Source organism: Anastrepha obliqua, chromosome 4, assembly GCF_027943255.1.
Source record: "Anastrepha obliqua isolate idAnaObli1 chromosome 4, idAnaObli1_1.0, whole genome shotgun sequence".
Lineage (NCBI taxonomy): Eukaryota > Metazoa > Arthropoda > Insecta > Diptera > Tephritidae > Anastrepha > Anastrepha obliqua.
The window spans coordinates 44,301,485-44,362,432 of NC_072895.1; the positions used below are offsets into that span (position 1 = coordinate 44,301,485).

A 60,948-nucleotide genomic window follows, 5' to 3' on the forward strand; every position below is an offset into this window, starting at 1 on the left:
TATATATTACTTTGGGAAAAAATAAATGCATTATTGTCTCGGTAGATGGTCGTAGTGATCGATATTTCAAAAAGCATCGATGACACAATTTAATGTTTGTACTCGTTGTTAAGGTGACAATGGGTTTTTTTTTTTGCATTCAGTTGTGAGTTACAGGGTGTTAACAATGGAAGTCAAGAAAGAGTAAATTCCGCACATTTTACAGTTTTTCTTTTATAAAGGCGAAAGTGCAAGCAAGATCGCTGAAGATGTGAGTGATGCCTCTACTGTAGCAGCTAATTTCGTGCAATTTTGATTTCGTCGGTTCCGTTTGGGCATTTTTGATTTTGAAGAAAATGTAGTTACAATCACAGAAATAACAAACAATTGAGCGGCATGCTAGCAGTCGTAGCATCGCCCAGAAGCTAAAAATCGACCATAAAATAGTTTTAAACCATTTGCGCAAAAATAAAAAATAAATTCGTAACACATATTGAAAGTCACCGTTCCTTCAAGAATATATTAATATCTTAATGTGGATAATGCAACATTTTTTATTTGCCTATTTTATACGATTTTGCTTAGTTTATCTATTCTGTAAGTTCATAAACGACTATTTGAATTTGAAATGTTTGAATTACATTCACTTTCCTTTCTTAAATTGACATTTCATATATTTAATTATGCGTTCAAATAATTATTTTATTTTATTCAGTTTTTTTAATTTATAATTCAGTTTTGTTTTTGAGTTATAATTACATATTGTAAATTTTTTTTGACATTACGTAGAAATATATATGCAATATTGTTAATATTATTATTGGACCATAATACACTGCGACCTCTGATGGGGTGGGTCTATTGTGCTTGACATGTACATATGTATATATTTTATTATTTTTATAATTTTTATTCTTTGCATTTAACCCACCAGACTTAGCGTGTTGAAAACGATAACAGTCCACTGCAGACAAGCTCTGCTAAAAGCCATAGTTAACGGCATTTTTCTTTTCTGTGTATTAAAATTTTTTTTTATAAATATATTTATGCTATGTTTTTCAAAATTTCATTTAATGTTGATATTGATTAATTTTTTTTTCAAACACAATATATTCAAAATAACGCGCTGCTAATGCACGGCACCTTTAAAGACAAACAACAAACTGTCCTCACGAAAGCGTCTAAAAATTTTCAAAACACTCGCATTTTTCAAAAAATTCGACCAATTAAGTGCCAACAGCGTAAGGAAGATGCCAATTTATGATTTTGTGCGAGTGTATGAGTTTATGATGAGTCTGCCGGCAGTGGTTGTCATTTCTTAACACTAACACACATACGAGTATACCTACATATAGTTTTGTATACATGCATAAATTTATTTTTCCCCGTCCGCCCAACCTAATTTTTCCAAATTTTTTCTACAGACTTACTGACGAGCCACTCACCGTATGTCGCCTATGTGTTTATTAGCTAACGAAAATAGCCAACCGTGAAGGCTATGTATGCGAGCTTCATTCAATTTGGAAATGCAAAGAGGCGCGAAATTTTGGCGGTCACAGTAAAAGCGCCATATAAATAGACAGTGGACGAGTAGGTGTCTTCTGTTTCTCGGGAATAATATTTACTTATATATAAATTTATATATTTTTTCTGTACTTCACCTGTTGGTTGTGTTTTATATGCGAAAGTCTCCTCAAATTAGCTTTGTTTCCAAAAGTATTTATTTTCCATAAAAATTCTTTATTTAGCTTGTTCTCGCAAATCGTATTTTATTTATATAGCCTGACACTTGTTAAGCCTTCTGTCATGTCTCATAGCGCCCAAAATTTTGCATAAGCTGATTTGACTTAACAAATACTTAGGTTAGCTTAGGTTATACTGGTTGATTAAGGAAAACCATTTGTTTTGTTTTGAATGTTTAATTTTTTTTTTTTTTTTTTAAAGTAAAAGTAATCGAACTGCGCCGTTTCTGATGCCAAAGTACATTCAGGCATATATACTCATACACGTATTATATTTTGCTCTCTTGAGTGAGCCATCACCTGAGAGCTCGCATTGTCTTGGCGAGGAAAATTCTTGTTCGGCCGTTAGTTTTCCTTAATCTCCGAAAACTTCTTGCAAAAAAATGGTTGCGTACCACTTAGAATTGACTGTTTTAACTTTCTCTAGTGGCACAGTTGCGACAGAACCAGACTTTCTGAAAAAACAGGCGACCATTTGCTTTGAAGTGCTTCTTTAGCGAACAACTTTTGTTGGAAAAGGTCGTCTTGGAACACCTACATATATTGTCGATTGATGTTTTTTCGCCTCATATGCAAAGATCTAAAATTGTCCACCTGTTGTGATGCCGTAGACGTTCTTTGAACTACCATGGCAGATTTCTTCATCATTTCTTTATACCAATCGACTTGAGTCCTTTTTGGGCAACTGTCAAATTGTGCCATATCGAACGAGATTATCCTGCAATGTTCCTGACGACCAAATGTTCGTGCATTATTGAACGTATGGTCCATTAACGCCTAAAAATGTGTATGTCTTTCAATATATCACATGACGGTCTTGCATTATTAGTAGATTAGCTTCGATTATTTCTGGTATAACAATCATTTTTGGATGGCCTTCACGAAATTCATCTTACAAAGATCGGCGGTCATGTTGAAACTAGTTATATAAAAGTTTTACTAGTGAAAACTCCAAGCTTTTCGATAAAAATATCGAATTGCAGTACATCACATTTTGCAGTGCTGCAAAGGCGAAAAAAAATGTAATACGAGGTGTGTTTAAAAAATAAGGCAAATTTTCATTTTTCTCAAAAAATATTTATTTATTCATGAATTTCTATTTTATCTCCTTCAAAGAAGTCCCCCTCAGATATAATATACTTGTGCCAGCGTTTTTTTAATCCTCGAAGCTCTTCTGATACGCACTTTTTGGTATGTCCTTGAGCTCTCTCAGCGATTCGGTCTTTATCTCCTTAATCTTTACAAAACGCCGTCTTTTCATGGGTCTATTCAATCTTGGGAACAGGAAAAAATTGCAGGGAGCCAAATCTTGTGAATACGGTGGCTGAGGCATGATAACGTTTTTGTTTTTGGCAAAATAATCTGTCACAAGCAAATATGAGTGAAGATGCATTATTATGATGCAAAAGCCATGCATTTTTTTCGACAATTCTGGTCATTTTTTTCGTTTTCGTTTTTACTTCACACAAACGGCGCATAACTTCAAGGTAATACTCCTTATTTACCGTACGACCTTGTAGTAAGAACTCCTGATGCAGTACGCTGTGGTAATGGAAGAAAACAGTGAGCAAAGTCTTGAGATTTGATATGAGCTTGGTGTGTTTTTTTTGGTCTTGGCTCTCCTGGACTGTTCTGGATCATCGTTGACGCCGTTAAACAATTCCTGAGCGATGCTCAGGCGACGTTGTTTTTGTTCGAAATTGAGCAATTTTGGAACGAACATTGGTGCCACACGCTTCATGCCCAAAATTTCCAAAAAGATTGCATGCCATAAGCCAACCGAAATGTCAACATCCTTAACAACTTCTCTAATTGTGATTCGACGATTTTCCATAACAATTTTCTTCACTTTCTTAACATTTTTATCAGTTGTTGATGTGCTGGGCGTCCAGAGCGAGCTTCGTCATTCACATCTTCTCGACCTTCTGTGAAAAGCTTGTACCACTTGTAAACATATTTTTGACTCAGAGTATTGAGCATTTAATTCCATTTTTTCACAAAATTTGATTCAACTTCTTTGATCCATTTTTTTCGATAGCAGAAAATCGCCGAACAAGCAAAACACTTGTTTTGCTAAAACCGTGAACATATCGTCGAGACGAGAGTACCAACATACAAAAAAAATACGAATAATAAATAAATCGAAAGTCGAATGCACGTATTCTGCGTAATTTGAAAATTCGCCTTAATTTTTGAACACACCTCGGAAATCAAATAAACAATCTCGCGTAGCCCGTTCGACTCCAGTGTTGCGTTAATTGTGTGAAATGTGTAAATGGAACAATATTCAGCAAATGATAAATTAAATATTCTTCCGAGGAGAGACTGTTTCGAGCAAATTGTATACCACTATAGACCAAATTTGCTTACAAGAAATTTTATACACCGCCCGAAAATGGGCGTGCCAACTTGAAATTTGTATATATGTGCATGTATTCTAAAATAAAATAGTAATAATATTTACATGAAATTGAAATCATTAATTTTGTGATTCTAATCCAGCTTCCGTCAACCCTTTCGAACTCGACATTTTTTGTTTGCTTTGACTCGAAATTGTCCTTTTCACTTGTAATTACTTTATTTTATATGTATTTTTTTCAAGAAATACCTGTAGAAAATTTCAAGTATACATATGTACATATATATATAGGTATATATTTATTGTAATTTTAATTGGAATAAGAAAAATATATATAATATAATTTACTGCATTCAAAGAATCGTTGCTAAAATTGGTTTCTTTGAGTTGTTTTGTGCTTTTACGAAAGCGAAAATTTTGCAACATCCTGAATGTTCAAAAATAATTACCATCCATTTTCAAATACAATAAATGCAAGCGAATAGTTTTTCGTCACGAAATTGATATTATAATTTTTTATACCTAGTTCGAGAGGTATTTCGTTTGTTTAATTAACACGCCAATGGTTGAGAATACGCAGTATTAGCCATTTACCGAATTTTGCGGGCCGGATTTGTTGACTTTCTAACATAATATTTCAACCACAGGAATCTTTTTCAACTGTGAGATGTCTAAAATACGATAGCACCAAATATCTTGACAAATTTTTATTATTTTTCTTTCGTTTTTTTTTTTTGTTTGTTTTGAATGTTTAATATTTTTTTTTTACAAAACTAGAAGTTCATTAAAAAAAGTCATATTAATACAAATTTCGAACTCTTTGCAAATATTAAAAAAGGTAACTAAACTTTTTCTCCCAATTGCACGGTTTTAATTAGAAAATCCAGAAAAATTATTTGTATGCAGTTTTATTCCTGATTAAATTTTACTATAGCAAAATGCAAGTTGGAGTAGCTCAAATATATCGTTGATTTTGGAACACATTTTTCTCTAACATAAACAAAAAATCGTGTATTTGTTGTGCTCATACTAGAATTAAATATCATAGGTTATAAAACTGCATACCCAAAAATTTTCTTAAAATTAGAACCTGTTAGTACGATAACATTATACATATATAGGTGTGAAAAGAGATTCCTTTATCTTCAGTGATGCGATCATACCCGGGAGCTTTCTTTGTTTTGAGAATTTATATTGCGCTTTTATCATACTTTGTTTTTCGAAAAATGTTCTATGGCCGGGTTCATCTGGTGGGTAAGTTTCAGGGAGTCTTTGGGCAGTGCTTAGCGAGGGCTTGACTACATGTGGCATAAAGACTAAATCGGATCTTGAAAAATCTCTTACATTTGCTCATTACTTATCCCAGGGTTCTTGGAGACGCAGTCTTAAAGATGAAATCAGCGTCAAGACAAAGGCTGAAAACCGAAGTGCTTTTGAAACGTTTGTGAAGGCACCATGCGCTCACCAGACGGCGCTATAGCAACTAATTTTTATTATTAAAGGCAGCGTTTTTAAATGTTTCATCAAATATATCTACATATTGAATGTGATCTAAATATAACTAATATTAATTAGTTATTTCAATGTATATTTTTTGGTCGCACTGCGTATTAGGCTGCTACTTAATTATTATAATGAACTATTTTATAAATTTGCAAAATTTGTGTGTTAAAATTTAAATAAAGCAAATAAGTAAAAGCAGTGAAATGAGTACAACCAAATTCAGAGCTCACTCTATTACTCTGACATAATTATCACACCACCTGAGCACCTGAGCACATAATTATCACACCACCTCAGCACATAATAAATACTAACTTGCATGTTTACTCTTGTACGAATTGTTTTCAAACAGGTAAAACAGGTTCTTGTTTACATAAATATATTTATTTATCCTACATTTTCTTTAATTTTTATTTTTTGATCTAACATTGTACATTGACATACATTAAATTTCGTGTACATTTGTATAAAATAAATATTTAGGTAAATATAAAAAGCACTCCACAAAATAATTTATAATATTATATATGCTGCTACGTGTTGTATTGTTTTTTGTTTTGGTTTTTGTAAAGTAGACTGCTTCAGGCATTTATTCGATTATTTACTTATAAATATTATTACTTTGCACTGTTTATATTGTATTAAATAAATAACTTAAAAAAACTATAATATTTTATTTTTCACAGTTTTACTGTCCATTTTTCTGCGTCGCGCTTCTAGTGATCCACAAATTGGTCTCTTCTTCGCTTGTTTCGTATGGTAATGCCCAACAAACCAGAAAAGAACAAGGCAAGTACCTGTAGAATATAAATGTGATAGAAATTACAACAACATTTTTGAAAATGCATGAATTCACTGTAACTATAAAATAGTTTATATAAAAAATTATTTCCTATTATTATTATTTATTATAATTTCTCAAAGAAATACATTACACTGTGCGACAGTGATTTTATACTTTTATGGAGACCTAGTACAACTTGTAGCTATAGAAAAACTAAAAAAAATGGTATAGGAGAAATTTCCAATACACCCCCAAAATCTCGTTTTATGGCCATAAAACCGTTTTTCAGTAGGTTGATGTGAAGAATCACTCCTAACTTCGCCAATTTCCATCCGATATCGAATTTGTTTTTTTAGTTCGAAAGAACAAAAACAAGCCTTTTTGACAGTGTGTTGACAATTTTTCTGAAATGACAACTGACGAGACTGTAGGCGGAAGTATGTGGAATTTTTTTATTTTTTCTCTATTTTTTCAACTTTGACGTAATTTTTACGGTATTATCCGATATTGAGGATTTTTTTTAGTACACTACTGTTATAGTAAATTTAATTTTGCGTCGAATGAGCTATATTTGACTGTAATTGAATTAAAATTAATAGAGTTGTATGGGTTTTAAGATTTTATTTTTTTTTTTTACTAATTTGGTATGTAGGTATAACTTACGCTCTTTCGAACTAAAAAAACAAATTCGAAATCGGATGGAAATTGGCGAAGTTAGGAGTGATTCTTCACATCAACCTACTGAAAAACGGTTTTATGGCCATAAAACGAGATTTTGGGGGTGTATTGGAAATTTCTCCTATACCATTTTTTTAGTTTTTCTATAGCCACAAGTTGTGCTAAGTCTCCATAAAAGTATATTTAATTTTTTTTTTTTGTTACACAGTTTTAGCGCAAATGATATAAATCTGTCAACTACGATATTTTTCTAATTTTATCAACATTTTCTTTAACATCCAAAATGCTTGAATGGAATCGACGCAAGCTAAATTCCACATAATCAGCTTTTACAGTATCGGCACCATAATCACTATTCACAATTTCAGCGGCTTGCAGAGGCTTGCATTTTCGCCATTATCAAAGAATAACTGTAAAATGTACCTAATTTTCTCTTTTTTGGCATGCGTTGTTAACACCCTGTAACTCGCAATTGAATGGAAGAAATAAAAACCCGCAAAAGCATTTTTTAGTGTGAAATGTCACCTCGACAACGAGCATAAACTTTAAATTGTTTGTACTTCGTATCGATCACTACATCCATCTACCAAGAAAATATTGGATTTCTTTTATCCCAAATAAATATCTTTTATTTTATATTTCGATTACAATTGTTAAAATATTTATTCTCATATATCTATTGTACATGAAACTGTTAAATAATAAAATAATCGGAAAAATTCAGATTCCAAAGAACGACAACTCCTTCACCCAACTCTTCCTCGAATGCTTCTTCTTACTTCTCCTCTTCAGCCTTGCCACTTGTCTTTGACACCAGGCTTGCCATTTGTCGTTGACAGCTCGGCCTTTCCTGATTGATCGTATCTCCGGACGATTCTCTGCGGTCGTTGTCATCGATGTGATTTCGGTCGATATCAGGACCTGACTTCTCATCATCGAGATCATCGTCGACTAAACCTTGAATACACCACGGTTTCATGTTTTCATTTGTAAATACACCTGCGTAAGGTTTTCGCCGAGTTGTAGTATCTGGCAGATCTTCTACTACGTAGCGGTCATGGGGTAAAACTTTAGTTACCATATACGGTCCTTTGAACGACGGATCAAGCTTGTGTGAGGTACCAGTGGGTTGGGGTACATAATCAACCACTACCAAGTCTCCTTCGTTGTATTGTCTGGGTGTCTGATGTTTTGAATCAAACCGCTGCTTCCATTTGGCCCTTTCGGCATCGATTCGTTCGGCCACTGCTTTCATTCGGAAGTCTTCGTGTTGATATGTGTCCTCATCGCGTTCGTCTTGTACTGCTTGAATTAACCGATTGGTGGTAACATCTCGAAGTTTGTAGGTAAAAACTATACTATTCGGACTCTGCTTTGTCGTCGTATTATTTTGGGAGTTTAAGCACCATTGAAGCTGGGGTAGCGCTTGGTCCCAATCTTTGTCGGATTTCGTACTGCATTTAAGTGATGCCAAAATGGTCTTATTAATACGCTCTGCTTGACCGTTGGCACGAGGCGTGCGCACTGCTACTTTCGTGTGACGTATGTCGTATCGTTCGACGAAGTTCTGAAACTCTTTGGATGTAAAGGCTGTGCCTCTGTCCGAAACCATTTGCGTTGGACATCCGTATATCGTCATATAATCACGTAGTGCCGCTAACACCGGAGTTGTCTTCGTATTCCGCAATGCTCGTATAACTACATATTTAGTGAAAGCACAGACAATGACAAGAATATAGCAATTACCGTGTTTGCTTCGTACGAATGGCCCCAAATGATCTATGTGCACACAACGAAATGGTATTGGTACCACCTTGCTTACATGTAGCTGCGCTTCTTTCTTCCCTCCTGTTACTTTATTGATGCAGCATTCTGGACACGATGCAATATAAGATTTTACGTATTGTCGCATACGAGCGAACCAAAAGTCTTTAGATAACCGTTCACAGGTCTTGTCCAACCCGAAGTGACCTGCTTCATCGTGGCACGCTCTTGTCAAACGCCACTTCACGCCTTTTGGGACTACTAGTAGCTTATTCCCGTTGACCTTGCGATATAACCGTTGACCTTGCAAAGTTTAATCATCTTTCAGTTGACGTTCATTAAATGTTTTTTTCCCGTTGAGAACCTCGATGATCTCTTTAAGTGTCTCATCTTGTATCTGCATTGCCGATACCCAATCGTTGTCGATATTAACTACTCGATAGACTGACTCTGCGACCGTTATCGGTTCCGTTGGTGGAAATGTCGGACTTCTACTTAAGCCATCAGCCAATGTATTCTTTGCACCCGCACGATGGATACATTTAAAATCAAACTCCTGTAGTTTGAGCCACCACCTAGCCACTCGCGGTAACAATGGTGTCGTTGCTTTTGTTACTGCTATAGCATTGCAGTCAGTGATTACGTTAAATTTTTGTCCGATTAAATACAACCTATATCGTTGCAATGTTTCAACTATTGCCAGAACCTCTAACTCATGGCTGGCATAGTTGCGTTCTGCTTCATTACATTGCCTACTAAAATAAAACACAGGCCTCCAATCAGTGTCGTTGTCGTTTTGCAATAGCACCCCGGACAATCCTATGGAACTTGCATCCGTGTGCACCTCATGGGTTTTCGTTGCGCCGTAGATTACTAGTACTGGCTTTGTAATTATCATTGCTTTTAGCTTTTCAAAGGCATCGTTCTGATCTTTGTTCCACACAAACTCTACGTTTTTTTTCAGCAACATCGTTAACGGACGAGCCAGTATACAATATTATTTAACAAATTTTCTGAAATAACCCGTTACTCCTAAAAATTGTCGTACCTCTTTGGTCGAAGTCGGTTTTGGATATTCCTCGATAACCTTTGTTTTATTTTTACCTGGACGTATTCCATCGCTATTTATATCGTGACCCAAAAACTGAACCTGCTGAGCCATAAACGTACACTTGGATGGTCTAAGTGTTAAACCTGTAGCTTTGATAGCTTCCAGAAACTCTTTAAGGACCATGATGCCTTCGTCGACGGTTTTCGTGGCTATGATAACCTCATCAACATAGCTTACCACCTTATCACGATGTTTCAATGACTTAATTAAGTTAACAACTATTTCCTGGAAAACCATTGGAGCATTTACCAGACCGAAAGGCATAACATTATGCTCAAATAAACCCTCGTGAGTTAAAAATGCTGTATATTTTTTTGAATCTTCGTTCATCGGTACTTGGTAATAACCGGAGGTCATGTCTAATGTGGAAAAATATTTGTTCCCTGAAAGGCGCGAGAGTTGTTCTTCCACTATTGGCATTACGTAATTCTTCTTAACTGTGACCTCGTTAAGCGCGCGGTAATCAACGCACATTCGATTTTCGCCATTAGATTTTTTACCAAAAGTACTGAAGCTGCGTGAGGTGAACTACTTGGACTTATAATTTCGTTGTCCAACAGCTCCGCCAAAATTCTCGACAACTCAGGACGTTGTGAAAAAGGGACTTGATATTTCTTACCAAGTATAGGACCTGATTTGGTTACCTCTATCGTCATTTGTGCGCTTTTGCATCTGCCAATTCGGCTTATATCTTCGGCAAAAGAATTTTGCTTATCAACTAAAAGGTTACGTACCTTGCTCTTATCTTCTTCCGATAAATCGCTGGATATATTAAAATTATTTATTTTTATTTCGTCTAAATGTAGTACGCCTTTGTCTACAACCATGTGATACCCATTGTTTTGTAAGACGTCGCGACCCAATAAAATGTCGTAGGGCAGCAGGCTATCCGCGACAATGTACAATATTATTTCTCGCTGAACGTTATCAACATTTGCAACAACATTGACTTGTCTCGTCACTTGCACTTTAGACCCGCCGAATCTTGTGAAACATTTATTTGTTCCCAGTATCTGCATGCCATCTGCTGCTGATTCGCGAATTAAAGAGCATACGCTTCCGGTATCAATAAAAGCTTCGAACTCCTTTCCATTTAACTCAACCACTTTCATGACTGGCGGTGCTTCATCGCTTTCATTGTGGTTCCCAATCTCTACAACTGTTGGTTTCTTGTTGCAGTTCTTGGCTTCGTGCCCTATCTTAGTACATACAGTACAACGTACCTTCTTTTGCGGTTGCGGACACTTGATTGCAATATGACCGTACTCATTACAATTAAAGCACTTCACTTGCGTTTGCTTCGCATTAGATTTCGTTTCAGATTTCAATATTTGCTGGGTTGGAGTAGTAGATGTCGTTGATATACTACTGGTAATCGTTAAGTTCTTGAGTGCAAGTAACAATTGGCTACATGAACCAAAACTCATTGCTGCCAGTGCCTTTGTTAATGCACCATCGTTGAGACCACTAATTATATGTGTATTGATGGAAACATCATCCACCAAACCTTGTCGACCTATGGTTAGCATAGAATAATAATATTCCACATAGTCTTCGCCGTTTTTTCGTTTGCGCCTCATAAGCATTTTATGTGCCTCAGCTGCATTATGTGTTGATGGAAAATCGATTTTGAATGCGTTAACAAATTGTGACCAGGACTGAAACACCGGTTGTGCATCCAGCCAACGTTTAGCCATGCCTTTCATTTGGTGCTGAACTGCGATCAACATCATTTCTTCTTTCCAACCGTGGCATTTCTGCAATTGCTCAGCTCGGATTAAAAACTGCGTTGGTGATGTTGAGCTTTTGAGTGGATCAAATTCAGGCATTACACCGATCATGTCTTGAATCGTCACTTTTGGATACGACACTCTACGTAAATCATCAGCTGACTCCCAGGTTGACTCGTTTGAAACTGGATCAACATCGTCATTAACGTTGGATGTTTGTTGATTTGCGTTATTGTTTAGCACCTGTGGCGAACTACCATTCAGTGTACCAATTGCTGACGTCAACCCTGCCATTGCTTCTCTCAAGCTGTTGAGTTGCATTCTTAAATCATTTGTTGATTCCACACCCTCATCTTCGAGCTCCGATGGATCTATTTCATCCACGCCTAAGGCTTCTTGAAGCCTTGATATCTTGCTTGTCTTCAAACCTGTCGTTGGCAAACCATTAGCCCGTAGCAGTGTATTCAACTGAATCACCTTTAGCGTATTTAGTTTGATCATTGTGTCTGTAAAATAAAATATTTCATTCGTAGAAAGCAGTATTCTTTAATAATTTTATTTCACCCTCTTTGTATTTTGCTAGCTTTATTCGTTCACTAAAATCGCATTCGTTCTCTCTGATCTTATTTGTTTGCCTTCAGCTGTATTTGCTTTTGATATATTTTCGTTGCTATTCGTTTTATTGTCTTTTTGTTTTCAAATTCGTACGTTGGTTCTTTCAACAGCGACGATGAGTTGAAGTTGATTCGCTTCGTACCTTCGCAGTCGAAATTGTATAAGCAGCGAAGTCAGCGCCTCTGTTTGTACGCGCCGTCAACTGCTCTGTCGTTAAGTGTTGATCGTTGTGACTGAACTTCAGCGTATAAGTTCCAGAAATTGTTAATATTTAGCGTATTTGCAATTCGTTGCAAATATTCGTATATATACCAATGTATATTTCGTCTTCGGACGTTGACAATACGTTGTGGCCTCGTACCGCAGTGCTAATACTTGACTGCGTCGTTGAGACTTTCCGTTGAAAAGCTGATGCCGTTTAGCAAAACTTGCAATTTGCGCTGCTTTCCACGTTGAAAGTTCTCGAAGTACTTGTATGTCTGTACAATGTTGCACGACGTCGGCGTTTTTCCTTTTTAGGCGTTTGGATAAACTTATTCCACTTCTGACTTGTTAAAATATTTATTCTCATATATCTATTGTACATGAAACTGTTAAATAATAAAATAATCGGAAAAATTCAGATTCCAAAGAACGACAACTCCTTCACCCAACTCTTCCTCGAATGCTTCTTCTTACTTCTCCTCTTCAGCCTTGCCACTTGTCTTTGACACCAGGCTTGCCATTTGTCGTTGACACAATCGACCAACAGAAATTAGCATCCATAGAACCATTCTGTTCATTCAATTCTTGACATTTGCTTTAAGTAGGAATTTTTCCCTTCCATTTCATTAAAGTTAATGAAATAATGAGGCGTAACAGGTGTTACAGCTTCAAAAGCACTGATTTTCAAGTCGAAGACTAACTTAGTGGTGCAAGGCAGAAAATTTTCTAAGACTCAGAATTGAAAGATGAATAAAGTCGGATAAAACCATTACAGGAGACCGGCATTGAATGTAATAAATGCGTTGGAGCCTAAAAGGAATGAAAATATTCACAGTATCCAGAAAGACATGACAAAGTTATGTTCCAAATTGCAAAAGAGATGAGGAAATCATGAGAAACAATAAAATGGGTGGTTTTATTTACCTGCCGTGTCCTGTAACATCTACAACTGCAATTGACTATTATTTGTATTGGTCGATGCTCTGGTAGATGAGTATTTTCAGTCTCAAAGAATTGGATTGATTCGTGGACCGCCTAAAAACACCAAGACTTCTTCCGTTTATTGAAATATAGAGAGTCACAAAGGAAAGGGTATTTAGAAAGGATTTCTCCTATATATGTAATCTTCAGAAAAGAAAGAATACATACATACATATGAGAGAGATTTTCAGGGACAATTTCGATTTTTTTATATGCAATAAGTACTGCACACCGTACACCAGTGTGAATGGATTGAGCGGTACTTGACCAACAGATTCTCCCACTAGAATCGATTAACTATTGGACAAAGGGCATACCATATTTCCCTGATCCTAAACCTTCATCTACATCAGCGTATCTCAGACTGAATTCATAGCAATTAAAGAAGTCGGTCCTTGGCTCATATCTATCTCGATTCTTTTATGCCAAATACTTTTTTAATAAGGATACCAGTCCCGTGTTTATTCGTGTTACTTGTGTTATGGAAATAGGCAGTATAAGGCGAAGGAGGATAGGGATTAATGGAAACTGCAAGGTGAGTTTCTTGTAAAGCTACAATATCGGGTTTAAAATCTGAGAGAAGTAGAAGAAGCTCATGGTAATTGTTAAAAAAGCCGTTTATATTCCATATTGCAAGAAAGTTAACATAGTGATTGGTAAAAAATGAAATTATTAAGAGAATTATTTATAACTGGAAATTTACTATTTTGAGCATCATTCATCAGAAGAATTTCCCATATTAGATAATTGAGTAAGAGAAAGAACTCTACTCATGAGAAGCATTCTCTTCTTTATGTTGTTGATTAGCTAAGTTGTAGCTTGTACAGAGAGATGTTTGATCGTTGGAGACTTTTGGATTTGGAGAGTTATTTAATTTAGTATTCTGTGATTCAATGTAGTTGTTGGCTTGGTTTACTATTGTTCTAGAAGTAGAGGTACTTTGTGCAAGATGAGCACGCGAGGTTTCTGCTAATGAAAACGCAGTACTTTGAGAGTTCGTTTGTTTGTTATTCGATGATTGTAAGTGGTTCATTTCTTTATTTAATGTTGTTTTTGGTGTAGAGGTATTTTGGGTAGTAGTGGCATTTGGAGTTTCTGTTAATGAAAGGACAGCGGCGTAAGATGTTGAAGAATTAAGTGGGGGTTAAGTAATTTGTGTACGATAGATATTTCTAGCCTCCATCATGGAGCATTTATTTTTTGTTTTTATAGCTAAGATATTTTTAGCTTGTTTAAATTTTTTGCATTAATTGGAGGGGGAAGGATGTTGTTCCGAACAGTTTGCACACATAATACGAGTGCAATCGTCTGGTTGATGGGGAGGTAGTGCACACCCAACACATATTGGTTAATTCTTGCACCATTTTGTGATGTGACCAAGCAGTTGACACAGTTTGCACCGCATGGGATTAGAAATGTACTCCCTAACTTTTACAAAATGCCATGACATATCAATTTTGGTAGGTAATTTGTAAGATTCAAAAGATAGTAGGATAACACCACTGGTAGTTAGTTTTCCATTGAACATTTTATTGAATTTATAAATAGAAGTAACATTTCTTAACATTCACAGTTTCTTCATCAGACACTCTATTCAGATAAGGGGCATAGATTGTCCCCTTGGTGTTGTTGAGTGAAGAATGAAATGAAAATGTGACACGACACATTCCTTGTAATTGCGTGGTAGAGAAAAATGTTTGAGCTGTTTTCTTGTCCTTTACCAGTAGCAGAAGGTTGGCATACCTGAGTTCGGAGATCGATATAACCTCTTTACTGATAAGTTGAATTGCCTTATGGACGGCAAAACATGAATAGTCTGAAATTTTTTTATTTTCATCACTGCAGGATAAGACCAGAAACTTAGGATCTATCACAGTAACACTTGGTAATTCAGGGAAAAGATTAAGTGATGAACCATTACTTAATTTCTTTTTCTTGCGTGGGGTATCGCTTGCGAGTAAAGCAAAGCGATTCTCCCGGTTATCAGTTGCCCTGGGGGGCATTATCGCAATTAGGAAAAGAGAAAACTAACCAAATCGAAATAAAACTGAGATTTATATTTTCATAGAAATAAATAACGCAATGCTTTTAGCTAATCAAAGAAGAGAAAAATATAACGGAACAACCCGCTCTGAATAACACAACGATAGCGCACCTAAGAAGACCAAACTCCTTGAATGCTAGACACTGACTGTCTGAAAATCCAATTTAAAGAATATATAAATATGTAAATAGCTAAGAACTCCTTTGTCAGTTGGATCCCAATGGGTTAAATAACCTAACCTTAGGCTAACGGACGATTTTATACTTCGAGAAATCTGATTAATTTTCACACAAAAACATCAGTAATTGTAGAGCACTTAATAATAATTGATATTTAATGCTTACGGAAAAAAAATTTAATTTAATTTAAAGGTTGCATATTTTACTGGAACTTTAAATTTCATATTGGCATAAAAACTTCGTAACTCCTATTATTTAACAATTTGTTTTTAATTTTCACCTTCTTTTTTACTCTTTTACTCTGAGTAATCTTAGATAATTATGATTGTAAATGAGTGCTTAAGTGGCATATGTAGATAGGCAGTAGAAGGTACTCACTTCAAAACCAAATAACGTCAGTTTAATGGCCAATCCAGTGCTACCACTTTTACGCGCCATCTCCTGTAGAACCTTCAAGCAACTTTCGGTGTAAAGATCATTTTCAGCGCCAGAAAAATTGAAATAGCAATTTTTGGGTACACGTTGGGGATAGTCCTGAGGACCCAGTCTACCACAGCACTCGTACTAGAAATACATGAAATGTCAAAAACTAAAGTGATAGTAACAAGCTATCACACCGCTAACCTGTTGCTCAATTTGGGCGATTTCTGCCGCATTTATGGTGGCATTGCTCCAAAGCGTATCGAAGTGATTGGTGGTATTTTGGACATAGTCGGTAACGCCAGCCACAGCAACCAAATATATTTGGAATATAAGTAATATCAGCATACAACTTACATACTGAAAAGAAGGGAACAAATAAATATGAATAGAAAGAGGGAAATGTTAAAAAATATTATACATATGAACATATCGGGGGGTTTTAAGAGCTTGAGAACTTAAAATGACAATGCGTAATAGAAATATTAATGGAATGAATTTTTTTTTAAATTATTATATAATATGGTATATAGTTTCATGGCATTTATTTTTTGAATATGACATCCGGCATATGTACGCCGCAGTTACAAGTTACATGGTCCATTTGATCAGCCCAAGAAATCGATTGTTAAGCGCACTGTATGGTAAATTTCGCCGCCTTGTTGGGACCATGTCGTCGTTGTTTATTAGCTGATTAATTTTTGGAAACAAAAATTCAGTCAGCATGGCTTTATAGCGTTCGCCATTCACCCCAGCTCTTTCCTCATTTTGGATTTTTAAATAAATTACTTGGTGATAGATAAGTTTAGAGTCACAATCAATAATTTTTTAAGCTGTAAACATGAGGATAGTCAAAAAAACGAAAATGCTGATGAAGCTATTGCTTAAATTTGTTGTATGACCAAAAAGATTAAGCACTTATTTGTAAGTTCTATTTGATATTTACCCTTACCACCCACATTTTAAAAAGTACCACTGAATTCCAATGGGCAAAATGTGGGTTAACGTAAATTTCGTAGAGAATCTTTACAGATCATTAATTTTAATTTCCCTTCACAAATATCCAAAAATTATACCCTCCAACTTTTTATTTAAAAAAAAAATTAAACTTTTTTATAAATGCCCTGAAAACTTTGCAAAGTGAAAAAATGTTAAAACCTAAAAAACAAGTATTTTTATGTTTTTTTTTAGCGTAGGAAATTTTTAGTAACAAAATGGTAATTACTATGCGTTTTTAAATGTTTTTTCTATTTTTTATTTTTTAAACAAATTATTGCAACAATAACTTTAACTTCTTTAATGACTTATCCAAATTTTTTTTTCGGAATCCTTCTAAAGCATAAATAAAGCATTGAGTATATTTTTTGATGTTGGTTAAGGGGTATTCTATGTAGTGTAAAGGCATGAATTTGAGGTGTTTTTGCAGGTGCTATAAATAAAAAACGAAAAATATTTTGACCATCCACTTTTTAACCGGACATTTATCAGTCATTTAGTAATACATAAAAAACAAAAAATGTCAAAAAATTAAAAACTGCGCGCTTAAAAAATGGCGCGCTAAACTTGTCATAATTGCAAGCTTTCTAATGATCTGAAACAAAAAAAAAAAAGAAAAAGGTTATTAATTTCGATGAATGCCACTATCGTACTAACTAAGAAAAAGTGAAAATTTTTTTTTGCTAAATTACGGCTGTCTGAAAAAAAGTACATTTTTTCGTACTTTTTGAACATTTTTGAATTTTTTAAAAATAGTAAAAAAATTGTATTTGATGCAAATACTAGTTTTCCAATAGAGGTATATGTGACCTGGTCTATGAAAAGGTACCTTACGTGTTAAAAAATTATTTTTCACTTTTTTGTTGATTCGGATAGTGTGTGAAAGGCTCTTTAAAATGGTGAAAACCAGAAAGTCATAATTTGTTTAAAAGTTTGTTAAAAGTAAAAAAAAGAAAAGTACAAATACGAAAAAGACTGATTTTTTTAGAAGTTTAAACTTTAACTGCTGTTTTCTCGAAAACTTGTTTTCGCACGTAAGGTACCTTTTCGTAGACCAGGTCACATATATTGAGAAGACTCACACCAAATTTCAAGTGAATCGGTTCAGTAGAACTTGAGATATAATGTCAAACGTTTTGAGAAATGCCATGGCAACAAAATGGCTATAACTCTTGAAACAATAGGAACTTAAAAAAACGCTACTAGTGACATATTCATAAATGTCTAAACTTTGAAAACATGAAACCAATTTCTATTTTTTCAAAATTCTACATATAGAAATTAATTAATATTTTGAAATTATGCCGATTTTTGGACTCCGCGACCGACTTTACTTAGTAATTGAATGGTCCGGTTATTCGGTAAAAAAAATCACGTAATTGCAATTAGAAATGTTTCATTCTGTAAGTATACTATGTGTATATGTATGTGTAGGTGTATACTAATATAAGTTGCTCCCTTAGGACTTTAATTTCTTTGCTAAAGCTATTATTCTTTTCTTAATAAACCAGGGTGCAATCCCATTCAAATAGATGGCAATCTTATTGCTTTATTTTCGGACATAACCAATATGAAGGAAAATTAAAAAAGAAAATATTACATGATCAAAAAATTTATTAAAATAATCTCAAAATATTTTATTAATAATAAACACGCAATAGAAAAATTTAAATATCTGTAATTTGTATGCTAATCAATTGCCTCATTTTTAACTAATAACTAATTAAGCTCTTAGATTAAAAGCAATATAAAATGAAAAACAAAAAAAATGTGTACTCTTAATTCATTTTGAACCACATTTCATGTCAATTTGCATATTTACTTACACTCCAAGTGAGACCCAACGATTCGCGACACAATCCGAAACAGCCCAGAAATGAGGTGAGCACCACAAATGATCCAATGAATATTTGTATAACAATCGAAATGTGTTGCATAGTTCCAGGCGTTGAAGTATTTAACTCGTAAACAGAAAGCGCAATCAGTCCAATACCAAGCAGCTGTGTTATCAAAATAAAAAAATGTAAATAAACAAACACTTTAAAAGTTACTCATACGCACCGGCAGCACTGTGTTGACAACGGCCAAAACGGCTCTTAATATGGAAATCTTTAGTGCCATTATTGATTAAAAATAATAATTTTGTTCTTTTTTACATCCACTAATTTTGTATTTTTCGTTGGGTTTCCGTTGGCACTCTACGCTTGTGCGCCACGTTAATTTTATGTTTGTCTAACTAAAATCAATATACTATATTATGCGTGCTTTTGTAAGTACATATGGTACATTTCCACTTATCTGCGTGCATATTTAATTGTACAGCAGTTCATTTCGAAAGTTTTCTAAAGTTGCATTAAAATTTCATGGCTCGTTTTAAAACAAAAAAGTATTCACATTAAGGAATGACACCTTTCGCCCTTTAATTTTCCCACTTATATTATTTACATTTATTTTATTTATATTATTACGAATTGTAACTATTTTCTTCATTCAAAAGCACTTCCTGCACTTACTGCTGTTGGCATACAACTAAACTGTTATTTCGCCAACACGTCGCTCAACTGCTCCAATACTGACTGCATGGCCAAGCCTCTAGCAGGCAGCAGACAGTTGAAATGCAAAAACCAACTAACTACGCATTTCTGTGCCATATTACCACTTTAACAGTTTTTGACCCACATACCCACTCACCGAGCCTAGCCCTTATTTTTACTACTAACTCAGCTTTCAATGCAATAATCAACGACCAAGTTGTTGTTATTATTGCCACTATTTTTTTTTTGTTTCCTTTTGGTTTTTATAGCCTTTTATCAATATATGTATGTGTATATCCGTGCGTGATAAATATTTTTGCGTTTTACTCTGTTCAATGATGTCATAGTTAAAGCTTTCCATTATTTGGTGTACGTGATGTTGTTTTTATTTTTTAGTGAGCTTTTTTGCTTTGCTAAAATCTCATTTTCATTTGAAAGTATTTTCTGGGCTCATTTTGGCTTAAAATTAAATGGTATTTTTGCGTTTCATTGAGAATTTAAAAAATTTACGAGTAATACTACAGATAATATTTTGAATGAGATATATAAAAAACAAATAGTTTTAAATGTTCGTCATTAAATTTGTTCTGAAAGGACGAAGTGCTTAAGAGGAGTGTATTTCTGCCATGAAAAAACTCCTCATAAAAAACATTTGCCCTTTGGAATCGCACAGTGCGGATCTTTTTACACATTTTGTTTAAAAATGGCTACAGGATCGAATTATTGACCGATTTTAATAATATATTTCTTAAAATGCTCGTAAATGATTTTAGAAGAGATTATCTAGAGCTGAATTTCAGTCAAATATTCTGTGTTTGCCCTTCAACTTACCTTCAATTTCACCCCAAAAGGAACCTGATAACAAATTCGGACTCAACAACTCCAAAAAGATATATATCAATCTTTTTTTTAATTATCTGGTGAATATTTTGTGTTTTACCTTCAATCGACCTTTAATTTAACCACGAAAAGACGAACTGATAACAAATTCGGACTCATCAACTGCGGAAGCATATGAATCAATTTTTTTTTAATTATCCGGTGAATATTCTGTGTTTGACTTTGAATTGACCTTTAATTTGACCCCGAAAGGACAAACTGATAACGAATTCGGACTCAGAAACTCCGAAAACATATAAAACAATGTCATGTTCTTTAATACCGATTTTGTATGATCATAATATGCATGCCCATTTTTAAGTGAATACGAATTGATCCTGAATTTCAATTGCCCTCTCGTCTGCATTTAAGGCATTCGTGAACACTAAAACAATATTAACAATCATCCTTATAAACTTGAAGAGAAAAAATGAATGCATCTTATAAGTAAAACAGGTTGCTTTGATTGAAACTAAATTTTCTAAAAAAAGATTTATTTTATTATTAATATAAAAATTCCTTAGCTCACTAATTCTTAGACATGAACTTTGTCTCAAATATGTAAAATTTTAGTTCACATAGTCAAAACTCGAGAAACTTATATAGTTTTAACGCATAGTCCCCTTTTGAAAGAAATTTTCACAATACTTATAGTACATCAAATTACTTCACATTGCTGTTGCAAATTCAAACTGGAAACTGCTAAACACCTGCGCTATAAGTAGAAAAATGTGACCCGAATAGAACATGAGTCGCACTAAGAGTCTACTTAAATTAAGAAGGAAAATTTTAAAAAGTAGTAGGTGTCCTAACAGGAAGAAATGCCAGTAGATTAGAGACACCATCCAATGACTATTGTAGAAGCTTTCAGGATATAGAAAAGGATGAGACAGTCGAGCACCTTTTATGCGAGTGCATGGCTCTGTCTGTGTAGAAGCCGGTTGAGATTGTTGGGTCTCGCTTTTCAGATCAACATTGCGGATATTGCGAATCTGAAACTAGCTAGAATAGTCAGCTTTATAAAGGTCACATAATATAAGAAGACCATGTACGAACAGGATAATTCCAGTGGTGTCACAAGGTGCTTCCAATTGGCTTAGGTGCGTCGAAGGACAGCCGCTGCACTTAACCAAACCTATAGCACATCAGTTAAGATCTACCTTTCCACCATGAAGGAATATTTTTTTTTATGAAAACCCTTTCGTCTTATATCCTTATATATATTTATAAGTGGCGCTTACACCCCATTTTGGGTGTTTCACCGTGCTCTTTTCTCCAATTTGTGGTGCCCGTGTTGATGTCTTTCTACAAATAGAGGAATGTACAGTTTTATGTTGCCTACGAATAGCAGATAGTTTTTTTATGAGGAGTTTTCTCTTGATAGAAATACACTCAGATTTTTGTCAGTGCCAGTCGAGGGCTGACCGATATAGAACTTTTTCTTTCATTCTTTCATTTGGTGTTTCATGCCCGAATGGTAGTCACGCACCAACGAATTCGATTACGATGGCCTTCTTATATACATATTTTCATAACTAAAGAGAAATACAAAATTATTAAAAATAAAAAAAAATAAATAATTGGCGCGTACACTTCTGTTAGGTGTTTGGCCGAGCTCCGCCTCCTATTTGTGGTGTGCGTCTTGGTGTTGTTCCACAAATGGAGGGACCTACAGTTTCAAGCCGATTCCGAACGGCAGATATTTTTATGAGGAGCTTTTTCATGGCAAAAATACACTCGGAGGTTTGTCATTGCCTGCCGAGGGGCGACCGCTATTAGAAAAATGTTTTTATTAATTTTGCTTTCACCGAGATTCGAACCAACGACCTCTCTGTGAATTCCGAATGGTAATGACGCACCAACCCATTCGGCTACGGCGGCCGCCTACAAAATTATTAAGGCCGCACAAATCAGATTTGATTATTTTTTTTATTTTAACTATTTCTTTTTAATAAATATAGAATAATAATATATAATTTAAATTAAAAATATAAAAATATTCTATAACAAAAACTATATTAATCCCAGTTTCAAACTTTGCTCGTGGTTTAAAAATATTTGCCAAATTTCATCTTCAAAATTTGAAATTTTTAACTAGAATAAAAAAGTTTGAATGCAGTTTTATTGTCCATTTAAATGTTAAATAATGAAGTATAATACAATGATTTTTATATAATTTTTTTCCTTGACGGCGTTTCACATTTTCTCCATATACAAAAAGTGTCCTGGATTCGTTATAGGGAGAAAATGTGCAAAACCGACGAGGAAAAAAATTATCAAAAATCAACGAGCAATTTTTAGCAATTTCAAACTTGCACTTTATCATAAAAACACTCAATGGGCTGTAAAACTGCCTACCTAAAAATTTCAAAAAGTTCTCAATAAAAAGTTTGAAATTTTTTGGTAAATTGGACGAATGTTTAAAAAATTTGCATAAAATTTGCAACTTGGATATTTGTAGCTTTAAGTAGGAACGGAAAATATTTTAAACTATTTACTTATTTATTTATTTACATGTAAACTAATTATAAATAATTAATTCACAAAGGACAAAATAGCACTGGCTACTAAGTCGTGCGGCTCATATATATTTTTGTAGAAATTGAAACAAAAAAAAGAATGAATCTAATTTGGAAGAAAATTATTGTTAAATCGTATCTACATATACGAGGTGTGTTCAAAAAGTATCGCCAATTTTATGTTTTTTCAAAAATTATTTATTTATTCAGTAATATATATTTTGTCCCCTTCAAAGTATTCCCCACTTGTGCCAACGTTTTTTCCAATCTTCGAAGCACTTCAAAAAATAATTTTTTTATCTTGTTCAGCTCCTTCTTCGATGCCGTCTTTATCTCGTCAATCGTAGCGTAGCGTCATCTTTTCATGGGCTTCTTCAGTTTCGGGAACGAGAAAAAGTCACAGGAGGCCAGAACTGGGGAATACGGTTTGTTTTTGGCCAAAAAGTCGCACAAGCAACGATGTGTGAGCAAGGGCGTTATCGTGATGCAAGAGCCAATTCTTGTTCTTCCACAACTTAACATAACTTGCAGGTAATATTCCTTATTGACCGTTTTACCCTGTGCCAAGAACTAATGATACACAACGCCCCTGCAACCGAAGAAAACGGTAAGCAAAACTTTTACATTCGACCGAACTTGGCGCGCTTTTTTCGGTCTTCGTTCGTGCGGCAGCTTCCATTGAGATGATTGAGCACGTCATAACCATAAACATACGATTCGTCACCAGTTATGACCCTGTAGAGCAAATTTGGGTCGTCGCGAACAGAGTCCAACATCTCATTAGTTATGTTCATGCAATGCTGCTTTTGTTCGAAATTGAGCAGTTTTGGTAAGAATTTTGCGGCGACCCGTCTCATGCCCAAATCATTGAAAAAAATCGAATGGCAAGAGCCAATCGATATGACTAGATCCTCAGCAACTTCTCTAACAGTGATTCGACGATTGGCCAATACCATTTTCTTTACTTCATCAATTTTTTCGTCTGTTGTTGAAGTGCTCGGGCGTCCGGCATGCCGCCACGCTTTTCGTCGTTCACAATTTCTCGGCCTTCTGAGAACATTTTGTATCAGCGATAAACGTTGTTTTGGTCCAAAGTAGCTTCTCCGTATGACACAGTCAACATTCGGAATGCATCCGCGCAGTTAATTTCGTTTTTCACACACAAATTTGATACAGGTTCTTTGATCCATATTTTGGAATAGGTAACTAAACATTCAAAATGGCCGAACTTGTCGGCATGAGTGAGCGACATGAGTACCAATACATCGTCACAAAAAAATCGAAATTCGGATATAACCTGCAAAAAATTCAAAATTCGCGATGCTTTTTGAGCACACCTCGTATATGAGAACTTTGTCGCTAACTTTATTTTACTTGTCCCTTTAGTCAACTTATACATATGTAAAAGAATTAATAATTAATTTCATTTAAATGTGTTTAAAATATTTCAAATTTGATAATGTTGTATATTCGTGTAACATATATTCATGTATACAATTTATGGTATCGGAGACGTAAGGTTTACATAAAAAACAGGTGGCAACACATTCAAAACTTTTTAAAATGAATTTGTGAAATGATCTTGAATGAATGGATGAAGGTCTACGCTGCGACCTTTTATAGTTTAAATATTTATAGTATCGAAAACATGAGGCTTACATAAAAAATAGGCAGCTCATTCAAAACTTATTAAAATACAATTTTGTGAGACGATGGATGGATATCTGAGCTTCAGTATTTGGATTTTTATTTAGGGCACTAATATTTTAACGAAATTTTCTTCTCCACAAAGTCTCCCCAAAAAGCTATTTTAACTCTAAACTCTCTTCAGAAATGAAGAAGTATTTTTTATTCACATCGGAATATTTAAATCACTCAATGAAGCTTTTACCTTAGCTTTAAGCTTTGTCAGAACCAAGAGATTACATATTAAACAAAAATGCATATTTTGGTTATATGACCTAGAAACCACAGCTAAACAAAATCTTTTACTTAATTGAAAACCAAAAGAATTTTAAAAATTAGTTTAGATGCGCATTTACGTAGCACAGTGTATACAGTAGTGTATGTAGAAAAATTCAAGAACAATTATATAAAACAAATTATGAATATCTAAATAAATGCTTCCGGCTCAGAATTATTCTGATTTTCCTTGTTACAAATATCATGAAATTTCAAAAATAATCTGATATAGAATAAGTCTCATGCCAGTTCACTGTCGCAAATGCACGCCTGCAGCTCTTTGCAGTTTTTATTTCATAAATAAAAATTTTATCTCTATTAAAGAGCTCCAAATTGCCATCAGCCACGCTAGCTGGTACACTTCACCCGCCACATCGAATAAAATCGCACAAAAGCAATGAAATGCAATGAAATGCCTAATTATAACTACAAAAATTTATTCGAATTTGATTCAATTTAGACGATTCGCCAACTGCCTGACTAGCCGTTGCTCATCACTTGATTAGCGACGTTATGCCGCCTGCAAATTATATGGGCCATTCATAAAGATGTGCACACATAAACACTCGTACATTTACACAACAAAGCATACAAAGCAAAAGTTCAAGGCGAGCATGCGTCATCACTAGGCAGCAAATGCATTATTTAATCAACAAGTAGCTGTGCGTCTGTCTTCAACACTCACAGCCTTACACACACACATCGATGCAAGTACATACTCTCTGCATACATACTTACATAAGCGTATACGTAGTGTACTTTTGCTCCTGGCATATGGTGCAGAAAAAATTAGTTTACTCGCGTAAGTGCAAATTATTCAAGCAACCACACAAACTCATGTGTAGCTATATAACTATATATATATATATATATATATGTATTTATATTCAGAACAAGTAGCCATATATATATACATGCATATATATTGTTGTCTAAACAAATCATTATTTGTTTGTGTTATGCCCTCAGCCTCTAAGAGTGGTGTCTGCGCTACGCTCTAGTTGTTCAGCAGTGATTACTTTCGCTGGCAGGCGGGCCTCTCGTTCTCAGATTGTTTGATTGCAGGCGGCAGCAACAAGTAGTACACACCAATTGCTGGTGTCAGAAAATTCTCGCTTAATTCTAATGGAGCTTTGGAGAAAAGTTTTCCGTTTTTTCTTTCATGATTTTAAATGAATATTGTTGCAAAGGCATATTAATATGTACATTAATTTGAATTTTACATACATTTTTTTAACTCTTCAATTTTCAAAACAAATTAAGTTGAAAAAAATGGTTTTTGAGTTAAATTCCTTGTATATGTAAATTTGACGACAAAAAGTAAGTAAATAACAAATTTCAAAATTTTGTTTAAGGTCATATGGGTTCATAAATCATACATTTATGCGGAATTTTATATATACATATTTCCATAACTTTCCAATTCTCTCTAACTTGAAAGAAATTGTTTTTTTAGATTAAACTGCCTTTACATACATACATATTTGATGGAAGAAAGTAAATAAATAAGCAATTTTAAAAATCTTTAAAAATAATTTGTTTGAGAAAATGTTGTTAAAAATGGCTTTATTGCGTAACATTTTAGCTCGTTCTCCTACAAAAACCATATGAACCCAGGTTTCAAACTTTGTGCAAATAAAAAATACAAATATTCAGCAGATTTGCAATAAAAAGTTCAAACTTCTTAATCAGCATTTTTTTATAAAAAATTTCAGTATGTGGGCTACAGCCCATTAAATTTTAATATAATATAATGCAAGTATCAAGGAGCTCAAAAATTGCATTGATGTTTCAACATCTTTTTGCTGACGGACGGTTGTTGGGTGTTTTCTTCCTTATAAGAAAAATGTGGAGCATTCGTAATGGCGAGAAAATGCACAAGACCGCCGGAATTAAAAATTGTACGTCAAACTGTACGCCATGTCAATTTGTTCTGAAATCAAATATTCTACTCGTCCAATAATAAATTAGGGCGCGAAAATATTTTTTTGGCACGCGCTAATTTATGATTGCTGCTTTTTGTGGCATTGTTGATTGATTTGTTTGCTTGTTTATATACACTTTGGCTATTCAAATATTTGAAAACACCTTAAAATACCTGAAATGTTGAATGTGTATTTTCCACCAAGAAAAATTTGCTTAAGAAGCATACGAGAATTTTTTGTGTAAATATTCGAAATTAAAACGTTAGAGATTTGTTTGGAAAAAAAAACACGTGGGCGTATACGCAACATTTCTGAGCTCATATTTTATGCAGTTTATTGTGGTTATTAATATAATGTGACTTTTTTGTTTAAGAAAATAAAAGGCATTTATGTTACGAACACACTAAACATACTCTTCTATATTTATGCAATCAGAAATAATGCAAAGTACAATAAATAAAATAAATAATTTTTTACAGATTCGTGCTAAAGTTATTAAATAATATATAAAGTATTTTCCAATAAAGGCGGATAATTATTGAATATAATAAAACAAGCTCTCTGTGTAGTATTGACAAGCTTCGTTTTTATTTGAACATCCTTAAAATATCGCCTGGGTCTCACACTGTGGCAGGTATGCAAAATGTTAAATTTTAAATGAATTTGCTGCATAGTCGGATGCATTTCAGGTAGGTACAGCTGTGGTTATGTTTACTTTGAGGGCATTGGTTGACTATGTCTTATTAGTACAAGGCTGTGACTTAAGGAAATGCCTTAGGCGGAAGTTTAAAGCGGTCAAATCACCCGACCTTTATGACCACTTCAAGTAATCTCCGTGAGAGGTAATCATACTCTCAACTCGTTCATGCAGAATTTCGATTGCGGCGTTTGCTGTGTGGCACGTTATGCAATTTTGCTGGCAACAATCGATCTGTAAGTTTACCAAAGAGCTAACCAATGATGACGCGCTAACCCAAAATCCGTACAAGTTAGTAAATTTCATTTGAGTTGAATTCGTTCCTTATATGGCAATTTACTTTCTTTGTTTATTAACATAGCCATGCGCCCGAAAATGCACCTCGCCGCTAAAGGTGATTCCTCAACAAAAATAAACATTGTTTTTTGAATACTCCGAAGTCAGTGCACAGACATAGTTTTATTTGATTTTGAACCAGACAAACCCGATGGTTCAATTGAATCTTGTTTGGGTGTAGGCCTAGTATCGGTACAAAATTCACGAAGCTCAAGCCTGAGACTTTCTGCAGGCCGAGGAATTAACTGCCTTGAGCTCACAGACAGACGCGTTGCCGTAATGTAGCATCAACGTGTGCAACTTTTTTACTAACGAACACTCATCCGAGTATTTGCTGATCAATCGCAATCCAAGCAAGCCCTCGCCGCTTAAGAATCATAAATTTATCACTATATTAAATGAACCAAGGTAGAGTTGGGCCAGTGAACTTCTCCTGTTGGCTCCAACCCAAAAAAAGACACGGTGAGTCTGAGGTCAACAAATTCATAGCGATTGCTTTTTGGAAAGAGCTCGAAAAAACTAAAAAAAGTTAATCGGGCCATATTTAAATATATATGCAGAGCAGTTGAATTTATTTGAAGCCGAGTAGAAGCAAAAGCCACCGCATTTCGAGAGAAATAAATTTCTTTCAGCAAAACAATGCACTCGGCATAATTCCTCAGTCAAATTGGCGAAATCGATTAGATGGAGTTCATACAGCATGTGAGTGCTCTCCGGATTTAATACCGTTAAACATTTTCCTATTTTCAAGTGCAAAGAAATGACTCATCGCTAAATGATTTGGTTCGAACGAAGAATCTATGGCATATTTCTTGAGAGCCTGGAACAGTGTTTATTTAGAAAGCATACAAATATGGAAGAATTGCATATAGAATTTCTTATTTGAATGTTCGATTAATTTTTGATCCACCTTGGTAGTACTTAATTCGGCGTGAGTTATGCATCTTTCCTATAAGTTACCTTAATTTTATATTTTCCATTTCGTGCCCATTGCATTTCTGAGAAAATCCCCTCGGTAAGGCTTTAAAATTAAATCAAATTCTATTTATAGTTAATATAGCACATGAAATATCTCATTATGCTCTTAAAGCTCCATTAGCTAGAGCGTAATCTGAACTAAATCACTGTGAATTGTACGATATTCCGCTTTCAAGAGAGTTGTTAAGCTCCTCATACCTCAATAGTGGTTTTACGTAAGTTTTGGTTAGTTAAATTTCTAGGTATATTTGTATTTTATTCGTTTCATAGGTCAGTAGGAAGCTTTAACTGGAAGCATTAACTTACAAATAATAAAAATAAAAAAATACGTGACAACCCTAATACCCAACAAGTTGGTAACGAGGATGTGGCAACAAAATGGAAGCGCTAGTTGGATTCTGGAAGAATCACCACTTTCACCAACCAACCAACCCTAATACCCAAAGAAAAATAATATTTCGAACTCTTAAACAATCACTTTGTCTTTAATCGATTGCACTCCGGTGACTTTAGTGAATATTGAATACAATAAATATACAACAAATAAATTACAATAATTGCACAAATGAAAAGGCATTTCTATGAATACATCAAGCAAAATACGAGTATTATCCCCGCAACATCCTTCACTATTCGAGGCGTTAGACATAAATTTGTACTGTTCCACAGCGATCGCTACTCCTCTAGAACTGCATGCGTCGTTGTTTATTGCGGAAATTAATGACCAAAAATACGGCCAGCAAAAAGCCAAGTACCTGAAAACACACAAAAACACAAAAGTAAGCAAATAGTAACCATTAATGTGAGTATTTCTTGCACAGCTGTCTGCGTACCTCAAGTGCGGCAATCACCCACGAAGCAGTGGCGATGGTCGTCGTCTCACTGTCATAGTAACGCTGCAATTTGGCGCTGCAACCTTCCGTATACATTTTATTGGCATCTGCGTCATTTTGATCGGTGTAGCAGCTGAGTGGTATTTGCCGATTCAACAATATATAATCCTGTGAACTATCTTTGCCGCAGCATTCATATTTCGATTGCAAAGCATCCATTTTGTCGTGGTCCCAAGCATCTTCGACTCTACCAATGCCACTTTTTGTTTGACGGTCATTCAGAATAATAATAGTTACGGCAATTTGTAGAATAGCTAGCAGTAGCAAGAAAACAGCGCACTGGATGAGGAATGAAAAGTTTTTCTCTTTAATTCATTTTTATTTCAAAGTGTGCATGGTTGAAGTGATAGGCATTTATTTTTTACACTTACTGTCACAGTGAGGCAAATGGATTCGCGCAGCGCTGCCACACAACCGATAATAGCAAATAGTACCACCAATCCGAAGATTATAAAGGCTGGTGTATCCCAATCATCTGGCACGGCTCCAGAATTGACCGCAATCAGTACGATGGCGGCGATACCAAAAAGCTGGAAGAAAACGAAAAATTAAAAAAAAATTGGACAAGCTTTTATTGGTAGACAAATTATGTAAACATTTTGTTTTTTTTTTTTTAGTTTTATTTTATTTTTTTAGTTTATTTATTTATTTCTGTATTATATTTTGAATGCTTTTAAAATAAACTATTCTAAAATCTAATTTTTACAAACTTTCTTAAATACCAGTCTCTTCCTTTAAGTGGGATTTTTCAAAAAATCAATTTTTTTTTTGATATTTCAAAAGTTTAGGCTTTTAAAAATATACTGCCAAATTTTTGGAAGGATATTCCCAGTATTTTGGATTCTACAGTCGTTTTAGAAGGTAGAGTCAGATTCGTCAAGCGGCCACTCTCAAAACTTTAAACTCAATTATCTCAAAACTACTTTTTTCGGCCTGGTGTTGTCAAAAAAAAAAAAAACACTATTCAAGTGAATCGTCTGAAATTTTATTATGTTGTGCACAACATCAATGGCTATCGCCCGTACTAGAATCATATTATTATTTAAATTATTTCGTTTTTTTTTTTTATTAAAAAACTGAAAAAAATTCGATTTTCACAGTATCAAAATGAAAACCGTGCCATTTTGTCAAATTTTTATTTTTTTTTATTTTTATTCTAGCACGGGACATAGATACCTACAATCATTTTGATTAATATTTTTTTTGGTTTTTGTGTGTAAGATAAATAGAAGAGCCAAAATGGACAACACCGTCCAGGTCCAATTTTTCGGGAGCGTCAACTTCAGCGCCATTTTTATATATAGGTATATATATAATTTGCGCGTACACCCTTTTTGGGTGTTTGGCCGAGCTTCTCCTCCTATTTGTGGCGTGCGCCTTGATGTTGTTCCACAAATGGTGGGACCTACAGTTTCAAGCCGACTCCGAACGGCAGATATTTTTGTGAGGAGCTTTTTCATGGCAGAAATACACTCGGAGGTTTGCCATTGCCTGCCAAGGGGCGACCGCTATTAGAAAAATGTTTTTCTTAATTTTGGTGTTTTCACCGAGATTCGAACCGACGTTCTGTCTGTGAATTCCGAATGGTAGTCACGCATCAACCCATTCGGCTACGGCGGCCGCCCAGCACCATTTTTAAAATTATTAAAATTAAAAAAAAAAAAATGTTTCATTTTTTGTTTGTGAAAAAAGTTAAATAAAAAGCCTAAAAGATTTAAATATCGTTTTTCATTTCGAGCTCTAGACCGGGACCCCTTAAATATCAGGAAAAGACATCTTATAAAAAAATCTCAAATAAAGAGTGTACCCTAGGGACTAATCAGAGAATACATAGATTTGTGCACAGTGTTTTGTATTTTGAAGAAAATATTTGCTCCAAGGTTTCTTTCGACATAAGTTACACAAACTTAGAATGAAATTTTAGTCCATTGAAAAATGTAATTTATGAGAAAGTAAAAACATGCGTAGGCAGCACTACTATTGTGTTGGGGAATAAGTCCTTAGCGTTTTAATATTTCCTTTTAAGTATTCAGCAGGGTAAGCATTTATTCGATTGAACTCTTTCTGCTCTACAAAATTGTGATAATGGCATTTTTGAGTTATTTAATTTTTTATTAGTTTTGAGTAGCTCACTTTTGAAGGAGAACGGTCACCAAACCAGTTGTGAATCGGTGGAAAAAATGAACTGCCTTTATGATGACGATTCCCATTCATCTACATTCAATGAGATTTACCGAAAAATTGGACGCTGGGGTGTCTCACGAGCTCAACGAAAGAAAAAAAAGCCGCTTTCAAATTGTTTCTCAGCATCTCGCTCGCCATCGAGCAACACGCGGACACGGGAGATGAGAAATGATGGGTATACATTAATATGAAGCAAAGAAAGAAGTGGGTGGTTCCAGGAGATACGCCAAAGCCGAGAATCAAAAGTTTGGTGGGACTGACAGAGCAAGATGCACTGGGAAAAGTTCTAAAAGAATGCCACAATCAACAAGGAGCTCTATATTGTCAAGCTACACCTCTTGAATGAGGCTATTCAACTAAAAAGACCTGATCGATATGGTCAAACCATACTCTTGCACGACAACGCCAGACCCCATGTTGCACAAGTCGTCAAAGCCGCCTCCAAGAGTTCGAATGGGAGGTTCTTCGGCACCCGCCGTATTCTCCGGACATTACATCGACCGATTACCGTCTTTTCCGCCCCCTGTCAAACCGTAACAAAGAGGTTCTTAAAAACGGCCTCAATCACTTCTTTAACAACAGATTGGCGGAACGGTATTAACAAATTGGCCGAGAGGTGGGAACAGATTGTAAACAGAAACGCGCAATGTATAATTGATTAACTTATTGATATAAATATTGTTTTTTCTTTAAATAAAAGTCTTCGGTAAAAATGCTACGAACTTATTCCCTAATCTAATATAGAGGGCTATTCAATAGGTGCGCTTCAACTTTTTTCCGATAGGGAGGGCGAACGACGCAATATTTTTTATTTTTCGCTTGTCATTTGTAAACTTCATTAGTATACATTTCATCATGGAACGCTATACACTTGAGCAACGATTGCAAATCGTGCAAATTTTTTATGAAAATAATCGTTCTGTTGCTGCTACTTTAAGAGCATTACGGCCATTTTACGGTCCATTTAACAAGCCGTCCCGTTTTGGGGTTATGTGAAGTCATTGGTCTACAGTAACAAGGCGGCGACGATTTGTGAGCTCAGAGCCAATATTGAACGCGAAATTGCTGGAATTTCGGTCGATTTATGCAAAAGAGTGGTCGAAAATTGGGTTCAACGATTGGACTTCGTAAAACGTGCACGCGGTGGTCATGCAAAAGAAATCGAATTTCATACTTAAATGTATATGTTCAAACTCGATAATAAAAAAAAATTAGCTAAAAAAGTCAAACCGTTTGTGTTTTATTCAAAAAAGTTCAAAAGTTGAAGCGCTCTTACTGAAAAACCCATATAAAATCTGTAGTTTCATGTGCATATACAATTTTTCTAAGACAACTTTTACTGTGCACGGTGTAATATAATAAATATTAGAGAATTAAATTCTTAAATAGTAGCATCTACTTATAGTGAGTCACTGTCATGAGTCACCATAATTGACAAACTGAACAAAACAATTCAAGCTAATTTTTTTCTTTGGTTTCGGTATTTTTCTTTTTAATTAAGATAGCAAATAAACTCATATAAAGTAAACTCAAAAATATTACACACAAATTCAAGCAAGTAAAATTAATAAAAATAGAAATTTCTTATTTCATTTCAGTCTATGACATTAAAACGCTTACAGACTATATTACAAAACCAAACCGTAACTTTAATTAAACGAAGAGTAGAATGACTCAATATTCTACGCAATTAATATAGCAATTGATGCCTTGAAAATTCAATATTAATTATTTTTGAGATTTTATTGAATTCAGTAAAAATTTAAAAGATAAAAGGGGAATTAAAAAAGTCAACTCTGTTGGGAAAATTGAAACAAATCTGGACTACAATATGTGGCCATGATTATAAAAGTAGTCAAAGTGATAAATTTCTTATTTTCACATATTTAATGAATATTACTAGAGATTTATTGATGAATATTAAGAGATCCGGAAGAGTATCAATTTTATCCATACTGAGTACATCCCAACCCAACAACCTAAGTCTTATTTAGAAAACCTCGGATAGCTACAGAAAAATGCATTGCTGTGTCCTCATTCTCAAGATAGGATAAGCACATTGGGTCGCCAATAATTCCCCTGGTCGCCATAGGCTGACCACGTTGTGCCTTGTCGTCAAAGCCGCCTCCAAGAGTTCGAATGGGAGGTTCTTCGGCACCCGCCGTATTCTCCGGACATTACATCGACCGATTACCGTCTTTTCCGCCCCCTGTCAAACCGTAACAAAGAGGTTCTTAAAAACGGCCTCAATCACTTCTTTAACAACAGATTGGCGGAACGGTATTAACAAATTGGCCGAGAGGTGGGAACAGATTGTAAACAGAAACGCGCAATGTATAATTGATTAACTTATTGATATAAATATTGTTTTTTCTTTAAATAAAAGTCTTCGGTAAAAATGCTACGAACTTATTCCCTAATCTAATATAGAGGGCTATTCAATAGGTGCGCTTCAACTTTTTTCCGATAGGGAGGGCGAACGACGCAATATTTTTTATTTTTCGCTTGTCATTTGTAAACTTCATTAGTATACATTTCATCATGGAACGCTATACACTTGAGCAACGATTGCAAATCGTGCAAATTTTTTATGAAAATAATCGTTCTGTTGCTGCTACTTTAAGAGCATTACGGCCATTTTACGGTCCATTTAACAAGCCGTCCCGTTTTGGGGTTATGTGAAGTCATTGGTCTACAGTAACAAGGCGGCGACGATTTGTGAGCTCAGAGCCAATATTGAACGCGAAATTGCTGGAATTTCGGTCGATTTATGCAAAAGAGTGGTCGAAAATTGGGTTCAACGATTGGACTTCGTAAAACGTGCACGCGGTGGTCATGCAAAAGAAATCGAATTTCATACTTAAATGTATATGTTCAAACTCGATAATAAAAAAAAATTAGCTAAAAAAGTCAAACCGTTTGTGTTTTATTCAAAAAAGTTCAAAAGTTGAAGCGCTCTTACTGAAAAACCCATATAAAATCTGTAGTTTCATGTGCATATACAATTTTTCTAAGACAACTTTTACTGTGCACGGTGTAATATAATAAATATTAGAGAATTAAATTCTTAAATAGTAGCATCTACTTATAGTGAGTCACTGTCATGAGTCACCATAATTGACAAACTGAACAAAACAATTCAAGCTAATTTTTTTCTTTGGTTTCGGTATTTTTCTTTTTAATTAAGATAGCAAATAAACTCATATAAAGTAAACTCAAAAATATTACACACAAATTCAAGCAAGTAAAATTAATAAAAATAGAAATTTCTTATTTCATTTCAGTCTATGACATTAAAACGCTTACAGACTATATTACAAAACCAAACCGTAACTTTAATTAAACGAAGAGTAGAATGACTCAATATTCTACGCAATTAATATAGCAATTGATGCCTTGAAAATTCAATATTAATTATTTTTGAGATTTTATTGAATTCAGTAAAAATTTAAAAGATAAAAGGGGAATTAAAAAAGTCAACTCTGTTGGGAAAATTGAAACAAATCTGGACTACAATATGTGGCCATGATTATAAAAGTAGTCAAAGTGATAAATTTCTTATTTTCACATATTTAATGAATATTACTAGAGATTTATTGATGAATATTAAGAGATCCGGAAGAGTATCAATTTTATCCATACTGAGTACATCCCAACCCAACAACCTAAGTCTTATTTAGAAAACCTCGGATAGCTACAGAAAAATGCATTGCTGTGTCCTCATTCTCAAGATAGGATAAGCACATTGGGTCGCCAATAATTCCCCTGGTCGCCATAGGCTGACCACGTTGTGCCTTGTGATCACACCCCCAATACTCTTAATTGCTTTCTACAAAGGTTGCTAATTTCCCGTTTCGCCTTTTCACAATGTACTTGGCTACTCTACAGGTGTACCGCGTCTTCTATGGATGAACCTCATGAAGTCGTTAAGGGGGGAGCCTGGTTTATAAGGTCTAAAAATTGCATCTCTTTGCTATTTTTTTTAAGGAAAAAATTAATTTAGCACCGCAAAGTTTTTTCTATCTTTTAATGAACATTTAAAAAGTATAAAAAATTTTTGTACTGGTTAAAATAAGTTGAAAAAAATGTTTAACATAGAAATTAGTAGAGCGCTGCAACGCTGGAGTTTCCAACTGGCGTACAAGATACAGCTCGTAATTATTATCTAAAGCAAAAAATTCAAATGGATTTCTAATTATCATGATTTTTTATTCTAGATGAACTAAGAAAACTGAGAGAAATTCCAAAATTTCAACTTTTTGGAGGTTTTAAAGAAATAAATGCCTTTCTATAAAAATAATTCACTTTAACTTGGTATAAAAATCTTGAAAAATTTTTTTTTACCTATTTTGTTAGTTCAAATAGAAGAGAATTTAATACCGAAGGGAACAAGCTATGATTCATTTCAAAAAGTTCATTAGTTTTTTTTCATTCATGTACGCCAATTCAAAGAAATCATAAAAATGAAAAGTCGAGAAAAGAAGATAAAGTTTGTACTATAGCTGTCCGGTCACAGCGTAAATACCTAACGCTCGCCTACCTTTGGCTTTGTATCTACGGAAATATTGAGAATTAGGCTCTGTAACTTTGTGTGAATATTCTGAAATATATTAGGAATCGCTTAAAACGAAAAAAAAAATTGATTTTTTTGAACTTATAAACCAGGCTCCCCCCTTAAATCGATGCAAAATTAGAAAAAAGGGCTTAGGAAATAGTGGCATGCTTGCAGGGCCTTCATTAGGCAGTTTATCAGCAAATCTTTTCCCTGTAATACCACAAATAAGGCGATTTTTGTTATGTTTTGCAACACTGTTAAGTTTTGACTTACTCTCCCCGACTAATTTCGAAAAGCAGCGCATGTTAGCAGCTTGACTGTCACTACAAATTCCAATACTACTATCTTGCCACTTTTTCCACTTATTCCAATTCAAGTTGGAATAGACTTCCGTTAAGAATACCGTAGCCATCTGTCCTGTAACGTGGGAATACTTAGTGTATTTATCTTAGTACAATCCAGATCGGCTACTAACACTGGTTTTGGATCCGTTAATAGGTTCTCTAGACTTAACCATTGATCTCTATGTCGAATCAAGGCATCACACTTCCTACCGAAGTTACCATAAGGTATCCGATTATCAGCTGACATCATTGAACAGTGCGCACCGATCCGACAACTAGTGGCACATCTGACAATGGCCAGTGTTTTCTTAACTTGAGCCTGTACGCCGTCTTCATAACTTCTTTTCAAATTTGAAAATCTATAGGTTGCAAGTTCAGGATGTCGTTAGGTGCGTCGCCAGATGTCGTACACGTAGCCCCTGTGATACCCAAGCACACACTTCTCTGTAGTCCGGTTTGGGGTTTTATTTAATGAATTGCATTTGAATAAAGTAAAAAATATTTTTATTTTTATATGACATATGAATATGAAATTTTGTGTGAATTTCATACGAAAATGTTATTTTAAAGTTGGAATTGAGATAAACCATTTTCAAAATTGTCTGAATATAGTAGTCCATTTTTATAATTTTGAATTTTTAAGATCCTTATAAAGCTGCTACAATACTGGAGAGATATTTGGTAGTAAACACATAAGATCTTTTATCTTTTTCTTCCGCTACTGGTCTAGTGGTGGTGTATAATGTAAGTATATTTCTGCTCTTCCTCTTTTAGGTAAAATATTCGAAATGTCAAATTTAAAATCATCGAAAGAAGTTTTACAGAACATTTAAAAGGTTAATTTTTCAGGAATGCTCAGGGTTAAATATGAGTAGTTTGCTTTTTATTTTCATTTTTATCCATTTTCATCTATGCTACTTTAATGTTACGACTTCGTCCTGAACAAGCAGTAAGCTACTACGTGTTTTTGAGTCCTCCAGATGCACTAAAATGTATGATGCTACTTCCTGTGCACCTCTTGAAGCTGTCGTTTCATCCCATACATACATCCTACCATTGTCATAATGAGCATTATGAAAATCTAAATTGTATTGAGAATCCATAAATTAATTGAGAATCCATATTATTTCCTGGAATTTTCTTTTGCTTTTTTCTGGTTTTCTGCAAGACAATTCCTAGCTCGTTACCGGCATATATAACCAAAGACAAACTTAAGTACTTGAACAGTTATTCTATTTCAAACAATTTCAAATCAATAAGCTTACAACGAGTTTTATAAGCAGGTAAGGGTTTATAAAAATTAAGCGATCAGTCGACCTAACTACCATATAAGGGACGTTTCTTCCAAAACAGCACAAATTAGGCTGCCACTTTTATGATTTTATTGGATATTTTCCGCCTTCTGCAGCGATAAAAAGCAACCGATATTTGATGTTTTTTTGGAAAACAAGGAGTTGCGACGCAACGATGCCAAGATCCAGATACCGGGGAAACCGAAAGCCAGCATATTGGTGGACAGATGAAATTGCTAAACTACGTAAGGATAGTAACTCTGCTAGAAGAAAAGCTCAAAGAGCGCGAGGTCGTACAAATTACGATGAACTTCAGAATGATTATAAATGCAGAAAATGCCGACAATGATCCTTGGGGATTAGCTTACAAGATAGTTATGAGCAAAATTAAAGAACCAAGGGCGCCACAGCCGACCTGTTCGGTACTAATGTAAAAAATAGTTTCAGTACTATTTCCCCTACAGGAAGCAGGGGACTTACAAAATAGCGTAATAACAGAAATTGCAATGGTTCCACAAGTTACGGAAGAAAAAGTTCTTAGGACCTTAACGAGGATAAAGGATAGCAAAGCCCCCGGGCCTGACGGGATTCCCAATATAGCATCAAAAGAAGCAATACGGTCAACTCCGGAGATTTTTTCAGACCTATACAAGGCATGCCTTACCGAAGGAAAGTTCCCAGCGAGATGGAAAATACATACAGACCCCTATGTCTGCTGGACACAGTGGGAAAGGTACTGGAACGCATTATCTGCGAACGACTCCAGGAGCATCTGGAAGGCTCGACAGGTCTCTCGGCTTCCCGAAAGCTAGATCTACGGTGGATGCAATAAAAACGGTGGTGGAGATAGCACACAGGGCTATAAGTTCGGGAAGATCGGCAAGAAAGTTCTGCGCTGTGATCACCCTAGATGTTAGAAATGCTTTTATTTCGGCAAACTGGCCTAGCATCATCACGGTCCTCAGAGGTTTCAATGTATCAGCCTACCTTGTCCGCATTATCAGCAGTTATATAAGTGACCGCATTCTGCGATATGAACTGAAAAGGGACAAAAAACGTACAAGGTCTCAGGTGGTGTACCACAAGGTTCAGTGCTGGGACCAACTTTGTGGAACATCATGTACGATGCAGTCCTGAAGGTGAAGCTCCCGCCAAACGCCGAAATTGTGGGATACGCCGATGATATTGCCCTGGTGGTAGTTGATACGAAACTTGACCACTTAAAGGAAAAGTGCAACGATGCTGCAGCGAGAGTGCAACGATGGCTTAACGAGGCTAAGTTAGATTTAGCCGGTAACAAAACCGAGGCAGTTCTAATAAGTGCTGGAGGGCGAAAATCTTTTGAGCTGAAGATAGGTACACACCGTATAGTCTCGAAAAAGGCGATCAAATATCTTGGGGTCTGGATCGACACAAGACTTTGTTTCAGGCAGCATTTTACACATGTAAGTTCCAAGGCGGCTTCTATAAATGGTGCCCTAACGCGACTTCTCCCTAATATAGGAGGGCCCCAGGGAAATCGCAGACGGCTACGGTCATTGGTTGCTGACTCTATAATTCTGTATGCAGCACCTATCTGGGCGGGGACCAAAAAGCCTAATCTACGGTGTCTGATGATGCAATCTGCGTAATAGCGAGAAAGATACCCCTGAACCTCTTGGTAGATGAAATGTTTCGCCTCTATAACAGACAGGGAACGCGGCCCACACCTCTAGAAAAAGCAGCGGAGCGACTGCTGACAATAGGCCTGTGGCAGCAGCGGTGAGATGAGTCATAAAGCGGACGTTGGACCTACAAACTCATACCACGTCTTGATGAGTGGTTAATGAGAAAACATGGAGACACCGACTATTACACAGTTGCTCAGCGGACATGGCTGTTTTCAGGAATACCTGCACCGTTTTAAGCTGGCAGACAGCCCTTTCTGTCCAAACTGCCCGAATACAGACGAAAACGCAGAACACGTCATGTTTTATTGCGAATGCTTTAGAGAGGAACGAGCTATACTGGAGCAAGCCCTGGGGCATCAACCGTCCTCCAGCACCCTCATACGAGATATGTGTGCAACCAGCGGTAAGTGGGAGGCAACGCAAACGTTTGCACGTAAGATTATGAAAAAAAAGGAGTTTCGTGTATTTTGGCTTGGTGTGCCGTTTTCAAAAATCTACAACTCCGGTTCCCTTGGTGCTAGAAGCTGTTTTTTATTTCATTTTGAAGTCAAAAGCAAGAGTTTTATAAACAAAACAAAATTAGGTAAAAGTGGCGGATATTCGAAGATGAATTTTTATTGTTATAAAAAACTTAAATATTTAAGAAATTTTTCAACAATTGCCCGTATCTCCTGATGCGTAAAATGTATTTTTAATCAATACAGAAATTAATATTACTATACAAAAAAAATCTGTAAAAAGAGTTATATTTTTCTAATTCATGAACTGTGTATGCTTTTCACTGTGAGGTTGGTCTATATGTACATTGTGGCGCAAATTAATCATCCAATTTTGTTTTCGAATGACTTTTTTTACTAAATAAGAGCAAAATAATTTTGAGAGATGGAAACTTTTTTTTTACCTCTATTGCTTGTATGTTTGTATACTGCAGCTGTTTGGTTCACAAGTGTCAAATATGTTTAGGTACGGCACCTTGTACGGGTACATACCTAAATGCATCCATAATCAATTTTTTAATTTTGAATTTTATTATGCTATTTGTTTTGACACCAGCTAGAATTTTTTATTTGCTATTTTCGTTTATCTCCTATGGCTCATCTAACCCTATTATATAAAAAAATATCCATAATTAAATGAACTTGAACTATCTATTTTGCTTACTTTGTCAATTATTCCATAATTCGCTGTGGCTAACTGTATAATAGTTGTTGTTTGCGCGTGTGTTTTAAAATTATGCAGATATTTTTATAATTTTTGTCAACACTGTATTGTAGGTATGTTTATTGATTTAAAGTACTTGCCAAACTAGTTGTCGAACCATTGCATTGAATTTAATTTGGTATTCAATATTTTATGGCTTTTGGGATTAAGTACATTGGAATATTTAACATATTTTTTAATTTTTAACAATTTGAATACGAATTTGAAAATGCATTATTATTTTAAATTAAGTTTCAAGCTAGCATACTATATTTATAGTACACACTTTTAGGTATCAGGTATTGTCACTCGGTCATCAGCTTTTCGTTTGATATCAGATATGCCATAGCTCCAAAGTCGCCTTCAATGTCATCTCTCTATCGTTTTCTCAGCCAGCCTCTTCTTCTGTCGCCTTGTGGATTTGTTTCAAATATGGTTTTTAGAGTTCTATCGTTCTTCATTCGTAAAATGTGACCGTACCCTCGAATCCCTTGCGCTTTGATGTACCTGATTTGCACCCCTGATAAAAGTGTCTAACTCGTGGTTGTACCGAATACGGTAAGTACCGTCTTCAAGTCGTACAGGTCCATATATTTTTCTTACAATCTTCCTTTCAAAACAATTCAACTGATCGGTTTCATCGAATTTCAGAACCCAGCCTTCGCGCCCTTATGTGAGTGTTGTTCTTATGACAGTTTTGTAAATTCATAGTTTCTGGTTTGAAGAAAGTAATTTAAGTAAGAAAGTAATATTTGCAACTTGTATCGATATAACCCGATGACAGATCTAATGAAATGAAGTCTCTCACCTATCACTCCCAATCTGTCTAGTTTCGCCTGCGCGCGGTGATGCTGCTAACCACGACCAGAGATTGAATGCCTCTGAAGGAAAAAAAGAACCTCATCCCAGCATAAAAACTATTGCTACGAATCCAACTTAAAGTTGATGCTAATGAGCGATCCCAATTCTCGTTTTCTAAAAATTCCAAGTCCTCATTAATGAACGTGCGGCCGGGACAAATAATTTTATCACCTTCAAACCCAAATCCCAGATATGGTACACTGATGGTTCGAAATTAGAAGATGGTAGAACAGAGGCGGGAATCAATGGACCCAAATTTAAAAAATCGGTTCCAATAGGTCTCTACTCAACTATCTTCAAGGCAGAAATACATGCCATTGAGATATGAGTGAGGGAATGTCTCCATAGAAAAATGAAAGAAACTTACATTTAAATACTTTCAGATAGTCAGACGGCTTTGAAAATCCTTCTATCAACTACAATAATATCAAATGACTGCCTGAACCTTCTTAATATGTTAGGGAACTTCAACACACTATTACTAAGTTGGGTTCCTGGACACGCAAGCATGCCCTAATTGGTCCTGAACCTTTCTGTGGACTTACAGAGGGCCACATTAACGAAATTCTCAGGAGGTGGGAATTGAAAAAGTTCGTTAAACACTGGCGAAAATCTATCGGTCAGTGATTAGCGAAACAATTCCTAGCGTCAGACAAAGGAATTTCTGCTAAGCTACTTTCACTTGGCAGAGTGGACTTAAGACTTTGAACTAGTTACTACACAGGCCACTGTAGCCTGAGATATGACTTAAACAAAACATAACATTTCTAGAAAGATTATTGATATGCAGTTTTACAATTTAATCAATTTTAATATACGAGTATATATATATATAAGTATATATAATATTAGTATATATTTATAAAAATTATAAATTTGAAGTTGCCGGAAAATCCCGATGGTTTTTTATTTTTTATTTTTTCTGGAAGCTGTTGGGCATTTTCTCCATATAAAAAATATTTCACGCATTGCTAAATTGTCAAAACTGTTCAAACCGTTGATGTGCTATCATTTTCTTCGAACGGAGTACATGAGGCAAAAATACCCAAACTATGCCAGTCAGTATTGTGTCAAATAATTCAATCAATATTGTGCGAATATATTTGACAAAAGTAAGAGCTCGCCACTATATAGGTAAGTACATATCCCACTGAAGGGAAGGGACGGGGACGATGTTTACCGAAACACGTGAACTTAATTTTGAAACGTAAATAACGAATTCGTGTTCCATGTTTCTGCATCAGGTAAACTTCTCAAATAAAACGTTTTAATTTTTTTATTGCGTCTCAAGCGATTTATCGATTAACAGAGAAGGTTTTTTTATTTTCAATGGAGTACAGTTTATTACGCAAATCCTTAATCTATGGCGAAAAATTAAATTTGCATGCCTGGACGTTTTTTTTTTTTTTTGTTTTAATTTGAGTTATTTCTGAACTTGATATTTTACCACCAGTGTTATTAAATTTCATAAGTACACTCCACTGTACCCAACCGACGTAGCCGAATGGGTTGGTACGTGACTCCTATTCGGAGGACGTAGGTTCGAATAACCGTACATTAAACACTAAATTTAAGAAACGATTTTTTCTAATAGTGGTCGCCCCTCGGCAGGCAATACCAAAGCACCCAGTGTATTTATGCCATGAAAAAACTCCGCATAAAAAACCATTTGCAATTCGGAGTCGGCTCAAAACTTTACGTCCCTCCATTTGTGGGACAACATCAAGACGCACACCACAAATAGGAGGAGGGGCTCGGCCAAACATCTAACAGAAGTGTACGCGCCCATTATTTATTTATTTTTTTATATACATACACTAGAAGCTCAATTTCCACAAACAAACTAGCACATTTTCTAATGAAGACAAACAACCCAGAAAATCATATAGAAAAGATATAAAGCTAGAAAATTTCACATTCTCCACTTAAAATAACAATAAATTATAGCAATTGAAAATGCTTGTTATCAATTTAAGTATAAAATTAAAGACAGAAATGAAACTTTTATTTCCTACAATGGGAATTCAACCAGAAAGTACGTTTGAATCGTCAGTGGTGGAATTTCCCTGAAACGCACATACGCATACAGTAGACGAAAAAAATATAGAACTTTAGCGTTTTTGTTTTTTTGAAAATGTTCTTTATTTTTTGTGTAATAAAACTAAAGTTCATTATCCAACAAAATCCATATAAACCAAGCTTCAGATTTGTACAAAACTCAGAAAAATTCCACACACATTTCATGACAATTCCATGGATTTGAGTTTTTTTTATATGGAGAAAATAGAAAACACCGCCATGGAGAAAAATATCAAAAATTCAGGAGAATTTTGAGTTACTTCAAATTTGCATTTTATTATACTAAAATCTAATGGGATATAAAACTGCGTACCCATTTTTTTTAATTCTGATTAAAAATCTAGAAGTTTTGATGGACATTTTCCGAATTTTTGTAAATCTTCTACGAAGTTAGAAACTTTATAATATTAAAATTGAAAAGGCTAAAAAACTGCGTATTCAAACTTTATTTTTAATTAAAAATCTGAAAATATTGATGAAAATTTTTCCAATTTTTGTAAGTCATCTACGAAGTTAGAAACTTTATAATATTAAAATTGAAAACACTATAAAACTGTGTTTAAATTTTTTTTTAATTCTGGTTAAATATCTGAAAATATTGATGGAAAATTTCCCCATTTTTTTAAATCATCTACGAAGTTAGAAGCTTGGGTTAATATGGTTTTTATTATGGAATGCACTTTATTTTTATAAAAAACATTTTTAATTAAAAGCTGAATAAATAAATATTAACAGCTTATTAAAATGTTGATGTGCTATATTGTTTTCGCGGGCTGCATGTATAACAATTAATTTTCCTATGAGTTGCATGCAACCAATAACTGCGCAATAAGCAAACGTCTAACGGTTCAAAGGCACATCAGTTGAGCAAGGAGAGTAAGACGCAAGTCTATGTGCGTTGGTGGAAAGGGCGGCGCCAAAGTCAATAGTGAACTGTTTTAGCGGCGGAAAAATAACGGTAAATAGGTCAATGGTGGTGTGGTTCACATATTAGGGCATACGCGCTTAAATGTATTACTATTAGATTGGTGGTAGTTATGACGGCTTATGTATGAATACATGCACTTGTTTGCCTGTTTGTATACTCGTACTTATACATACAAACATAAGTCTATGTGTGTCTTACTTTTAGTGTGTCACTATATGAACATAAAGTACAGTGCACAAACACAAAGCGTTGCATTACTGCCAATGAGACAATGAACACATTGTGGAAAAAACGCAGCTGATCAGATATCGAATAACATTACCACAAAGTCATTGAAAACGAAACTGTTAAATATTCCTATATAAATTTAGACACCAACATACATACATACATATCAGTAGAAAAAAAAGTATTTTAAAGCATTTTTAATACAGTGTATTTTTCACAAATACGTTTGCGTGTATTGAGTTTGAACAAAAAAAATATGATTCATCTCTATTTATATGTGTATGTGTTAATTTATGTAAACTTAAAATTATGCATGCACTAAATTAAAATACTCGCAATATAGGCACTGGTGAATATAAACATAGATATAACTACAAAACACACGTATAATATGTATGCGGTTGTCATGAAAAACAATAACTCTTGAGTCGAAAACAAAGACATAGAGCGTTTTTTAAGAGAATGAAAACTTTTATATTATAAAAATAAAAAAAAAAATACAAAATCATTAGTTTTATAGATGAAACTATTTTTATTTGGTTCCTTGCTACCACTAATATTCAAATATGATTTCGGACATACAACTACAGCAACTCAACATTTTTACATATGTTGACAACTAATTTATTTATTTGCTCACTTTATAATTTTTTTGAACAAAATTGAATGAAAAAGTTTGTGTTTTGCTTTTAGCTCCAATGAAAGACTTAAACAACTATTCACTGAGAAAAACTGTTGCCTATTTCGACAGAAACTACGAGTAATTATTTTTTACCAACCTCTGTATAATACTAGCTGTACCCAATGAACTGCCTACCAACTGAAATTGATTTGATTAAAATTCTTCTTAAGTTGAAATTTGCACCGAGGAGCGCCGAGAGAATGGTAACTCCTAAAACCCTGAGGCTAAAAAGCCTATGGCATTCAAAGCTCTGGAAAGTAAAAGGAAAGCGGAGAAGTGACAGAGACAGAGATAACTAGTTCTGTAGGAATTTTCCAGATTCTTTGGCAAATCTGAAAATATCCTCCAGTTTGTGAGAATGAATATTACACATTCTGATGACACCGGAACCCAAAATGCATAGCCTTGCTCTAGAAAAGGAACAGAGAAAGTGCGCAGTGCCATCCGGCTCCTCTAAGCAAGACTGGCAAATCGAGTGCTCAATAATTCCAATGGCGGTCATATGCTAACCCCATGGGTTGTGTCTTGCAATAATAGCGACCCTCAACCGAACGTCTTTTCTGCCAAGTTTTAGAAGAAAGTTCCACAGTTTTCTGTTCGGGCTTATCACAAAAAACTTTACAGTTCTGTAGCATTCTGCACTGGACCATCTCTCTTTATGTAAATTGTATACATATTCGCTGATTGAGTGCATAATTCCTGCAGAACTGATTCCGATTATTGGCTCTGGTCCCTGTGGAGGAACCGCTGATCTACAGTTTGCCAACACATCGCCAATTTCATTTCCTTGAACACCGCGCTGTCCTGGAACCCATTAAAATACAAGCTAAGTCCGTTTTGCAACAGAATTAAGCTTCTTCTTACATTCTTGGGCAATGTTTGATGCTTGCTTTGTGATCTCCAAACCTTTCAGTGCAGCTTGACTGTCACTAAAGACTCCAATCTGTTTCCCGCTTTATTTGCTCTCAATTATCCATTCTACTACGAAAATATTCGTCAAATTTCTTTGAATGCACTCTGGTTTGCTCCATTGCTCACGCTTCAAATTCAAATTTCCAAATGAAACTATGGGTATAAGGATGTCCTTAGGTACCAAAAATAGGATCATAGGTCATAACAGAATTGGATCTTAAGATCCAAGGGAAGCAAATCAAGCATAACATTTAATGCATCGCAGGAGGTTGGCACCCGTAATGCATAAACATACATTTCTTTGCAGTCTGCATTGTTTCTGACGTGTAGACCTGACCATGATCCGTCGCCACAGAGGCATAAGTGATGATTAATCTGATGGTGTCGGATCGCGCATTAAAGATTTTCGTCTTCAGCCAAACATGTGTCTTCCCAGTCAGTTTCTTATCCTAGATTACTGCTAGATATAAATATATTGTAACTTCGTCAGCAAGACTGAGTGTTACATCTTTCAGTGCTAGAAGCCTAAGACTATTTAATTTCCATTTTCTCGTAAACAAGACCAAGGAAGTAGTGTTCGGATTGACGGAAATGTTAGGTTGAGTTACACTGTGGGAGACACTCAGGCTCGTAACGCTTATAAATCCTAATCAACCTTGCAATACATTGAGATTGGCAATATTGGCAGTGCACATTTCATTTCGTGATTAAATTTAACTCGTTCAAAATTAAAATGAATTCAATGTCTCTTATTTGCAAGGAAAAAAATCAGGTTAACAACAACAACATATGGTAAACAACGTTTTTCGCTTTATTTGCCGGCGCGCAAGGAAACAATGGTGATGGCTTTTCGACTCACGAGAACGCAACAGCTATAAAAGTGTGAAAAAGATAGACAACAAATCAAGAGACTGAATATATTTTAGCTGGTGGAAAATGTATTGATTGACCTGCAGATCTAACTTTGATGAAGCAAGCTGTAACATTTTCGAAACCGAAAAATTTAGCATATACTGGATGTACATTAAGGCTTATTTGCTAAGGAGGGCTGGGCATTTAATGAAGCCCCAAACAATGACATAGACAAATACAGGGTGGCTGATGAAAGCCGCTACCAAAAAAAAATTGAATAACTTTTTTTTCTTTTTAAGTTATCTGTTCCATTTTTGTTTTAATTTGCAGATTGATCTTTGAAATTTATTAAAATGGATAACTGGGACACGCAAACAAGAATTTGGATAGTCCGCCGCTATCACGCACTGGAGTCCGTAGTTTTGGTACAGAGAGAGTACAGGCGGATGTTTGGCGGCGATCCCCCGAGCAGATGGACCATAATGAGACTGGTGAATAATTTTGCTGAGCAAGGAACAGTCGCAAGAAGGCCTCATCATCGAAACCCACCAGTTCGGACGGAGGAAACGATCGCTGCTGTAGCTGCAGCTATACAAAGCAATCCAAGGGTTTCAACAAGAAGCTTATCTGCTCAACTTGGTGTCAGCCGACAGTCTTTGCAAACAATAATGCACAAAGATTTAGACTTATTTCCCTACAAAATTCAAATGGTTAACAAACTGAATGCAGCAGACTTGCCGATTCGCTTGGAATTTTGCCAGAAGATCCTGCAAATGGTGGAAGAAGACCAAAACATGTTAAACTGCCTTTTCATGTCTGATGAGGCCCATTTCGATTTAAACGGCAATGTGAACAAACAAAATTGTCGAATATGGAGTACTTCTAACCCACAGATACTCCACGAGACGGAATTGCATCCTTTTCGCGTGACAGTGTGGTGTGCGGTTTCTTCACGCTGTATTGTCGGGCCTTATTTTTTTGAAGAAAATGGTCACACCGTTACGGTTACTGGAGACCGTTATTTGAAAATGCTGAAAGAATTTTTCTATCCAGAACTACGCCGAAAGAGAATTCCTTTCAACTCTGTGTGGTTTCAACAAGATGGGGCAACGTCTCACATAGCCCAGACTGTTATGACAGAGTTACGACGAAAATTTCCCAATAAACTGATTTCAAGAAACTCCGAATTTCGTTGGCCCCCCAGGTCGCCTGACCTTACTGCAACTGACTTTTTCTTGTGGGGTTTATGTAAACAAGAAGTTTATAAAACAAAACCAACAAATTTGGATGAACTAAAACAATCCATTCGGGCAACAATTGCGGCTATTCCTGTCGCAACTCTCAAAGCAGCAATGAACAACTTTTTACTAAGATGCCGCACTTGTGTCAACGAGCATGGGGGGCATTTAAATTCAATTATTTTTAAAACTAGTTAAGCTACATTTAATAAAATTTAATGACCTTCAACTTGAAAAAAATAAATGAATTCCATACACTAAAAAAAAAGTTATTTGAGTTTCTTAATGTAGCAAAATTCATCAGCCACCCTGTATTAGCACCTCTTCAGCTCAAAATTCTCGTTGGCTTTTAATACTTTGTTCAATGAAGGTGTTGCTTATTTTCTCCATATAAATAAAAACTTTCGTGGAATTGTGATGGAGTGGAATTTTTCTAATTTTTGGCTTGTTCTTATTTAAGCTTGGGTTTATATAGTTTTTATTGGACAATGAGCTGAGTTTTTATAAAAAAAATAACGAATATCATCAAAAAAAGAACAAGAGGCAAAACTGGTCAACATTGTTAGGTGAGGTGAGGTATTGATACAATAATTGTACACTTCAATTTTGCACAGAAGTTGTGTTCACTGAAAAAAGTAAAGTTTTCTGCTATTTTTTATAAAATACGTCAATTCTGAATAGTCCTCTAAAATTATGAACGACATATTACAGACCAAATTAAGAATTCAATTATGTTTCAGGCTTATGAAAAGCATGTTAATGACCATAGATTGTAAAATTAAACTGCACCTCGATTTCTTACTCCACTTTTTGGATACATCCACCTCGCGACAAAACGATAGCACATCAACGTTTTGCCTATTTTCCTTCCATTTTAATTCTCATGGATTTTTTTGTAAAATTAAACCTTCTTGGCTTACAAAAACCATATAAATCAAATTTTTAAGTTTCATACAAAAATTAGAAGAATTCCACAAAAAAAAATTTTTTTAAATGTCGTACATTCGTTATACGGAGTGCAGCGCCGTCAAGGAAATAAATTATAAAAGATTACGAAAATCTTTAGCAAATTTAAACTTGCACTTTATTTATACTACTATTTATTATACTAAAATATAAAAAATGGCTTTAAAACTGCATAAACGAAATCTTTCTGCCTATTCTATAAATTCTAATAAAGAACCGTTGAATTTGATGGAATGTTTGCAGAACTTTTCTAATTTTTGTATCAAATTTGATAATTGAATTTACCTATATGGTTTTTGTTAGGAAATGAGCAATACTTTTGCGCAAAAATAATCAGAACTCGAAAAAAAACAAATATTCAAAACGGCTCCAAATTTTGATGCGCTATTGTTATATCGCGAAGAGTAATTAGTGCCTTGGGATAACGTGAACTAAAACCAAACCTGCGCACGTTTCCTAAAACCTCCAACCTCTTTTTGTTTTCAAAAGCTCCACACACCATTGATCTGAAAGTACCGGGAATGTTTAAATAAAACAAAACAGAGTGAAATTTCAGGCACATTTATTTTATCGCCTTCAAAATATGACCCGTGTGAAGCAACACACGTGTGCCAACGTTTAACCCGGTCCTCCATGTACTCCTGGCAGACCCACGAAGGGATGGCTTTCTGCTCCTTCGTCGCATTCTCTTTGATCTCCTCTATCGACAGAAATCTCCTTCCACGAAGTGGTAACTGCAATTTGCGAAACAAAAAGAAGACGTGCGTGGCATATCAGGTGGATACAGTGCTTGCACGATGGTATTTATTTGGTGTTTGGTCAAAATCAACACAATTTGGGCTCGGTGCGATGGCGCGTTATCATCATGCAAAATCCAAGAATTGTTTGCCCACATTTCTAGCCGGCCAGGTAGACACTAATGATCCGATGGCGCTAAAAAGTGACAGTTGTGTGTTTTGCAGTCCTACCAACATAAGAAAAAAATATGGACCGGTTCCCACGGTTCGTTTGAATTAAACATTCCCGGTACTTTCTAATCCTAGGGTATATACTCGTACATAAAGAACGCATCACACTCAAATAAAATTCATTTGATTGTCATTTTTAATCTTCAACTTTGATTTACTTGATGATTTGTTCAACGCTTTCTCTGCCTTCATTGAAGTGTTTACGCATGGCGCAAACATCTTTTTTTGGCATAACCTGATCACCGACGGTCTTCTGCCACAAAACCAGACCTTATCAAAATCGCTAAATTTGCTATTTATTCAGCACAAAGCACGAAACGAGCTTGAAACAAATGCTAATACCGGCATGAATTTCGGAATATAAGTAGATGTTAATAGCAGTAACTATTACCAAGTTAAAAATGACATTGTCCGAATAGATGTGTCTGCGAATTTAAAATTTATGATTTTACCTTACCTTATACTACACATCGATTTGATATTAATTTGTCAAAAAACAAAAAAAAATTATAATAATTGTCGCCTTTTAAGTTGTCATGAAATGTTCGCTTGATCTGATTTCATGATCTCATCATATGCCTCATATTGAGTGAAATTATAGATATTCGATCGATTTATACCGATATTAAACTAGCCAATAAATTTTATATGAGGTATAACAGACATGTGATGACGTTATATGATGTTTTCTAACGTTTTTTTGTTTCTTTCTATTTGAGACAATAAATGAGTAATGAATATCATTATGTATGTATGTATGTATGTGCGCCAAATGTCACGCTTTTTAACTGGGCTAGGTGATATAAATTTCTTAGGTGTAGAAACTCTAATATACAAGGAGGCACACAGTTAATCACCCTATCCAAAGATTTATAATTTTTGCAAATAGCGTCGTACGTCAATCATAATTGGCACTTGTAAACCAGACAGCTAAACAGATGCAGTATACAAACAGACAAGCAACGAAGCGCGTAAAGTTCAAAATAAAGTCTTCAATCGTTCAAAATAATTTTTTAATTACTAAAGCAGTTATTCAAAAATAAAATTGCATGATGAGTTTTGCGCCACCTTTTAAAGGGTGTTTCAAAAGCTGCGCGTACATATTGTTCTAAAATAAAACATACCTTCTACTCAAATATGAACGAGCCGTTATCAATAAAACGGTCCACGGATGACATATGGCAAAAATGAATTTTTTGTTTTTTGGTAGGACTATTATAAGCTCACATGGCAAATTTCAGCGTGATATGTCACATAGTTTGTTTTCTGTGCTACTGTAAACAAGTCAAGCTCGAGTGTGTTCTTCGAATTTAACGATGGAAATTCAAGTTGAACAAAGAATTTGTTTGAAATTTTGTTATTCCAACAAAATTTCGGCTTCAGACGCCTTAAAAATGTTGCAGACAACCTATGAGGACTCTGCTCTATCGCGTGCACGTGTTTTCCAGTGGTACAAATCGTTCAAAGAGGGCCGTACATCAACCCAAAAAACCACGCCCAAGTCGCTCAAAAATTAAGGTTATGCTGACTGTTTTTTTCGATTACGAAGGTGTGGTGCACTCGGAGTTCCTACCGCAAGGCCGATCGTTATTTAGACGTTTTAAAGCGTTTGCGTGAGAACATTCGTCTTAAAAGGAAGGAATTGTGGGACAACAAGTCATGGTTCTTGCATCACGATAAAGCACCAGCTCACACATCACGTCTTGTTCGCGATTATTTGAACAAAGATAATGTTAATATCGTTCCGCAAGCACCGTATTCGCCTGATATGGCTCCATGTGACTTTTTCCTGTTTCCCAAGCTCAAGTTGCCGGTCCGTGGAAAACATTTTGAGACAATTGAAGTCATAAAAGAGAATGCGAAGAACACACTCGAGCTTGACTTATTTACAGTAGCACAGAAAACAAACTATGTGACATATGACGCTGAAATTTGCCATGTAAGCTTATAACAGTCCTACCAAAAAACAAAAAAATTATTTTTGCCATATGACATCCGAAGACCGTTTTATTGATAACGTCTCGTTCATATTTGAGCAGAAGCTATACAATTTTCCAAGTTTTTTCGTTTGGGAATTGGAATAATATTTTTCAAGTAGAAGTTCTCGGGGTAAGGGAAACTAGTAGGATAATTAGAAACCATCCACAACAGCTATCGGAAGTGTGTATTTTTTCAAAAAGTCAAGCAGCCAACTTAGCTTTAAAGTCATGTATACCCAATTTTAAAATCGTCAGGCAATGCAAAGAAGAACTTAATGCTTTAGCGGGCACGACAGACATTACTCTCACTTAGGTACCTGGTCATATGAACATAGAAGGAACTTAGAAAGCTGCGGAACTGGCATCCCAAAACGAAACCGAATCGGTAGAAATAGGCTGTCGCCTAGGCGTTCGTAAAAAGGAAATCTTCTCGCCATTCGAAAAGCAGGCCGTTGGCAGATAGGCTAACACGGATGCCTGCGAAATAACTAAATAAACTTGGCTTAATTCAAAAAATCCAGAACTGACGAGTTGTTGAGAGTGGCATGAGCAGACACATTTAGAATTACGACAACAATAACCAGTCACTGGCCTTTAGGAAACCATGCCAAGATGATGGGGTGACCTTACAACGATAAATGTAGAAGCTGCAATCAAGAAGAATCGAATGAAACAATATTTAACTATCTGAGTGAGTGCCCAAGTCTGGGTCGTCTACGACATAGAATGCTTGGGAATTCTCGATGATGAGCTTGAAAGAAATTGCAGAAAAGAAAATCGGCGGCATAGAGATTGGTTGGTTGGATGGTTTAAGTGGTGATGCTTCCAGAATCCAATTAGCACTTCCGCACCATTTTGTTGCCACATCCTCGTTACTAACTTGTTTAGTAGTTGTTTACAGCATTATTATATCCAGTCTGTGCGGTTCAGGAACCAGCCAGGCAGCTGTTCTAGACTCTCGAACAGCGGTTTACCCAGGGTTAACATTCTGTCCTTCCATAGGGCAGAGCATTCGCAGAGGAAATGGAAGATTGTTTCCTTTTTCTCCGGTTATTTACAACTGTGACAGTATGTGTTGTGAGGGATGCCAATTTTGGCTGCTTGTTCTCCCCCACAGACCAAAAGCCAGTTATGACTGCCGTTAGTCTCCAGGCGTCCCGTCTGTTTCATGTTTATCAATGTTGACGATTGCTTAAGGTTGTAGATGGGCCATAACGTTCTGCTAATTTTGCATTTCGTCTGGTCTCTCCATCTACAATCGGCGATTCGGAGGTATTTTAGGGGAATTGCACTCTTGACTGCACCTAGTGGTGTGAATACTGATTCTGCAAGAGCGTTATTCATAGCAGATCCCCTTCATGCCAGTTCATCCGCTTTTTCATTACCTTCAATTTTTCCGATGTCCCGAGACCCAGATTAAGGTAACTTTATGGTTTTCGCTCAACGTGGTAAGGCTAGTCCTGCTTTGTTCCACCACTTTAGAGATTGTTGTAGCCGAACCCAGGGCCTGGATTGCAGCTTGGCTATCTGAAGATTAGCGATATTGCCCATAAAAGAGGGATCTGCGATTAGTAGCCTACAAGCTTCGCCAATTGCCAGTGTTACCACCTGAAAGACACTGCAAGCAATAGGGAGACGCACAGATTTTTCAATTTTAAGTCTATGAGAATATATACCACCTCCAACACCACAATCCATTTTACTGCCATCTGTATAGACTGTAGTGTAGAAGTTGTTTAATGAGAATCCCTTATTCCAAACTTTCGTAGATCGAAAGAGAGTGACATAATTTCTACTGAATGTTACCGTCGGGACGATGTAATCAGTCCACTTAGAGGTATACTGGGTTTGTCGCAGTAATAGACTGACATAGCCATGAACTTTTTCCTTTCAGCAACCCGCTACATTTAACCTAAATGCACTCATTGTTGCCATCTTCTTGATATGTAGATGTACCGGGATAACGTGTGTCAGAGCGTTCAGGGTCTCCCGAGGACATGGTCTGATTGCACCGGCTGTTATTCCACAGGCATAAGTTTTGTTTTACGCGCGTTTAAACTTAGGCCACTAGTCCAGTCAAAAGAGACGAAAAAAATAGCCAACTTCATAATTTTAGGAGGATGCGAGTTTATGGTTTTATTATGTAAAGCCCATCACTGTGAACTTAAATTTGAGTTTTCGGGGTCGGGGGTTGTGTCCCGCGGCCGCCATCTTGGAAATAAGGGTGCAACTAGTTTTTGCGATTATCTCGTGAATTTCGAAAGTTACGAAAATTTTGTTAAATACTTTTTTGTAGATAATAATATTATCTACAACTTTCATTCAAAACTTTTTTTTGTAAAATTAATAATAAAAAAGTTATAAACAAAATTACGCGAAAAATTAAGGGATCAATTGTTTTAAAGCGTAATAACTTCTTTTTTATAGATTTTATGGAAAATATACTTTAGAGCTTTTTTATAGAGCATTCTTTTGTGAACATTTTTGTCTATAAGTTTTTTCCGCTATCTTTATTTAGTCGTATGATTTTGAGCTGCTAAGCGGAGCAACCAACACATTAGCGAAGCGCGTACATGATTACACAGGCCGACAAAATTTAACCAACATTCAGACCCAGAAACCAGACTATATATTTCCGAAGGTTTATGATGCGCTGAATCCAAATCTGGCCTCAGAATTGCTTTATCGGCTCTGGTTTTCGAGATATGCTAACCTAAAAGTGCAAAAAACTCCATTTTTGCCCATATTTGAGGTTATGTACCCTTGCAGATGTTTTCTTTCACCAAAATTAAAGGATGGCATCTTTAAATACAATCCTTCTTTTTTCAAATGGCGTTTTGTTTGCTCAAATATCATTTTTTTTCGCAGAGATATCGCATTTTGAAATTTTCATGTTTCGAAATTTTCCTACACCTGAAAATCGATTAAGATAACATAGACATGATATAGTCGATTACTCCTGTAGCCCAAGAGTTAAGCTCGCCTCGCGCCCTTTGAATGATTCCACTGATCGTATTGGGACACAGTCCTGATGCTATTAACACCACATCAGCAGCGCATGCGACCACTTTTACCTCACCTCCATTAATTTTTATTAAGATTTTACTAATAACACATAACACGAGGAGTGGAGATAACACTACTCCCTGTGGAGTACCTCTGGGGCCTCTTTTAGTTATGTGGATATTACCCATATTAGCTCTAATTATCCTGGTTTCTAGCATAGAGATGATCCAATTGCTTTTAGAATTTTCCACTCTTAAGTCTTTAACGCCCGTTGGATAGCATCAGTGCTAACGTTATTGAATACGCCTTCTAAGTCAAGAAAAGCTGGTGTACTGTTTGCTTGCTAGAAACCCCTCTATTGTTCGGACTACCTCGTGAAGTGCTGTCTCCGTCGATTCGCCTTTGAGCTAAGCATGTTGTGCAATTGATATACTAGAGCTCTCCAGTGAGTTTATAATGTGTACAGTGTGCGCCATCTCGAGCTCGGTATGGAAATATTGAATAACTTTAGCAACTAGCAAAATTGTATGTTTGTTGGTGTTTTTTTAATTTGATTTTGTCCTTTACAATCTGTTTAAACTGCACTTAGAACACAACATCCAACAAATGACCACCTTTACGAGCCACACAATATTGTGCTCTTTTTTTCGAATTTTCCATTACTTTTGCTAGCATTTCGGGTGATATTGCCTCTATTTCAGATCTAATGTTGGTCCTGAGCGCTTCCAATGTAGTGGGCAATAATCGTTGAGTTATTTGCACTTTGTAAGAAAACATGTGAAGATCCTCTTTTAAAATCCTTCTAAGAGTGGTTCCTTTTACGTTTAGCTGCTGGGCACGGTGACGATATGACAGATTTGGGCTTTTCAAAACACTCTGCTTGACAGTTTCAACAATTTCATTGGAGCGTCTTTTACGAACTGAAACACGTTGATGATTTGCTACAGACCGCGATTCTTCAAAATGTTTAGTCAGATTGCGTATGGTGTTATCAGAAGGCACTTTACGACCGCGGTATTTTCGACGGTATGCACGTTGAGCAAGCACAATTGAACGACCATTTTCCAAATACATGGTCACAATTTCCGCGCGTTCTTTAGGTGTAAAGTTATTCATCGTTAAAATTGTACTGAATTGACGTTTCCAAATTATTTTTTCTTAAGTCCTTCTGACAATGGATAGCAAAGTTATTCAATATTTCCATACCGAAGCTCGAGATGGCGCACCCTGTATGTCTAAAAGCCGTTCAAATGTTTTAAAAGGAAGGACGACAGACTAATTGGCCGAAAGTCCTTCGCTGATTCATGTCCCCTTCTGCCTACCTTTGGTATGAAGACGACTCTAAGTTCATAGTCAAATCAACTGTAGTCAACTTAATCAACTTGTTCGACTAATAAAAAGTAGATGTTCTACAAGTGGAGTATCAAAACGGCATTAAAGGTCAAAAACATTATTAAAGGCCATAAACGCCTCTTAAAAGACTCTGACGCCAAACTAATGATGTCGAAAATGAGATCTGATAAGTTCCTAACACCAAAGAAGGCATCTATGGACATAGGAAAAGACTTGAGTCGGTGGACAGCTAGAAGAGCACTGGCTAAGTTTGGATATGTGGCAAGTGTGAAAAAAATAAACCAGCTCTATCCGAGAAGAATGTCAAGGCTCGATTGAAATTTGCCCGGGAACACAGAAACTGGACTCTAGGTGACTGGAAACGTGTTATCTGGTCAGATGAATCCAAGTTCAACCTTTTTCAGTCGGATGGCAAGCAATACTATTGGCATAGGCCCGGCGACAAGCTTCAAAAACACCATGTGAAGCAAACCGTCAAGCATGGAGGAGGCAATGTCAAAGTTTGGGGATGATTTACTTGGTGGCACATTGGACCATTACAAAAAATTGATGGTATAATGTTAAAAGAAGACTACCTCAATATTTTGCAAACCCAACTATCAAATTATCTGAACAAGTGTGCATATCCCGAAGAGGAAATTACTTTTCAACAAGATGGGGACCCGAAGCACACTGCCAAAATTGTCAGCGAATGGTTAAAAAGCCAACATTTTAAGTTGATGGAGTGGCCAGCTCAAAGTCCCGACCTCAATCCGATTGAGAACCTGTGGTCAATCGTGAAGCGACGGCTCGGGCAATATCAATCAGCGCCATCCAACCTAGACGATCTTTGGAAGCGTGTAGAACTGGAGTGGAACCGAATTCCAAAAGAAAATATAGAGAAGTTGGCCGAGAGTATGCCAAACTGAATAAAAGGTGTAATAGCTAATAAGGGTCTGTGGACAAAATATTAATTTCATATCATATTTCATTTTGTTCACTAAAGGTGCAAAATTGTACACATGCGAGTTGTTTTGGTTTTTTTGTTTGAATATTTTGCTGATTCTGTTTTGTTTTTATCATATGCGGCAATTTGTTAAGAATTAAAGACATATTATTACAACAAAAAGTTTTTTTGATTTGCTTCATTCGTTTCTATTTTATTGGCCCACAAGGTTGAGAATGTCAACTATGGAAACACTTTTGCTCCCTACTGTATATACATATGTAATAATATTTATATGTGAATGTAAATATTCAATAACTATCGCTAAGTGTATATTCGACTAGATTATCACAAATACCAATTTGTCTATTTCATTCTCATATTGTCTATTTTTCATAGCTTTTTTATTTGTCCAAGTGACCATGACATCATAACAACCACCACCAACGCACTGCATCAATCAGTATACGTATGTATGTATGTATGTATGTATGTATGTAAGGCTAGCCCAAGAAAAAGAAAAAACAACATGAAAGGCACTACTTGTAAACTTACCGCCAAAAGTGTATTGAAGAGAATTGAAGATATTTTTACAGTTGTCGTGGCACAACCCATTTTTCGTTAGTTATTTATTTGTTTCGCAGTGGTTTTAGTAATGCGTTTGTTTATTTACATATATTTCAAGTTTATTAAGTTTATGTGTATTTTCGTATATCTGTTTATTTAAGTTTAGTTTAATTTTATTTATTAACTCGCCACAAGCAGTTAACAGCTGTTAATTTCTCACAAATACAAAAATTTTCCAAAACAACAACAGCAACACATTGAAATGGTAGTCGTGCACAGTGCCACTTGTGGTCAGAAAATTATGTACCAAATTGCATACGTGTGTTTGTTTTTGTTAAATGAAGAATCTCGTAAAATTCACCGCTAATATTATTTCTTAATATTCTGTTGATTGTTTTTATTTTAGTTTTTTTTTTTTTTGGTAATAATTGCCAGCCGACGGTCCGAAATGAAATGAAATTAGCTCAAATGCGGCGTCGATTGTGTGGGCGTTTTTGGCAATCTCTTCATTAGCTGTGTGCAGCAAACAACTCTCAAGCGGTCTTCCACTAAATTATACACACTTGTTGTTATTTGTTTTTGTCTTTTTTTTAAGTTTTTTATTTATTGCAGATTTTACTTAAAGAAAATTATGTTTTTTCTTGCATAGAAAATATTTTATAAAAATTTATGGTAATTATTTAAATAAGTATTTATTATTAGTTTTTGTTCTTTAATCACGCCAAAATTATTTCCGCTTTTCTTTTCGCTTTTTTCTACTCTTATTTCGAGAAGAAATTTCTTAAAACTTTTTCGTTACACGTTCAGACGCAGACTGACACAAAAGCTCACGAATTTGCTTCATTGAAGTCGACGTTGCGGCTGCTGCTGCTACTGGTACTTGTTATTGCTCCAACAACGCATTGTTGTTTTTCCTACGGTTTTTGTCGCGGACTCAACTTTTCGTTGGCGTCGCTGTTGACGCTAACGTTGAAGCAATCACTCGCTCTGCTTGAGCGCGTCCATTCCATGGCATTCCATGCGTACAACAATGACGTCACTTTGCCGCTGTGACTCTAACCAGAAGCCGCCGTCTACTGCTAATGCAGAGTGCTTGCTCATCGACTGGGGCAACACCTTCACAGCGGTAGTCAGGGCATTGCGGGGGGGCAATCGGTTAATTATGGAAACGGCACCACTTGGATCGTTTGAAGACGTAAATGAATACATACACACACATACATACATATGTATAATTATAATAGCATATATCATGCATAGATATGTTGGGTGTTGCATAAATACGTATGTGCAAATGTATATGTTTATATAATATATGTAAGTACATACTCAAATGTAGGTAAAAAGACCTGTATGCTTTTAAAATTTGTTGCTTTCATTTTCAAAATATTGTTATTGTTTTCAGTTTTCCGTTGCCATGAGAAACAATTCATAATGATTTTAAGAGAGACCCTGCAGGAAATATGCGTATAACAAGTGGCAAATATGGGATGTGATATTGGGTTGTCTAAAAAGTTCGATAACAAGTTACCATTGTAAAGCTTTAAACTCGAACATATTTTATAATATACTTTTGCAAAAATTGGAAGGTGTTTGACAAAATAGATTCAAATAAAAAAAATAAAAGAAATAAAAAAACAATTAGACATGAGTGAGAATCTTGAAGAATTTGATATAATTATTCCTTTCGCAGTAATCTTATTGTATGTTCGACAAACTAGCAGCAAAATCGCTTGCTCGTTTTGTGCTGAAAATTTTTATATAAATTTAAAGATAAAGCTCGTTATTGTCGACCAATCATTGAAAGCGTTAATGAGATTATGGAAAACATTTAGAAAGACAGACATACAAGTAACCCCGAAAAACATCGCTAAATTGGAACCATTTGGAAAATATCGATAATTTAAAAGTGGAAACTTCAATGGGCCAAACCTCCATCTGCGAGACGCTGCTGAAAGGCAACGACATGGAGCCACCTTTAAAGCAAACTTAACTGTTGATAAAAAGTGATCACTTACGAGAAAAACTCACAAAAGATATTGTATGTATGTAGAATAGGCAAGCTGAAGTTATGCAAAAATTCAACATGCATCAGCCGTTGGCAAAAAATGTCAATCCGACTCAGCATAAAAAATTTCAAATTAAATCCATAAAAAACGGAAAAGTTACAGAAGTCTATATATTTATAGAAAACCAATCAAAATAATAATAAATATTATTAATCGCGGTTACACTCTTCGTTGGGTGTTTGGCTGAATTCCTCTTCCTATTTGTGCTATGGGCGTTTTGATATGTTTCCAGCAATGGAGGGAGGCTTATGTCGCCTCCGAGCGGCGGATGGTTTTTT

The 60,948-nt window shown here is 35.4% G+C and overlaps 3 protein-coding genes across 4 annotated transcripts in view; all 3 read right to left on the bottom strand.

The window, feature by feature from the left end:
* The window catches only part of LOC129245472 (protein late bloomer-like), a 10,560-nt gene extending 9,499 nt beyond the window's left edge, over nt 1-1,061 (bottom strand). The window contains exon 1 of the mRNA XM_054883651.1: nt 911-1,061. Within this exon, the coding sequence (XP_054739626.1) occupies nt 911-982 (72 nt within the window). The 5' untranslated portion in view covers nt 983-1,061. The remainder of the gene's footprint in view (nt 1-910) is intronic.
* A 5,060-nt stretch (nt 1,062-6,121) lies between these two features.
* On the bottom strand, nt 6,122-19,586 carry LOC129244990 (23 kDa integral membrane protein-like). Of its 2 annotated transcripts, XM_054882929.1 has the most exons (6): nt 19,535-19,586; nt 19,151-19,325; nt 18,916-19,089; nt 16,298-16,453; nt 16,052-16,237; nt 6,122-6,380 (listed from the first exon to the last, which is right to left on the bottom strand). In XM_054882929.1, the coding sequence occupies exons 2-6, from the start codon at nt 19,208-19,210 to the stop codon at nt 6,300-6,302; spliced, it is 657 nt and encodes a 218-aa protein (XP_054738904.1). In that variant the 5' UTR covers nt 19,211-19,325; nt 19,535-19,586; the 3' UTR covers nt 6,122-6,299. The 2 variants fall into 2 exon arrangements, with proteins under 2 accessions (XP_054738904.1, XP_054738903.1); XM_054882928.1 differs by lacking the exon at nt 19,535-19,586 and having other exon boundaries at nt 19,151-19,507.
* Nucleotides 19,587-29,375: 9,789 nt separating this feature from the next.
* On the bottom strand, nt 29,376-59,428 carry LOC129245921 (protein late bloomer). The gene is made up of 4 exons (XM_054884365.1): nt 58,590-59,428; nt 30,184-30,342; nt 29,753-30,091; nt 29,376-29,674 (listed from the first exon to the last, which is right to left on the bottom strand). The coding sequence occupies exons 1-4, from the start codon at nt 58,647-58,649 to the stop codon at nt 29,603-29,605; spliced, it is 630 nt and encodes a 209-aa protein (XP_054740340.1). The 5' UTR covers nt 58,650-59,428; the 3' UTR covers nt 29,376-29,602.
* Nucleotides 59,429-60,948: the final 1,520 nt, after the last annotated feature.

Excerpts from the sequence above, each read along its gene's own strand:
- LOC129244990 (XM_054882929.1), bottom strand. The coding sequence starts at position 19,210 with ATGGCACTAAAGATTTCCATATTAAGAGCCGTTTTGGCCGTTGTCAAC. Across the intron at positions 19,090-19,150 it reads TTGTCAACACAGTGCTGCCG|CTGCTTGGTATTGGACTGAT; the intron begins GTGCGTATGAGT and ends TTGATAACACAG. Across the intron at positions 6,381-16,051 it reads TGACGTTATTTGGTTTTGAA|GTACTTGCCTTGTTCTTTTC; the intron begins GTGAGTACCTTC and ends TATATTCTACAG.
- LOC129245921 (XM_054884365.1), bottom strand. The coding sequence starts at position 58,649 with ATGGGTTGTGCCACGACAACTGTAAAAATATCTTCAATTCTCTTCAAT. Across the intron at positions 30,343-58,589 it reads TCTTCAATACACTTTTGGCG|CTTTTTGGTATCGCCGCCAT; the intron begins GTAAGTTTACAA and ends GTTTTCTTCCAG. Across the intron at positions 30,092-30,183 it reads CCATTTGCCTCACTGTGACA|TGCGCTGTTTTCTTGCTACT; the intron begins GTAAGTGTAAAA and ends TTCCTCATCCAG.